The sequence below is a fragment of the Solanum verrucosum genome, unplaced genomic scaffold, assembly GCF_900185275.1.
Source record: "Solanum verrucosum unplaced genomic scaffold, falcon-dt-bn FXZP01000225.1, whole genome shotgun sequence".
Taxonomy (NCBI): Eukaryota; Viridiplantae; Streptophyta; class Magnoliopsida; order Solanales; family Solanaceae; genus Solanum; species Solanum verrucosum.
Genome location: NW_026020022.1, coordinates 74,534 through 146,622, shown reverse-complemented (window position 1 = coordinate 146,622; position 72,089 = coordinate 74,534). Strand labels below are relative to the sequence as shown.

Below are 72,089 nucleotides of genomic sequence, written 5' to 3'. Positions count from 1 at the left end.
ACACCATATATCCAAATTATTATTTCTTCAATATTCAACTTTTTATCACATATAAGGAGACTTCTTCAGTAAATATCTTCAACAAAATATACTCAACTTTTTAAGACGAAATATTAATTTACTTTCATTATATAGGGGTAACTTAATAAATTATACCTTTTATTTATTGTTTATTTAATGGGCGTGAAAAAAGTTACATCAACAGTTAAAATGGGACGGGGGAGTAAATGTAGATTTATTTTTCATCTTAAAAACTTCCTTCGGGGTGGCCCAGTGGTTTGAGCTTGGGACTTCCATGTTGGAGGTCTCAAGTTCGAAACCCCTTGCCAGCAAAAGCAAGGGGTTTGCCTTCTGGGTCGAGCTCGTCGCACCAGGCTTGCCTAGTGCAGGTTACCTCTCCTATGTGGTTTGCGAGCTATTGCATAGGAGCGGGGGTTTTACCCTGTGCGCACCCAAAGGGTAGCGGCTGCGGGTTTCCCTTGTCATCAGAAAAAAAAAAAAAAAAAATTCATCTTAAAAACTTGAGTATACTTTGTTGAAGATCTTACTAGAAGAGACTATATGAGATAAGAAGTTGAATATTACAGAAATGACCATTACATATAACATGAATGGTGTTAGCTCTCCAATGGTTGTCACCATTCAAAGCATTTTGAAAATTGAACAACATTACAAAGAACTCCTCTTTAATATTAAGGCATAATTGAAAACAACTGTCACTTTAGTCTTGAAAACCTAAAGTGACAATTATTTCGGGAGAATATTTTGAGCTAAAGTGATCGTCAATTTGGGAAGGAGGGAGTACTTCTTTAATATTAAAGATATCGTTGAGAACAATTGTCAACTTTAATCTTGAATTCCTAAAGTGATAATAATTTTGGGACAATCTTTTTGAGCTAAATCACTGTTAATTTTGGACAGAGGGAGTATAAAATAGGGGTAACTTAGCAAACTATATCTTGTATTTTTTTCCTTAATGGGCGTGAAAAGAGTTGAAGCAACAATTAAAATGGGACGGATGGAGTAATAGATGAACAGAAACGAGCATCTTCAACAAATACTTAAGCAAATATGTCCAATAATTTCTTGGTAAGAAGTAATCAACATAATAACATCCTGCAAGATACCTTGTTAGCTGGCTTGTTCCCAAGTCCAAACTTATTTGCAGGCTTCCCATCAGGAATCTTATAGTCTCTAAACCAGTTCCTGATAGCTGTCAGAGTGCCCTGAAATATTAACAGAATTAGTTTGACGAATATTGACAAATTAGGAACATTTAGTGAAGAAAAGCACCAAAGAATGTGGCTAACCATTAGGTCTTAGGTTCAAATCCCAGCGGACACAAAAACATTAGGTGATTTGTTAGTACTTATGTTGGTGGAGGTAGCAAGTACCCCGTGGAAATAATCTAGGTGTGCTATATATATACTCAGTAACAAAGTAGCTCGGTCCTATCTATCTCAGTCATGACTTGACATAACCATTTTGAAACACGGCACTTGAACACAGTATTGAACAAGTTTTACCTCTAATTACAGTCAACATTCAAGAGAATTCACTCTCTCCATTGAGAGAGTAAAACAAAAAGAATCATGGAACCTCACTCAGTAGCTAAAGTGGGATTCCTCTCAGTACTAGTGTCGTTAAGATCCATTGCAACCTTTTAGTACCTCTATTGATAAATCAGAAGTATTTCACTGTTACCAGACTAAAATGGAGTACAACAGATGTACAATACATGAGTGTAGCTCAAATACAGTTACTGTCCAATCTGCCTAACTATCTATTCAGCATCGAATGTTAGTAGAGAACCTCCAATGATTCGTACCACATTAACTGATTTGCCAGTAAGAATTTAACAGTTGCAGATACAGATGTACTAGACACCGGAAGGAATGCATTCCAGTAAAGGTCATCAAAACGGTTGTGAAACAATATCAGAGAGGTTCGGGATCTGGTACAGATATAGAACTAAGATAGATGATATATAGCTAGGCTTTCTCTACATGCAATATGAATGGACCATCAAAAGCACTGGGGAAGTGTTTCCATGCTTGCAGGTTTGCTACAGAATTGGGGAACTAACAGCAAGCCTTCAGGATCTTCTTGTGGAGTAGGTTCACAAACCAAATATCTTACCTTTTCCGTGTAGATATATGGAATGGTTACTTGGCATGCTTGTATTTTTCTCTTATTCATTGTACTAGTAATAAGGATTAAGGAGGCTATAGTCAGTGGCGGAGCCAGAAATTTCACGAAGGGTGTCCAAAAAGCTTAAACGCTGCAACAAACTAGATTTGAACTCGCAACCACCTTAAGCCTGAATTTTTAAGGCGTGCTAGAAACCACTAGGCTACAACACTTCATTGTTTGAAGGGTGTCCAAAATATGTTATTTAACCATTTAGCATATCATTCTACTTGTATATATAGTATAACTTACCGACGAAGGGTGTTTGCTTGGACACCCTGAGTATAGTGTAGCTATGCCACTGGCTATAGCGTATAACAGCCAAGAAATAATTCAGAGCAAAAGTTCTAGTCCATCTTGTTTGTACAAGTTCAAATGATGCAACTTCACATAAGGGATTGGTGATTGTAATTTAGACAAACTAATCCACCTTCCAGCAAAGATTAAGTTGAGAGCAGAAGCTGTATGGTTGAAATTTGCAACCAAGGATTAAAGATTTGCTGGGAGGATTAGTATACCAGCAGTTATAAGAGAAGTTTTGCCTAAATAACTTTGGCCATATTGTACTTGGCTAAACTCTCACTTCAATAGTGTAAGCAGCTACTTCTGAAAAATGCAACTTCACTCTTGTTATTCATAAAAGTTAAATTCTCTCTGTTATATCTATTGCTGTTCCTAGGAAATGAACACTGGGGAACATCTAAGATCGTCCAGTCAATGGAGCCTATTGAAGAACTAAATTACTGATAAATTAACCAAACCATAGAACATCCATGACACATCTTGGCATAGCCATATAAAGTCGAACATCCTTAGAGAGAAATATCTTTAACAGGGCATATATAACAACACCAAAGGGAGTGCCAAAAATTGATGATGCATAATGTTCTCAAATCATCAACATGTGAGGGTAAAGGAGAGTGAAAAACATAAGGGCCTTATTGCACTAAAACATACCGGGAAATGCTTCTCCACATCATCAATATCATTGACAAGTGAAGCTTGGGGATCATCTAGAGATATAGCAACTATTTTCCAGTCAAGTTCTCCTTCATCAATCATTGCCAAAGCAGCTAAAGTTTGACCTTCAAGACCTGGCCAATTTTAGCACGGCTTTCCCCAATCTCGACAACATCAACTACAGACAAATTAGTCATCAAGAAAGTTAACCAACCTCTAAATTCATTTTTTCCTTTTTGATGGATGATTAGAACAAAGCTCATTTAACAATTTAGGAGCACCGGAAACATACCAGGGTCATTATCTCCAAATGCCCCCTCAACTTCAGCATTTGCCAATGAAGGGTCTTCCCAGGTTTGAGGAAGCAATCCATAGTTCCAGTGAATATTATATCTGAGAACGGTACAAGACACACATCAATTCAAACAACAAATAACATGAACTTCACACAACTATCACAACAGAATATGAGCTAAAAGCTGCAACAGACTAAAACCTATTGGTCTTCAGCAGTTAACTCATGTAGGCCACAAACTTGTCATCCTTTTAACCTTCTTTTCCCACTTAAGGCAACTGGTGGGCCAAATAAATAATTCCACAGGACACAATCATACTAGAAGTATGTTGGGAAATAGTGACATAGAATAGCCTTACGGATAGTATCTAAGTTTCCCCTTCTTTGTGTCTTGTTTAATTGGTGTGTACTGCTCATCCGTAGCAACTTCCATCTTAGCACTTGATTCTTTGGGAATTTCAGCAATGAAATTGAAAACACCATCACCTAAATGAAGTGGTATATCATGCCAAGGAGATACCTGCAGATTATACCGATATGATGTGACTGTAGGAATTTATGTTTATTTTGACAAATATTAGTAATAAAAATGACTAATGTTGACAATGAAGTATGAACTAAAATGTAAAGAGATATATAGTAGCAAAAACACAGTCTTTGTTCTTGTTGTCTTCTTAATTAAATTTTATTTGTAATAATCCTCTCTAGGAATCTTCAAAAACTAGACAAGGTGCAAATGCCTCGGGCAACACTTTACATGAACAAGGAGTTCCGAACAATATGAAGCTTGACGTTGAGCATAGACTAATCTAGGAATTTACACACACTCTATGAAGATAGTGGGCCCACCAGTAACCATTGACAACCATGTAAGTCCACCCATTGCAACAAGATAGAGCATTTGGAATTTTTTTAATTTTTTTAAAATTGGAGTTAGGGGAAGGGGAAGGGGAGGAAATTACATTATGGGAATCGAACCCTCACCAACAAGGTCATGACCAATAAGGTGGGAGTACATGCAGCCAACCAACTAAGCTACAAAGATTCCGCAGAGCATTTGGATTGATCATGTAAACTAAAATGTTTATCCTGAAAAATCCCACATTGCAATAGAGTAAGAAATCAAAAATTGTAGGGCATTAACCTTTTTGCCGGAATCTTCCGCAAAAAATACACGATAATCTAAGGTTTCAGGCTGTCCGTGTTGTTTGATTTGAATCTGGGGATTGTAAATAGCACTGCAACTGAAAAGTCGCCTCCTTTGTGCAGCAGCACCTCCATTACGGAAGCAAAGGTTGAAAATGCTGGGCTTTTGGAGAGGACTTTTCGATATGAGTGAAGCTGTTATAGTGTTGTTTGCTGATACCCTCACTGTTGCAGCCGCCATTGTTGCTTTTAGTAGAGAACTCAAAAGGCAATGTCAGCAGCTGTTAGTATTATTTAACTGGAACCACACACCAATTTGGTCAGACTTTGGAATAAATTTATTACTCACTCGGTCACTCCGTCCCATTTTAGTCCTTCAACTTGGCATAATACTCCCTCCGTCCCTTTTTAGTTGTCCACTTTAGAAATGACACACAGATTAAGGCAACAATGATTAGCACAGTGAAGTTATAATTTTACCCTTATGACAACTTTTCACTTCAAAATTACAACCACTTATTTGAATTAAAGTGAAATAAATTGGAGGGAAACAACATACACTTTTACAATTTTCAAGAAGTGTAAATAAGGGTATAATAGGAAAAAATTTGTTGTCCTTTCTTGATTTGTCAATAGGGACAACTAAAAAAGAAAATATGGACAAGTAAATAGGGACGGAGGGAGTACTGTTTTTAAAAAAATTCTCTTATTATATAAGAGGGAGTTTAGGATGGGACATTGTGATGTCCAATCATAAACTCCCTATATAATATATAATATATAATATATAATATAATAAATTATTTTTTTTACTATATAATATATATTTATTTTTCTACTATAAGGGAGTTTATATAGTATATAATAATATAATATAATAAATCATTTACAAATGACTTAAAATATTTCATATTTAAAGGATATATAATAAAATAGGTTTACTCTTAAAATTCTATCCGGGTCACATATATTGGGACAGAAAAAATAACATATATCATTTTAAAATTACCAAAAAAAGTATTATAAATAATAATAATTAACAACTTAAAATATCTTAAAGACATTTTAAAAGGGTTAATTTTGTAATTGTAATTCTACTATTATATAAGAGGGAGTTTATCATGGGACATTCTATGTGTCCCATCATAAACTCCCTATATAATATATAATATAATAAATCATTTTTTCTACTATATAATATATATAATGTATATTTATTTTTCTACTATATAATAAAAGGGAGTTTATATAATATATAATATCATAATAAAACCCCTTTTATTATATAGTAGAAATAAATATAATATATATATATATAATATAATATAATAAATCATTTACAACTGACTTAAAATATTTAATATTTAAAAGATATATAATAAAATAGGTTGACTCTCAAAATTCTATTCGGGTCACATATATTGGGACAGAAAAAATAACATATATCATTTTAAAATTACCAAAAAAGTATTATAAATAATAATAATTAACAACTTAAAATATCTGAAAGACATTTTAAAAGGGTTAATTTTGTAAGTTTATCCATATCACATAAATTAGGACAAAGTGACCAGCAATGTAAGTTATTTGAAAGTTACATAAAAATATTATAAATCACAATAATTAATAACTTAGAACATTTTTAAAAAAAATGCAAATTTGGATGACTCTTCAAATTTCATTTGTGTCACATAAATTGAGACAACAAAAATAACATATATTGCGTCCATTTTAATTTATTTGTCTTAATTTTTTTTATATTTAAAAATTGCGTAAAAATACTATAAATCATGATAATTGACAACATAAAATATTTCAAAAATAAATACATATAAAAAAATTCAATTAATTCTTGAAATTAATCTATCGTTAAAAATAATGTATAAAATACAATAAATCGTGATTTTGACCACTTAAAATATTTATTAAAAAAACATAAAAAATAAATTGACTGATTATTAAAATTAATCTATCAATGTCACATAAAATGAGACAAAAGTAGTAATATGTATTGTTTAATGTGAAATTATTGAAAACTACGTAAAATGTATTATAAATGTTAACAATTAACAACATTTGATTGAATCTTGAAATTTTATCAATGCTACATATATTCAAACAAGTGGAGTAATATATATTAAGTATTTAAAAATTACGTACAACCATATTGCTTTCTGTAGGCTTCGAATTATCGTGGTAATTTTTTAGGCTGATACAAGTTTTGTACTTTTTTTTAATATTATAAATCGCAATAATTAATAATTTAAAATAATTTTAAAAATATATTAAAAATTTAGTTGGTTTCGGGAATTTTATTTATACTATATAAAATGGGACAAAGGAAGCAACATATATCATTTACAAATGACTTAAAAAGCATTAAAAATTACAATAATTACAAATTTAAAATATTTAAAAGCTATATAATAAAATAGGTTCACTCTCAGAATTCTTTCAGGCTCACATATATTAGGACAGAAAAAATTACACATATCATTTTAAAATTACCAAAAAAGTATTATAAATAATAATAATTAACAACTTAAAATATCTTAAAGACATTTTAAAAGGGTTAATTTTGTAATTTTATCCATATCACATAAATTAGGACAAAGTGACCAGTAATGTTGGTTATTTGAAAGTTACATCAAAATATTATAAATCACAATAATTAATAACTTAAAACATTTTTTTAAAAAAAATTAAAATTTGGATGACTCTCCAAATTTTATTTGTGTGACATAAATTGAGACAACAAAAATAACATATATTGGGTCCATTTTTTTTTGGGTTTTTTATATTTAAAAAATGCGTAAAAATATTATAAATCATGATAATTGACAACATAAAATATGTTTTGAAAAAAAATACAAAAATTTCCACTCATTCTTTAAGTAAATTTATCGTAAAAATACTATAAATCATGATAATTGACAACATAAAATATTTCAAAAATGTTGTATGTGGATAGTCTTATTGTGCCTTGAATAACGTCAAATAAAGTACAAGTTTGTGATAAAAAAACTTATTCCTTTATCCACGCAAACAATCGCTTCAAAATCTCTGTTATTAGCCCCAAAACATATCATTTATATTATTGGGCCCATGCCCGTGCATAGCACGGGCAACATTACCTAGTAATACTATAATTGAAACTTAGTGATCTAAAATAATGTTTAGATATTTAAATTATTTTGTTAAAAATAAAAAAGAATTAAAATTAAATTATTTTTAATTATAGTAAAACTATAAAGATAAAGGTTATCACATAAAATATGGCATTGGGAGTATATTATATTTTATACACCACTTCTCTTGGTACATTTACCTACATATTACTAAAAGTAAGAAACTCAAACCTAAATGTGGGTGATTTTTTTTTTAATGGGATGATCTTCTTAAATTTGTCTATATATTTTATTTAGATACTGAAACTTAGTTTTATTTTAATTGAACACTTCAATTTTAATAAAGTGTTACGATTAAACACTTCCAATTTAAATTTTGAAGAAGAAAAAATATACATGTTTTCGTTTGTCTATTTTGATAGTTAAGTAAACTATATAAAATATGTCATTTCTTTAATCATATGCGTTAGTGTCAACTAAAAAATGTATGAGATTTTATGGCTTACAAATGTATATAATTAAAAGAAATAACATATTTTATGTGGTTAATTTAACTACCTAATAAATGAATGAGAAAACATGCAAAAAGAAAATTAAAATTTGAAATGAATGTGTCTAATTGAAATACTTTATTAGGAGTTGAGATGTTTGATTAGAACAAAATTTAGTTCAAACGTCTAAATGAAATCAAAGTAGTTGTGTCACATGAATTCCATGTATTATATAGAAATGAGTTTAGCATCCTCGTCAAAATATGTAACCTGAGGTTATTTTAAAAATGGAAAAGGGTCAAAAATACCTCTGAACTACAGAAAAAGGTTTTAAAATACCCTTCATCCATCTTTTGGTCTAAAAATACCCTTTCATTCACTTTCTTGGCTCACTTATCTCGAACTAACAACCCTCTCTTTATTTTGTTTTTTTTGTTTTTAAATATTTATTATGTATCATTCTCTTATTGGGTGAAATAAATCCTCATCTTGACTAGATTTTTTCACATAATTTATCCAAGCCAAAAGAATATATTTCTTTAAGATCTCAATTATTTTTATTTTTAAAAAAATAAATCTAATAGTCTTTTTTATATTTGTTGTAGTTTTTTATTTTTTAGTTTCTTTTAGATCCGGCTCCTCTCCACCTTTTTTTCTCTATTTTCCCCAAGTTCTTACTTGGATTGAAGGCACATGGCATAAGGAAAAAATTAACGGCTAAAATTTAATTAATTAAATCAAAATAATAAACATGATAAATAATAAATATTGCATAAAAAAATAAATAATATCATGATCATAATAATATTATCTTATCCATAATACATTATAATTTTTTCTCTTTTTTCCTATTTTTAATTTTGCTTACGGGCTACGGCCTACGAGCATCTATATTCTTTTTCGTCTTTTCTCTTTGAAATTAACAGTTACAAAGAGTCTTAGTAAAAAAATTAAATGATCATTTTTTTTAAAAATAAAATAAAAGGAAGATAGATTTTAGGATTTATGATAGTATAATATGTCCTTATAATTGTGGCATTACTAATAATCTTTTAATTATATAAATTATCTAAAACAGTTTTTTTTTTAAAACTATACAAAATTCAAATTACTAGATTTAAAAAAATATGTTTTTGAGGTCTTGAAGAGATATATTGTTTTAATTTGGATAAATTATGGGGAAAATTAATAGAGGTGGATTTTATTTCATCCAATAAGAAAATGACACATAATAAGTATTTAAAAAAATAAAGAGAGGGTTGTAAGTTTCAAGGGTATAAGTGAACTAAAAAGGTGAATAGAAAGGATGAATAAAAGGATATTTTTGGACCAAAAGATGGATGAAGGGTATTTTTAGACCTTTTCCTATAGTTCAGGGGTATTTTTGGCCTTTTTCCGTTTTAAAAAAGAATTTAAAAAGGGAAAAAGGAAAAATATACCCCCCGAACTATCGTAAATGGTATGCAGATACCCTTCGTCATACTTTTGGGACATTGGTGCCCTTGCTGTCCAAAAACTAAAGCATATATGCCCTGCAACTAGGGAAATTAACATCCGAATTGATGTAATCCTAGTCACTAGCGAGTATGTGTAAAAATAATCAAGACCTTTCTGTCTAAAGCCTTTGACAATAAGTCTTACTTTGTATTTGTCAATAGTTCCATTATCTTTCATCTTCCTTTTGAAAATCCATTTCGAACCCAAAAGTTTGTTTCCTAGAAGAAGATCAACTAACTCCCAAGTATGATTCCTTAAGCTTGACTCAATCTCACTATTGACAACCTCCTTTCAAAAGGTTGAGTCTGTAGACAACATAATTTCCTTGAATGTTTGAGGCTCACTTTCAAGAAGAAATGTTACAAAATCAGATTCGAATGAAGTAGTTGTCCTTTGACATTTGATGCGCCTTGGACTCTCTTCATTAGGTACATTCTCTTTTGGTTCTTCTCGAGGTCGTTTAGACCCTCCACTAGATAACTCAAGTCTAGTTTTATACAAATAGATATGTTCAAAGAATTCAGCATTATCTGATTCCATTACCATATTGTCATGAGTATCCGAATGTTCAGACTTATGAACCAAAAATCGACATGCCTTACTGTTTGTGGCATATCTAATGAATACACAATCCACAATCTTATGTCTTACTTTGACCCTCTTAGGTATTGGTTTACCCGTATTTTTCAATCAACATTTGTTTCGACTTTCTCAAGATCGCAAAGGTCTTAACAAGGCTTGTAATGGGGCTGAGTTTAAAGGTATGGTCATTTAGGCTCAGTGACTTTTATCCTCAAAGTGGTGCTCTCAACACTTCCTTTCCTTTTCCTTCATCATTTTCATTAGTGCATCATATGTCATCCTATTATTCGCTTCCCTTGGATTGTTTGGGAACCCCATCTCTTTTGTACTTTATTCCACAATTTTCTTTTTCATTCTTTTTCTTTTTCTTTCTCTTTTTTTTTTTTTTTTTTTTATATGAAGGGGCTCCATTTTTCTTAAAACCATAGGTAAGAGGAGATTTTCCTTGCACTTCTTGACTTACCCTTATCTTTTCACCACACCCCCAACTTAGACTTTTTTTTTGGCTATTCAACTAACCACAATTCAAGAGGATTATAGGTAATGGATTAAGAAAGGTCTAGTTTTCATCAAGTTTCTTCCAAAGAAGGGTAAGGCTCAAAGGGTGTTCAAGAGGGAATCACACGCTCACAAGGTAGGTCACAAAAGAGGTATATGTCAAATTGGTTCACACTCTTCGAAGTTGCCTAAGATCATATCAAGAGAAAGTCTTACTTAGTTAACCGGACCAATAGGGAAAATTCTAGGTGTTGTTATGCATGGTTCCAGGTAAGCTTATCACACAAGGCATCGACACTTAAGTCAAACAAGACTCCACACTTTCGCTAGTGTGCAACGGTCATCACAAGAGAATCGATTTGATAAATGGCTAATCACAATGAGATGCAAAGAGTTCACATATTGTATATGCAACTTCATTTGGCCTCATCGTAGTCGTACATTCATGTTCGTTCGATGAAAGCACTATTCAAGTCATCAGTATTGATTGGAACCGAGACTTAAATTTTGCAATAGAACAACCACATTCAACACACAAGAGGTGGAAAAAATTTTCGGACGGGTCAAAATCATTTTGCAATTTAAAATAAAAGGAGGCCATAAGCTCAAACATCCACAAAAATGCAGTATAAACACAATTTTAAACAGAACAACCCAAAATATATCAACAAAACACGAACACGAGTGGCACACAAAGGTGGGCCTCACCCCATCACAAATAAAAGCAATTTGTCCTCAAATGCAATTGACACAATATCCAAAATGACAGTTAAAGAAAGACAGAGAGGGAAGTAAAAAAGGGATCCTGTCTAAGCAGTCGCTCCATCTATCTGGGAATCAGTGCCCGATGTAGTGCTCTGAATCTGGGCATCAATGCTTGGGGACATGCTCGAGGTTTGGGCATCAAGAACCGGGGCTATTTCTGATGCATTGACCCTGTTAGGTCCATTAGAAGTGACCTCTTGTAAATTTGCCCAATAGGCATATACAGCGGCATAGAACTCCCGGGCCTATGAAGGTACTTTATGGTTTCTTGGATTTTTTATTTTTTAAAAATAGGTATCCGACCAAAAGATGCATAGACTTCCCTGACTCCCTTGCCCTTTCCCTTATCTTTCTTCCCACCATACGTGGGCGGTGTAGCAGCCTTGCCTTTGGATATAGCGGCCTCCTCATTCATTGTCTTCCTTTCAGTTTTCTCTTGGGCTAGTACAATTCTTTCAGCATCTTTTGGTTTCGCCATATCTGCAAATCCTCAAGAAGAATCAAAGAGATTGGCTCGAAAGGTCCGGTGAATCAACCAAAAGTTGAAATGCATGCAAAATCAAAGGGGGCAAAAAAAGGGTGATCAAGAATACTTTCGGCGAGTCACCGAGTACTTTTGGCGATCTCAGGCTTCTCGTCGAAAGTTACAACATTAAACATCAAATTCCACAATAAATTAAAGTGAGATAAGAGCATTTGACGAACCATCGAGTAGTTTGGCGGGCTAGACCTAGCTCGCCAAACAGCCTAACGCGCCTATTCTTAACCCACCTTCTCAAATTCAACCCCTTTAACCCCAAAAACAAAATCAGCACATGCACTAGTGATATTTAACTCAGATCCATAACATCCAAACACAATCCCACAAAATATACTTTTGCTAAAAGCACAAACAGACGGGGTCTCAATACTTATAAATAAATTGAGCCACATTTAGAGATTAATACAGGCACACACAAGAACAAGATACATATATTGCAAATGAGTACAAATTCTATAAAATAATTTTGAGTGTCAGGCAACCAACCTTTGATGCTGATAACGGTAAGACTGAAATGCAAAGTGGCAAAGAAATCTAACTCCGAGCTCAAATTAACTAACCGAAATACTAGTAAAATGCAAAGATAAGAAAAATACTACCTTGGTGTGAGTTTGTGAAGTTTAAAAGCGAGGGAAAGTGAAGAATTTGGACTCTTAAGACATGTGGCCTTCATAAACTGTCCAGTTCGCGTCGACTCGACGATATTAATCGCACTCGCCGATACATTTGGTGACACACTGAATGGTCATTTGACTCGCCGAGTTTTACAGGACCTTTAGTCAACGAAAAGGTCCAAACGACGATCTTAATCATGGTCGCTGACCTGGTTGGTGACACACCGAACTGATTCTCAAGCTCGCCGAGTTTTATAGGCTTCGGTTTATACGTGTGTTGAGCCAAAAAACGGGTCAAGTCGGGTACGCCGACCTCTTCGGTGATCCGCCGACTGACCATTTTGATCGCCAATCTGCATTTTCCAAACACTTTCCACACTTAAACCTGCACAACAAACACACCATTATTTATAAAAGCAAAAGAAAGTAGTAAATGGATTTGGGTTGCCTCCCAAACAACGTTGTTACGATTCGATTTTGAAAACTAAGGTCTCGAAGCCAATTTCGTAACTTTGGCAATTTTGTACATGTTTTGGAAACATGAGTTATTTGGAAGTCGCCACTTAATTTTTTAGGAAAAATTAAGAAAACCATTTAAAAAGGGTAATTTTTTGAAAGAAAATACTTAAATAAATCAGAGTCGGGTAAGGATTCAAATAATTCTCTAAGGAAGGGTTTAAGCATCTTAGAGAATCCGCTAGCACGCGGTTGACCGACGGATTGAAAAGTTTGGCTAATTTTTTTAAAAAAGGGCTAAAATATCTATTTTGAAACTTCAATAAAAATCTTTTGAAACTTGTGAAATCTCAAAAATAATCCTAACTTAGATTTATCCATAGTCAAATTTTGGACTTATACAATCAATTTAAACTCACAAATATGGAATAAAGAACCTTGTTTAATGACTATGAAAGGTTATAAAGAATCCTCAAGTCATTCATGCAAAGTCCTAAGTTAAATTAAAAGACAATTAATTTATTTTAAGAAACTTAACAATTTTATCCTATTCAAAAATTTGAACTAAATAGTTAGTTTAAACTCATAAACATGGATCCAAAGCTAATTACTAACTATGAAAGAATATGATAATTCTCAAGTTAGTCTAAGAGCTTAAGTTGCCTAACTTGCAAGAGTTCTGAAAATTTAAATACTTAAGGTAAATAACTAACAAAATAGAAGAGTTATATAAAAAACTTTCAAGGATTCATCTAAGTTAGATAAAATAAATGTTAGAAGTTAAAAGTAAATATCACAAAATCACAATATAGGGAAAATAAAAGTGCGAACAAAACTTGGACAAATTTAAGTCCATTTGCTGCTTCTTAGTTGCTGCTGCTGGCGCCATTTAAATTGAACTTGTTAAAGTCCAATAATACTCAATTTTAGTCCCTTTGGGGACTGCTGCTACTGCTTCGATTAAATTGGACTCTTTTCAGTCCAAATTTGCCAATTTGCAGCTTTTGGGAGTGTTGTAACTCTGCTATTGAGCTGCTGCTAGTGGTTTGGGTTTTAACCCATTAATATTAGTTTCTCTTTCACGACTTGGATGAGGTTGACTCAAGAAGAGGAGTATGCAAGAGATGGTCCAATTGGACTCGAACAATAGAGTTCATGCGCAAAATGAGATAAAATTAATAACTTGACATGATAAGACTTCACAAAAATATTAAACAAATCATTTGGATGCAACAATGAATCCTTTCATCTTGATAATAAATCTAGACACTCAAATTATTTATAATAATAAACCGAACCTCACGGGTAAACTTCCGAATAGGTTCGAAACTTTCAAAGAAGCATGGATTAGACATTATATACTAAACTTTACATTTTGATCACAACAATTTAAATAGGTACATAATATCCAAAATCTAATCACAAAGCCTAAACCTATTCCTAAGAGAAGAGGCAAAATACTAATTATCAACTCAAATATATTCTTACACATGGCACTGTAAAGGAGCATAATAACATAGCATATAAACAAATAATGGTATACACATGTATTCTCAGTAAATAAACAACTGATAGTTCTAAAAGGAAATTTGAAGACTAACTGTTAAATCTAATTTCACTAATATGAAATAAAAAAAAATACCAGTAGCAAAGCTAATGACCATTCAGTCATACATCCTACCATACCTCTTGAAAGCGACACATGGATACTAAACAATTAAGAAGTCAAACACTTAGACAACAACAAGAATGAACATCAAAAGAGAATAGACAATTTGATTTCTAAAACTTAACCATGTAAAGGGAAAAAAAAGGGGAGCTTGACTTCAAATAAATCAACTAGTCGATATCAAATAATTTAGAACAAATAGTGAAGGCTACTTAATTTATACAATTAATTTTCCGAGTGTCACAAGTATTTTATCATGCTTAAGGATAAAGAAAATCATATCATAAGAGTATTCAATGAGAAGCAGGGCAACTTAAACTCGCACAAAATCAAATTCCCAAAATTTAGCACATCGAAAATTGGCAGAGAAAGGTCCTTGATAATGTTTCCAGAAAACGTATAGCTAATTTAGAGACTTGGACAAATGTCTTTATAGATTATACAAATTCAAATGGAAAGACAAGGGAATTTCAACGCTTCATCACTTAGATTCACAACTCCAAATTACATGAAAACGACCATGAAGAGATTACCAAGTAAACAAGTTTAGGCACTTAAAACTTACTCAAAACTGATCTACTGTAAGCTAAAGGAATAAAAGAAAACGTTAAGACATTCAAGCGAGACTTAAACTTTCAATCATAACCACAGTGAGGCAGCATACATTAATAGTGACTAAAGAAAACAACAGTAAGGCAAGAGCTGCAATTTACTAAACAAAAGAAAAAAGAAGAAGGAAACATTCACATTTAAGGTACTAAAAAGTAAATAAACTATTACAAAAATAAGCAACACACATGAATGATAAATGAAAGAAACAAAGCTAAAAATTACTCAAGAAAAGAATGAAAATTACCTGGTTCTGGGCAGCGAACCGGAACGACGAGTTTGATGGAGACGATTCCACCATCTCTTTCAGCTTGAACGACCACAAAAGCCACAAAATTTTAAACTATTGAGCCGAGAATTCCCAAACCTTTAAGGGGTATTCTCAAGTCTCAGAAATCCGTCCCCCTGAACAGTGAATGAGTAGGGTTTATATCGGAGAGATTTAGGGGGGAAATTTCTTGTTAAAAACGATGTGGGAAAAGCTGAGATTTCAATTTTTTTTCTAGTGGATAAAGTTGAGACAACTTCAAATAGTACAAATCACCAACGGAACTTAAAGGAGGACCCTTGATTTCTAAGAGGAGTACGAACGAGATGCGAGATTGCTCCATTTGGCTGATTCTAGTACATTGTTGTACGAGAGGATAATGAGAGAGGGACAGGGGCGCGACACGCGCTATTGCTGGACGCGGTTTCTCGCGATTCGGTTCCATTTTTTGGATTTGGGTCGCGATTTCGCTGGGTCACTGCTGCAGGGTCGAGTTTTCTGGGTTTCTTCGCGATGAAGAAGAAGACATGGGTGGGATTCGGGTCGGCTGGTATACGCTGTGGGTGTTGGTATTGTTGGAGTCTGGGTCTTCTTTGTTGAAGAGAAAGTGGGCCGGGTTTTCTCAATATATATATTAGAGAAATAAAACATACTCAATCAAAACACTATTTTTCGGTAAACTGATTTTCTCAAATATTCAATTAAAATGAAGAATATATAAATATATATATTATCAATATAAAAACATATAATCTATATGAAAAATTGCAAAAAGTCTTGAAAAATGATTTTGAAAGTATTTTTTTTTTTGAAAACAATTATTTCAAATGATTTGAAATTGAAGAAGCTTGAAAATTAATTCAATTGTGGAGGGTCAAAATTGGGTGTCAACAAGCGCCTTAGTTAACGTCGTGGCATGACGCGAGGCACCATTTAAGCTTCATTGTTAGGGTTAGCCATATCATCACTAGGCAACCCCCTACTTTTCTGCGAATGGAGTTGAGGCAACATATGACCCATAAGGTTCTTGAGCAGCTGGACAACTCTGGAATGAGACCAAATCATTCGCTTCATCCCTTCAATGTCTTCTTTGGATTCTTCCAACTCTCTATCTTGCTTAGTTACCTTGTGGAGAATGGTTGATAGCATTCCCTCAATGCGTTTAACTTCATTGTCCTTGGGCTTTCTTCGCTCATGAGGAGGGAAATATTTATCTTTCCTCTTGCACTGAGCCTCGATCTTCACCATCTTTTTGGCCAACTCATCCATCTGAGTCATCAGTGTGGTTATCATGAAGTCCTTTTCTACTTCTTGGTTCATTTTAGTCATGTTGTCAAGCAGTTGGACTGTCATCGCATATGACTGCTTTGCAATATCACCTGGAATAAGTTGGTCGACCACCCTCTTGTTTCTGGGGCCAAGACCTCTGTAAAAGTAGTCAAGGAGGATTATATCGGGAATGTCATGAATTAGGCATTGAGTGATCAGTTCTTTAAACCTTGCCCATGACTTATAGACCCTTTCTCCCTCCAATTTCTTGAAGGTTAGGATTCTATCCTGAATTATCATTAGCTCTAATGGAGGAAATTTCATTAGCTCGCAAGTGTTGGTTGATAATTTCACCTCCTCTACTTTTGTAGCACAAATCAGCAAAACAAAACTAAAAATAAAGTTAGTAAAACTATAACTAAGAAAAATAAGAATTCTACTAATCTAAGAATTCTCAAGTAACACCACTCCCCGATAGCGGCGCCATTTTGATATTTGCGTAATCAAGACACAACTTCCGATGCAAGTGTCTACGATCATACAATAGTTTAGTAACCCAACCAAGGATTGGGATCGTTACCAAGAGAGTGATTTTGAGAATTAATAGAAAAATAAAATTTAGTTCTAACTAGTCGTAGCTAAAGACATTAACGATTAAAAACATTGTAAATTAAAGGGGGACACAAGAGTGTTAATTAACAATGGGGGTTTTGTCACAAGTAAGTAAAAACAACAAAATAAACAAGAATTTATAAGTAATGAGAGGGGGATTCTTGGGATGTGATAGGAATACGGGATAGACTAAATCATTGGGTACATGCTTTTGATAGTAAATTCATTGAGTATTTGTGACTAGGCTAGACTTTAAAAGGGATAAGATTTCTCTCGAGCAACTTACCTCGTTTCAAGCGGGTTCCTCTCGGACACCCACTTGCCCCATAAAGAACAACCTCCGCCTTAACCCACTCACTCTCTTGAGCTGAGTGTGTGGACATGGGACTAGGGTTCACTCTCTCGAGTTGAACCTCATGTCGACCCACTCACACTGGCCATCAATTTAGTGGTCTTAGTTTTACGACCTCTCTCTCTCGAAAGCCGAAAACACATATATGAGACTATATTTGCAACTACAACCTCATTAAGTTCATCCACAACCACTAAACGAAATCACATTTAAACTACGAATAGACTATCAACAAGCAAGACCTAACAATCAATCTAACCAATATTCACAAAATCACACCCCAAGAATTGGGGTTTTTAGCCATACATCAAGAGATAGAAATTTATACCTAAATAAGCTTGCATTCAAATGGGTATGAAGATTTAAGTCTTGTTACAGGACAAGAATGAAGAATCCAAGAGACCCAAGTCCAAATCCTTGGAGATGAAACCCTCTTCTTCTTCAAGTTTCCAAAACCCTCTCAAACTTAGAGCAAAAATGTCAAAAAGTACTATTCTATATGAAAATTATAATAATTGTTCGACTCTTAAAACTACAACTCTAACTAGTATTTATAGTTTTCACTGATTTGTGCTGCAGCGGATCATTCGGCGTTGCTAGTCGAAATTGTTGATCAACTCAGCGATTCGCCTTTTGGTGTAGTTCATCGCCGTCTTGCACCATTCTTTAGCATCGTCGTGCTCTGGGTCATTGGGCGACATGGTACTGCTTTGCGGAACTTCTTGGTGATGCGCCGATTGCTCCCTTTTTCCGCTGACTTGATCCTTTCCTTAAGGGCTCATCAGCACACTGGAACAAAAGGCGAAGTAAGACCATTCAGTGACTCACCAAGTGGACTCGGTGATCCTCAGGCCTTCATATTTTCGTTCTTTTCAGCCTTTTCGTTCCTTTTTGCGACGTAGTGTCCATGCTTTCCTTCAAATTTCAAATACCTGAAACTTAAGTGTTTTCATCAGATATTGAGATAAAATAAGCATTTGAGGACACAATTTCTATTAAAATATATCCCTAAATGAGTCCAATTTGTGGACTCATCACACACACATGACATGAGGCATCATAATCTATCCACCATTCTCTTAGATTTCCAACCAAGTTACATTCTGAAAGCATTGCACAAAGATCGTCCATCTCGTCTTTGAATTCAGCCAAATTTGCTTGATCCTTCTTCTGTCCTTCTTATGACCCCGACATTTAATAGTCTTATGACCACGTTTGCCACAATTGAACAGTTTCCACTGAATTTCTTCTTAGGAGGATTGTTCTTCGATCCAAATGCTTTCTTTCTTTTCCTTGATTTTGTGGGATCTTTTTCAACAACATTTACTTCAGATATTACTGAATTACCACGTGACCTCTTTTCTGCAGCTTTGTTATCCTCTTCGATTCTCAGTCTTACCATGAGATCTTCAACAACCATCTCCTTGCATTTATGTTTCAAGTAGTTTTTTAAAGTCCTTCCACAACAGAGGTAACTTCTTAATAATGATCGCCACTTGAAAAACATCATTCACAATCAATCCTAGATTAAAGATTATGTGAGTATTAAAAACAAACTTAATATGTTCAACATAGGTAGTATGTAAAATTATACCTTCGACAAGGAGGTCATGGATTATGACCTGCAACTCTTGAACTTGGATGACAACAGACTTATTGTCTATCATCTTATAGTCCAAAAACTTTACCACAATGAACTTTTTCATTCCAACATCCTTTGTTTCATACTTCTTTTTCAAAGCATCCTAGAGTTCTTTTGAGGTCTTCACACTACTATACACATTGTACAGATCATTTTGCAGGTCACTCAGAATATAGTTTTTACACAAAAAATCTGAATGCTTCTGTTACCAAGAATCATCCTTCGTTTGAAGTTTCATCCAACTGAATAGGAACGTTCTCACTAATGAACCTCTGCAGACTCAACACAGTCAGAGAGAAGAACATCTTCTGCTGCCATCTCTTGAAGTGGACTCCAAAAAAATTTGCAGTTTTCTCAGTCGGTGCAAGGGCAGCAGTTGAAGGATTGTGTGCAACTGATGTTGTTGCAGCACTCACTGTTCCAACATTTACTTGACTTGAATTTGTCATTTTTCTATCACAAATGACAGACAATTTAGTATATGAAATACTAACAGTCAAGAATAAATCTTTATACAACATGTTTTTGATTTAATGATAAAGTTTTTATGTTCTTCTAATCGTTAATCGAATGAATTATAAAATTCAAAAAGAATAGAAAACCAGAAAGGTTTTAATCTCCAGAAACCTCAAATACATAAACAAATATTAAATTTCTTAAGCTTGTTATCTCCTATATTCAGGTTAGTAAAACAGAAACAGAAAAGATGAAATAAACAGAAAATAAATAATTTGAATCCACAGAACCCGCTGTGTATCCTTAAGAAATTTAATCCCCTCAAGTACCCGAGGTTGTAGATTAATTCCTCCCAAAATAAAATAGATTAACTATTAAAGAAGTAGTGACACCTCAAACTTCAATAATTTCAGTGAACTGAAAGAACAACAACAAGAGCATACACAAACTCAATCGATTGCCAATTTGATTTGTAAGAAAATGTATGCAGAAGAGAGAAATTTTTTAGTGTTTGAAAATGAGAGAAATCTCTCTATTTATAACCAACTACAACAAGGATCCTTGCTTCTGTTCGGACAAGAGTGTGAATGCATCTGTTTAGACATGTCTTTCCAGAACGTTTGTGTCTTTCGGGAAAAGAAGTGTTTGTTTGGAAGGAACAGGTCCCTTCTGAGCGATTTTACCGTTACGCGCGAATTTTCAAATAATTCCGTTAATTAATTAATTAGCATTCGGAATTAATTTTTAAGAAAAAGGACATTAATTAATGAGATTGATCAAATAAATTTTCCCTAAAACATTATCAATCAAATCATTTGCCAAAGCCAAAGCCGAGCGAGCGACGACGGTAGCGCGAGGGGCACCTTCTACTTAACCCTTTAAGAGCTAAAGAAAGTGTTCCTTAATATCAGCTAGCCCTTTTCCTTTTATCTACCAATATGAGAGAAATGACTTTTCATTTTCTCTCCAAATTGGTTCCCTACATTTCCCAATTTCTCATTAATTCTTATTTTCCATTCACACCTTGCTAAAAGTCAACACAAATCAAATAGTTTAACTTTATTTTCATACTCTCACCATAGCACTGGCAGAATGACACAAAAGATCTAGCTACCTCTCCCTCCTACTAAATGAACCTTAACTAAAACTATTCACAAAGTCACTAGAAAAGCAGCTCAATGCCACACCTAAGTACTACTATACTATCTAACACGAACTTTACATAACGCCTTTCTACCAATACATTGCCAAATTTAGATGTAGCGTTTTTTGAACAAAACGTGTCTCTTGGACAAATCCTTGGGCTTGCTCTTTGTCTGGACAAGTCCTCCAGCTCCAGGTTTCTTCTGCCCTCCACTGTATTCCATATAGATCATTCCTTTGGCTCCTGAATAAGTACTCATTGATCCCACTGTACGATTTTCTCTACTAGCGACTTTTCCATCGGAGTCTTCTTCTTCTTCTATTTCTTCCATACCAACTATATCATCGCCAGCACTAAGTACCTTCCCAAGAAGCTCAAGCTGTTCGTCTACGCGGTAATAACTCAACTCGGGCCCTGAGTCTGGTGGAGGCAAGTTTGTGATCACCTTAAAGCTGTAACCTTGATCAATCAGGAATTGCTGTCTCTTTGTTGAGTAGTACATTTCTTGTGTATCAGTGGATACAAGTGAGTAAAAGAAGGCATCATATTCTTCTATCCCTGATGATCCCCCTTGAGGTCGTGCCCCCTTTGCCCTGAGTATACGGCCTAGTCGTTGTGCCTTTTGGCGCCTTGAACCAGCATGGGACGAAATTTGAATGATCACATTTGCCTCAGGGATGTCTATAGAGTTATCACCCACTTTTGAAAGAAAAATGGTGTTCACTTCAGGATTAGTTCTAAATGCCTCGAGAATTTTCGTTCTCTCAGCGTGGCTGGTACAACCATAGATCATAGGCTTCCGAAGCCTCATTGCATACTCTGTCAATGCAAACAAGTTATCAGAAAACACTATGATCTTGTCATCACGCTGCTGCTCGTGGAACCTGATGAGAAACTCACAAGCCCTGAATTTATTAGGATTCATTACGTACAACGCCTTCCTCTTCCTATGATTTTCCTGTTTCAAATACTCAGCAAAAAACTCCTTAGTCATGGGACACCAGACCTCAGCACACTGCACATTTGCAATAAATCCTCCTTTGGCTAAATCAGACCAATTAGCCTCATATAACTTAGGACCGATAAGGAAATTCAAATCGGTAATCCTTTCGTCTTCCCTAACCAATGTTGCAGTAAGTCCAAGTTTGCAGTGAGATTTTGTGATGCTGATAACTTTCCTAAACATATGTGCAGGAACTACATGAACCTCATCTAAAAGAAGCAATCCCCATTCTCTGTTTCGTATTTGTTCAATAAGCTTCTCAGATTCTCGAGAACGTTTCCCTCCAAAAGCAACCATGTTATAAGTCGTCACCACAACTCCAGCATCCCCGCGAAATTGCTCCTTACTGTCAGTAGTGAAACGACATATTTGATCATCTCGAATGGTAGACCAAAGACGGAACTGGTAAGCCCACTGATCAACAGATACTGCATTTGTAGCTAAACAAAGACAGCTCTTATTAATTCTAGTAGCTGCTGAAACACCAACCAACGATTTGCCTGCACCACATGGAAGCACGATAATACCAGACCTAGCTCTCCCATTCCCAAACATCTTACTAAGACTCTTCACTTGATAAGGCCGTGGCTGAGCGTTAGTTTTCAACTCTATATCCAAATCAGGATTTACAGTATCGTTCCTGAAATCGTACTCTTCCAACATAGGATAATTTAAGGCATTCGGTAAGCAACGTTGCTTTACACTTTCTACTTGTGCAGGGTCAATTTCAAAGGAATATTCAGCCTCCTCTTCTTCAATTGTACTTGCAATTCGTGCTCGGGATATTACATCATCGTTGAGCAACGTTTTCAATACTAACGGGTACGGTGATTCGATGAAGTAACGATTTTTCTTGAGGACTAGTTTTACTTTACCATAATTAGAGGTGGAAGATTGAATAAAATCAACGACCTCTTTGAGAAGGTTAGTTTTTGATAATTTGTTGAGAACAGAGATGATAGTATGAGTTTGTAGACCTACAGAAACAGCAGCGTAAAGAGAGTGAGGGGTAAGGTTGTATTCATGAATGGAATTAGGGCGGGAAACAGGTTCAGCAATAGCTATAAGGAAATCAGAAGCTTGGTGGTAAATAGGAGAAGACGTTTCCAGGAAAACACGACCGTCACAGCACACCCATAACGGACGATTTTCGTGATCAGGTTTGAGCTCTAACTTTGTAAAATCATTCATTAATTCTCCTCCGAATTCATCGTCATCGTCATCTCCATCTTCATCTTCAACTTCAACTTCAGTAATGGTAGGTTTAATCTTTTTGCGGGGCTGACCCTTTTCTCCTACGCCCATATTTCTGTTCTGGCTTGAGTTTATCCATTTGTCATATCCTCGCTTACTTTTATATATCATGTGTTGATCAGTGCTGTTCCAGTATCAACTAGGCGGTTAGTACAAGTAGCGGGAAGAAATGATGAACCGCCTCAATACTTCTCGAATAATTTGATTTAAGTCAATACAACTAGGGGTAAATTATTGGGTTTTTCAAATATCTAATCAAATTATTATTGTTGGATTTCAGATTTATAAATCAAATCAAATTAATAAGATTCAAATTCTTCAACTTCAGATTTTTGTGTGGTTTGTCAGGTTTTTCGGATTTTTTGAGTTGTTTTCATAAAATATTGATACAAACATATAATTAACAAGCACTTTAAATATATCTTTATTCCTACCAAATACCAACTATCTAAGATGTTTTTTTTAAGAATATAATACAAAATATGAAATGAACAATGACACAAGAAATTAACATAAAATAATAATAAAATTGCATAAAACAAATGTTGCAAATTAATAAGTTATTAAAAAGTTCAGCAAAAAATAAGTTATTAAAAAATGATCATAATTTAAAAGTATTAAATTATGCAAAAAAAAAAAGTCTACTAAGTAGTAATTACGTGACTAAACATTGAAGAAAAACTAAAATTAGGTTATGTATTTTAATTATCTAAATCAATAAAAATTAAAGAACAAATATTCAATATTATTGTGTTGGGTTTGAAATTAATTAGGGCGTCATGTGAAAACTTATAATTGCAAATCATATGATTGATAAATCAAACTACAAATAAAAACATATTATTAATATGGTTTTATCAAGTGACCTACATATTATAAACGACAAAGGGTCATATATACCGCTGTACTAAAGGAAATAGTTTAAATATACCCTTCGTGATACTTTCGGTCCAAATATATATACCTTCATGTTATACTTTGGGTCCAAATATACCCTCTCATTATACTTTGGTGCAAATATACCCTTAATTTTGACGAGAAAACATGTGACAAACTCAAAATCAAATTATCTACTCTCAATTTTCTTAGAAGCTCACTTGTATAACTCATCCCAACTCATTCCCTCCGTTTTGAGCTCTTCTTTTCATTTTTTCCGTTCATCATTCTATTTTTAAAATTCTTGTACTAGAAATAATAAAATATGCATATCACGCAACATTATTGTGCTGTATTTTCCCCTCACAAATTAAAAATCTTCAAAATTATTTCTATAAAATTAATCATTGTACCCACATCTTCTTACTATTATAAAAGTACAGGAAAATTAATGAACATAGGGAGTAATCGATTTTTGGATGCTGAAAATTCTTAGAAGATATCTCAGTAGTGTATTTTCTTTCATTAATATTGACACTTTTAAAAGAGGTTAAGCATGATAAAAAAACAATATATTTTTTTTAAAAAACCTCAATTCGAAAGAAAGCAAAATCATCTCAGTTTATGCATATGTCAAATTATTAGCTTCTTTTAAGAAAAAGATGCAAAGAAAAGAATTCAAAGCGGAGAGAATGAGTTTCTAAAAGAATTAAGTATTTGAAATTTGGGGTGCGTTATTTGATTTTGCGCTTGTCACGTGTTTATTGTTAAAATTAAGGGTGAATTTGTGTGACACATAATCAAAGGGGTATATTTGGATCCAAAGTATTATGGAAGGGGTATATTTGGTCCTAAAGTATAACAAAGAGTATATTTAAACTATTTCCAATAGTGCAGAATTTGACCCTTTGTTGTATTATAAAATAAATAAAAACATTTAAATTGTAGAGAGAAAATCTCCCTATAAACAAGACTCTCTAAATGATTGCATTGTAGATGCTATTGTATTATATATGCTATGAGAATAAAGATCTTCAATTTATAGATCTCCAAACTTTTCTCCTAAGGAAAAAAATAACCAAACATGAAAGAGAATTATATTTTTCTTTCAAGAAAAAGTAAAAACATTTATGGTAATGTTTTGAGTTTCCTTCAAGGAAAAAATAGAATTCAAATATGGTAAGAAAATCAAGAAAAACCCTAACAAATCATCCTTTTTGACTGGATTTTCTTGACAAAACTTGATCCATCTTCTTCACATGCATGATAATCTTCATTCTTCACATGGTCTCCATCACTGTTGCTTGCTATAGTTAAAAATAAAGTTTAAAATATATGGATAAAAAATGATTTTAAGATTTTTCATTTTTATCTTCAAAGATACAATAACAGAAATGTTGAAAATATGGTTTAAATCTCTTCTCCACATGTAGTTGGACAAAAATCTTCTTTATCATCAAATTAGCTGAAAATTGATTTGAAACCACGTTGAACCTGTCTTCATCCTCGATGAACCTAGACCATTGGACCATTGATTCTGATACCACTTGTTGGGTTCCAAAGTAATTAAAGCGTCATGCAGAAACTTATAATTGCAAATCATATGATTGATAAATCAGACGACAAATAAAAACATACTAAAAAACATATTATTAATATGGTTTTGTCAAGTGACCTACATATTATAAAATAAATAAAAATATTAAAATTGTAGATAGAAATCTCCCCATAAACAAGACTCTCTAAACGACTACATTGTGGATGTTATTGTGTTATGCTATGAGAATAATGATCTTCGATTTATAGATCTCCAAACTTTTCTCCTAAGAAAAAAATAACCAAATATAGAAGAAAACTATATTTTTCTTTCAGGAAATTTATAGTAATGTTTTGACATTCCTTCAAAGAAAAAAGTAGAATTCAAATATAGTAAGAAAATCAGAGCAAAACCCTAACATATTGTCATTATAAGTATTGAATTGATTTTTTTTGTTAGTATTAGTATTAATTTGATTTTGACTTGAGCTTTAATTAGTGTTACTAATATCATAGATTATAATCTTTTTATTTGACCATTCAAAATTCTAAGTCTTAAACATGAAATAGTATGTTAAGAGATAAAACCTACGAGAAATATAAAAAATATTTATAAATTATATCAAAGTAAATATATTTATATAAAGTAAATTTTAAAAATTATATATATATAATGCCATATTGACTTTTTAAGTTGAAAACAAACTAACTTAATTTAATCGGATTTTTTCATTACCAAATCAAGTCAAATCATTAGTCGGATATTTTTGTCGGTTTAAATCAATTTACGAATTGATTTAATTTTTTATTCGGTTTTATTCACTCTTAAATACAAGCATTTCATTCAATTTTCGCAAAATTGAGAACCTATTATGGAAAAAGTTCACCCCAATTCTACCCGATCATCACAATTTTTGGAAAAACTACATAAATGAGCCATACAATTCAAAATAATAACACGTTCATACCCAAATCCAAAGTAATTCAAGAAATACACATTATCTCATAAATAAATACAACCCATTGTCATGACCCCGAGCCTACATCCTGGACGTGGCCGGCACTCGTGAACCATTGTTGATTCCCAAGCGAACCCTCATCTTGGCTTACTACAAGCGGAAGACTAACTCAAACATACATAAACATGATTTTTAAAGAAACGTTTAAAAACAGTTTACTGAATCTCAAAACTTTGCTGAATATACTGAGTATGAAACATAAGTTTAAGTAAAATATTTGAAACTGAAACTCTCCAAAACTGTCTATCTATGAAGCCTCTCCTATACAGAGATGAGTGTCAGGAAAAGACCCACTACTCCTCAAAAGAACTACTACTAACAACTCATAAAACTGGAGTACTCCGAAAGCAAGAAGGTCTCACTCATAAGTAGACGAAATGATCTCAACGGACTCTTGCTGAGGATCCTAAGAACCCGTATCTGCATCATTAAAAGATGCATGTCGAATGACATCAGTACTTTGAATGTACGAGTATGTAATATAGCTGAATAACAAATAACTGAAAGAAAGGACTGAAATAGATAACAATGTACTCAAGCTGAATGTAAAGAAATAAATGAGTTAAATCATTTAAAACTTTACAAAATACTTTCTCATCTCTGAACTTAACATAACAAGTGATATATGAAAATACTCTTTAACTCTATTGGGAGATTCTCTAACCGATAACCATCACTATGAGCTACATGATGATATAGTGTCTCGCCCACGCTGCCAGAGCTATCCTATACCTTGCCGGGGTATAGAACACCTCAACTAAGTGGATCCACTAAGCTATGTTTAAAAAGCAATAATGAATTATCCAAAAAGTATGACCCTTTACCCATGTTGACTTTGAGTTGTCTAAAATCGTCCCCATATCGATGCTCAATACTAATCCTAATAATATATACACCTGCTCATTATATTTAAAAACATAACTATTCCTATGGTTTGAGATAATTGCTCAAACTACCCTCTTAAAAGAGGTAACTGCTCTTAAAATATCTTTTGAACTCATAACTCATTTAGAAATCTCAGTTTCTCTTTTATCAATGTAAAAATTGATACCTCTGGAAATACATAGTCCCCTTATACTCTTACTCAATTCATACTTGAAAACTCTTTCTCAAAAACATATCAAAATCATATTTTAATATGATCATTGATGACTCAGGAAGTCACACTGTATAAACATTGATGGTTTATCTAGATACCATACTGCTTAAACATTGATGACATACTAGATACCATATTGCTTAAACATTGATGACATAACTAGATACCATACTGCTTAAACATTGATGTCATACTAATCATGTTTTAGAAACTCTCTCAAAACTCATCTTAACTTTCTCAAAAACTCAGTTTAAAACTCAAGTGTTGACTTTAAAAAGCTTCTCAAGATTTATAACTCAAGATATGGTTCATGCTGAAATATAGACATGAACAAATCAACCCAAGGATCTTAATAACAATATAGAAACTCAATAATTAGGAATAAATTTTTTAAAATAAACATGAACTCAAGAACTCAAAATAAACTTATCTCAAGAATACTCAAATCTAGGGAAAAAAAATCCTCGATTACTCTTTTACTGATCTGAAAGTAGATGTAGGGTGTGAGGGAGAACTTGTCCAACACTATGATAGCCTTACATACTTGGAAGAACAAGGTTCTTGAAGAATCTTGAAGAAGAACTTGATTAGAAGCCTTGAAAACCTAGCTTGAAGGTAAACAATCAAGAAAACCTTTCTTGAGATTCTTGAATTAGTTTCTTGAAACTCTTTGGCCAAGAATTATGATTTTCATTAGTGATTCATAATTGTGTGGACAAATTTGAGTTGGAAAGAACACAATTCTTGGAGAAGGACTTACCATGAAGAAGAATCTTGAAAAAGGTTGAAAGAATCTTGTCTACTTTGATTTTTTCTTAGGGTTTTGCCTTAGGGTTTGAGAGAGAAGAGAATGATGGATTAAAAGATGGAAATAGGATTGTTTAGGGCTTTATAGGAGTTAAGAAATCCGTTTTTTAAGGTTTTTCTAGTGGTATAAGGAGAAGAAAATCTCCTTATTTAGAATTTTCCCGCAGCTAAAACGGAACTGCACTACACTAGTTACTAAAATGGTCATAACTTTTTACTCAAAAATTGGATTGACGCGAAATCTATGGCATTGGAAAGAGGATTCAAATACCTTTAATTTGATAGTTTATGGGCCACAAAAGTATTTATATTCTAAGAGATATGGTTGGTTGAAGTTGAGTCAAGTAGAATCTTACATCAAAACTTAATCGATCAAGAAACTTTCAACTCTACTTTGTGATAGGAGTTTCTAGTGACCTTAATTGATATCCCAAATCATTCCCATACTAAAGAATTTACCTTTACAAATATGAGCAATTATAGAGTAACCTAATAAGACCTTATGTGCAAATAAAGAATAGTTCGGGCCTTAGCTTAAAATTTTTAGGGTGTTACAATATCTCCCCATTGGGATCATTCGTCCTCGAATGACGGTTAAACTGAGCATGGAAGGGAAAGGAGTTACTCTTACTATATTCCAGCTTAACTCAAAATCACAAATTACTTAACATAGGGTGATTATTCTGATCTAAATCAGAAGATTCAGGTTCTATACCTCTATAGGAAATCTCATCCCAAGAACACTACTCCTTACCACTACATTCAGCTAACCTTGAGCATATCACAAAACACCTAATGTATCAAACATTGTCCACATGTTTACAATACCACATTCAAGCTTAGAACCTTTACTACTCCATAGACTCTTACTAACCCACTTTTTAAGAACTTCTCATCCTCTCATCATCTCAACCAAAACTAAAAAGGATTACTGAAAGGACTTTAGGGCGAAAGATCATAAGCACGATTCATTCGAGAATTCTAATATAAATTATGCATGACATAACATTATGTTGCTAGCCATTGAGAGTTAATCATGAACTTGTGAGACTGAACATACTATGAGACATGAATAGGTTCATATCATGAGGCTGATATCAACAACTTTATGGATTAAGCTCGAGGTTAATGGGCTAAAGTATTTACCCCTCATTCTGGAAACTAAGCATAGATGTGAATCTCTTTGAAGTGTATGAGCATAGGTCATAGACACAATTCTGATAGTAGGAATATCCACAAGATGTTGTAATAACTTTGCTTGAGGAATATGTAAGAGTATGACCGAATTAATATATCTCTAAAACTCTTTCCGAAGACATCACTGTCTCATCCTCAACACTTGACTTGATTTCTCATCTTATCATCTCCCCCCTTAGGTCTAAAACTGACACTTCAAAACAATGGACCTATTCCCTCATCTCTAAACTAGTCTACGCACATTCCTTTTAATACTCGAAAAGGTTTATCTCATGGATACATAGCTCTTCATAAGCAGGTACTAAGACTCCTTCTAGGACCTCTTTCTAAGATGCTTCTATTAACCTCTTCTCATTGGCTTACAAGGTCGCTTCATCTAACTTTTTAAGGGAAAATAATGCTTACATCAACCTATTCAACATTGACAGCTCAAATATACTATCTAGGCACACATGGAAAATCATTAACTTGATTGGAACCTTGTCTGATTACATACACTCTCGGTACATCTCTTATTGCTTCTTGTTACTCTCACAACTTAGCCACACCTCACTGCCCTTATCTAAAATTTAGGATTTCATACTTGTACCACTCACACTTGTAAAAGGTAACACCATAATTTCTTACCTACTCTATGTCAAGTTTACCAGATCAGATCTCAAAACTAACATCATCACCCTCATGTTGCCATTCTTTTTTACCACGATTCTCATCTCAAATTCAAGCTTAATGTTTATTACTAAACCCGGTTATCAATAGGATTGCTCGCTTACCATACCAACTTACAACTACTAGATAAAATTTTAGAAACACTCTCCCACTAAAACCTCATGAAAAGTAGTCAATTTTTATCTCTTAATCTACTTCCTTACATATTACTGCCACATTCCACTTCACAACTTAAGTACTATTTACTCATTCACTATACATCACTAAATAATAAGTTCTATAACACTTTGAATATTATGGACTCTTCCTCAAAAATCATAAGCCTAGATTAGATCTAGCACCTCATGAATACTCCTGCTTTTCTATCTAGCACCTACACTTGGTCGTTACCAACACAGTGACACATCATCATAAACTCTTTTTTAGTTAAAGTATATTCTAACCCATCCATACTAGTAACTCTTACTCTACCTTCTATCATGAAATCTACATAAAATCATCACTTTTTATTCTACCCATAAGGGAAAACTCCTCATTAATAACTTACTGGGTGCATGACTACAACAACATAATTTGCTTGATCACTATCTCTCTTTCTTAGATTATTGAACCTCTGCATGCATTCTTCTATCTTTGGGAACTTTTTCTAATACTGCTTATAATCACATACTCATACTCTCTTTTCAGATGGAAATACTACACAAGCTCTAAAACATACTTCCTGATAAGGGTCTCAATTGGAACAAGGTTTAGAGAAGAGAGTACATCTCGCTTTTAGCTTGAATGCATGATTCATATGAATATGAGTGCATTCTTGTGAATCTTAATACATAAGCTCTCATGGGCCTCTCTTAAGCCCCTCTACAGTCTCATGCCTTTCTCAAGACTTTTTCTGAGATTAACTCATTGATAAGGATCTAGGTTAGCTTTCCAACTCCCTTGAGTATGAGGGGTAGTCGAATGGATATAAGAAATGCACGAGTGTGAATAAGCTCATTATGACATATTTTTATTGCACGATTTAGAGTATGAAAGAAGGAAAACTTTTCTTAAATGTCTATAGTCCCTCATTTATAGAAGTGGGCCCCTCACAACCATAAACTAGATCCTACAGACATAGCTTCATAGACACCCTAGGACACTTGAACGCTATGCTCTGATATCAAGTTTGTCACGACCCGAGCCTACACCCTGGACGTGGCCGGCACTTGAGAACCGTTGTTGGTCCCCAATCAAACCCTCATCCTGGCAGACTACAAGCGGAAGACTAAATCAAGCATACAAGCATCAATTTTGAAAGAAAAATAGTTTACTGAATCTCAAAACTTTGTTGAATATACTGAGTATGAAACATAAGTTTAAGTAAAACATCTGAAACTAGAACTCTCCAAAATTGTCTATCTATGAAGCCTTTATTATAAAAAGATGAGTGTCGGGACAAGACCCACGAATCCTCCAAAGAACTACTACTAACAACTCATAAAACTGGAGTACTCTGAAAGCAAGGAGGTCTCACTCTTAAGTAGACAAAATGATCTCAACGGACTCTTGCTGAGGATCCTAAGAACCTGTATCTGCATGATTAAAAGATGCAGGTCGAATGACATTAGTACATTGAATGTACGAGTATGTAATATAACTGAATAACAAATAACTGAAAGAAAGGACTGAAATAGATAACAATGTACTCAAGCTGAATATAAAGAAATAAAAGAGTTAAATCATTTAAACCATTACAAAATACTTTCTCATCACTGAACTTAACATAATAAGTGATATATAAAAATACTCTTTAACTCTATTCGGAGATTCTCTAACCGACAACCATCACTATGAGTTACATGATGATACAACATCTCACCCACATTGTCAGAACTGTCTTGTACCTTGCCAAGGTATATAACACCTCAACTAAGTGGATCCACTAAGCTATGCTTTAAAAGCAATAAGGAATCATCTAAAAACATTGATTTCATACTCTATTGTCATACTAATCATGTTTTTGAAACTCTTTTCAAAACTCATCTTAACTTTCTCAAAAACGCAAGTGTTGGCTTTAAAAAGCTTCTCGAGATTTACTCAAAATAGGGTTCATGCTGAAATATAAACATGAACAAATCAACTCAAGGATCTCAATAACAATATAGAAACTTAATAATTAGGAATAGAATTTTCAAAAGAAATATGAACTCAAGAACTCAAAATCAACTTATCTCAAGAATATTCAAATCTAGGGAAAATCCTAGATTACTCTTTTACTGATCTGAAAGTAGATGTAGGGCGTGAGGACAAACTAGTCCTACACTATGATAGCCTTACATACATGGAAGAACAGGGTTCTTGAAGATTCTTGAAGAAGAGCTTGATTAGAAGCCTTGAAACCCTAACTTGAAGGTAAACAATTTAGAAAATCTTTCTTGAGATCCTTGAATTAGTTTCTTGAAACTCTATGACTAAGAATTATAATTTTCATTAGTGATTCATAATTGTATGGACGAATGAGTTGGAAAGAATGAAATTCTTGGAAAAGGACTTACCTTGAAGAAAAATCTTAAAAAAGGTTGAAAGAATCTTGAAAAAGATTGAAAGAATCTTGAATGTAGTCTTCTACTTTAATTTTTTCTTAGGGTTTTGCCTTAGTGTTTGAGAGAGAAGAGAATGATGGATTAAAAGATGGAAATAGGATTGTTTAAGGCATTATAAGTGTTAAGAAATCCGTTTTTAAGGTTTTCCTAGTGGTATAAGTAAAAGAAAATTACCTTATTTAGAATTTTTCCGCAGCTAAAACGGAATTGCACTACACCAGTTACTAAATGGTCATAACTTTTTACTCAAAAAATGGATTGACGAGAAATTTATGGCGTTGGAAAGAGGATTCAAATAGCTTTAATTTGATAGGTTATGAGCCACGTAACTCTTTATATTCTAAGAGATATGGTTGTTTGAAGTTGACCTAAGTAAAATCTTACATCAAAACTTAATTGATAAGAAAACTTTCAACTCTACTTTGTGCTAGGAGTTTCTTGTGACCTTAATTGATATCCAAAATCATTTTCATACTAAAGAATTTACCTTTACAAATATGGGCAATTTAAGAGTATCCCGATAAGACCTTATGTGCAAATAAAGAATAGTTCGGGCTTTAGCCTAAACTTTTCAGGCTGTTATACCCATACCTCCTTTATTAAGATTGATAATTTTTGCTTAACTGATACTAAATTAGTATAATATACTGTATTGGTATCATTAAGACTGATAATTATGCTTAATTGATACTAAATTAGTATATATATATAATGTATTGGTATCGTTAAGATTTCTTGTTCAGAAATTACTCATTAATCAATGATACTATAAGCGTATATGTATATTGCATTGTGGCAGTATCATTAAGGTTTCTTGTTTAAAAATTACTCATTAATCAATGATACTATAAGAGTATATATATTATTTGTGGTATCGTTAATGTTTCTTGTTCAGAAATTAGTCATTAGTCAATGATAATCTAAGAGTATAGTATCATTGACTATTGAGTAATTTCTGAACAAGATACCTTTATGATACCAAATATATATATATAAAGAGAAATTATCGGTATTAATGATACAAATACAGTATATGATACTTATTTAGTATCAGTTAAGCAAAATTAGTTGGGAGTATATAGTGTAATGGAGTATGAATGTAAAAGGGTATATATGTGTAATTATTTTGTTTTTCTGGGATATTTGCTTAGTTTCCCCAAATTTTTAGGGGTATCAAATGGGCTCAAAAGTTACCTTGATCGAATTAAATTGAATTAAAATATATTTAAAATGAGTTAAATCAGGATTCATTTTATTTGACCCGATTATTTTTTATTTTTTCTTTAAAAATTAAATAAAAATGCACTAATTAAAATAATATCTTTCTTACAGTAGTATGAATTTTAATGTAAGTAATTATTTTACTCAATTTTATATGATATTGTTTTAATTAAAGTAATATGAAAAATATGGACATTTTTATACATAAAAGGATGGTTGAATTTATCTTGTCCTAATGAAAATGATTTAAAATTACACTCCCACTATGTTAGAAATATTGAGCAAAATCGACGAGTTGTGTACCTTATACTTGCAACGGATATCCTTGATTTTGCTACCAAAACGAATTGCTCCACAATTACTCTTCGAATCACTAGGAATCAAATGTTACGTTTCATAAATTAAATGTCAATTTTGTTTGTTGATTTTCTTCTGATGAAAGAAAGTTTTTCTTGTTTTTCAGTCTTATTTTCTTTGTTCACTTTTTCTTCTTGCTTTCTTACTCCGAGAGAAGCGTTAGATAATACCATCTAAAAAGGGAGTTTCTTTACGTTGGAGCATTTACTTTGTTATTGTTCCCTTTTTTAAAAAAAATTGTAGTTTATCTTTTCTTTCAGAAAACAATATTGGGTTGAGTCGGGTCCAATTGAACCGGGTCGGTCCACATGGGTGAACCACGACCCAAAAAACTTACATCTCCCACTTCACACATGGTGGACAAGACCCAAGCCAACACAACTTCAACTAAACACACAATTCATACGACAAATAGTTGTGCGACTTGTGAACATTAAGAGCTTACCTTTAAGATTTTACAAGCCTCACATAGGAATCCAATCACATGTGAAAGGAATTCACTACTTATATAAGAGTACTATTACTCACAATACCCCAAACTTCTTTCACTACTTCATTAGTTACTTATATGATCCCTCATCTTCTTAAAGAGGTTAACTCAAGTTCATGTTTAATTTTATACACACAATTACACTCAATACCAATATAGTCAGTGTAATATCCAGCTTGTGTATATAATTTTATTATTCAATTATTGTCTTTTCTTTCTACTCGAATTTATCTGTTCCTATTCAACTGCTTTCCTAGTCATGCACTGCCTTGCCGAATCATTCTTGGCTATTAGTAACATGCTAAAGTTGAAAGGTTTTCTCACCTAAGATAAATCAAGATTTAAAGAGCTATTCTAAATGACTTTAGCTTGGATTGATAACTTATTTGTGTCTTTCATAGATGATGAAATGAATAGGACTAATCACTATTCTGTGGGATTTTACTTAGCCCCCTGAGGATATTGAGATGGAGGCTTTCCCGTTATTAGAGGTCGGATCTCTATTAGAAATCTCCTTGTCCTTAACTATGTGCCCCCGTAGGATGTCTAAGGTAGTGAATCAACGTAAGTTAGAAGTTTATGGTACTTACATTGGTAAGTAGGATATCTCTTTTAGGTGTGAGATAGACACCGAATTGCATGTGTACCTCACATAGTCCATGTCGGTTAATGGCAAACATCCCAAAATAATGAACTAGTTTACTTTTTAAGTATCACACAAAGAGTTTAAAATATGTTGAGCTTTCATTGACCATGAGTATGACTTGTGTTTTATAACCTTTTATCTTATGCTCTAGCTTAGTCATTAAATGTCACGACCGAGCCTACACCCTGGACGTGGTCGACACTCGAGAACCATTGCTAGTCCCCAAGCGAACCCTCATCCTGCCTGACTACAAGTGGAAGACTAACTCAAGCATGCGAAGCTTAAAAACTGAATAAAAATTCATAAAACTCAATTACAAAGCTTTAACTCAATGATTTACTATGAATATAAATAGAATAATCAACTAGCCAACAACAGGCAACTCAAGTCTTTTAAAAAATTTAATAAGATAAATGAAACATATTTTTCAAACTCTACTGTCTGTCTATGAAGCCTCTAAATGACCAAGATGGAAGTCGGGACAAGACCCACGACATCCTGACAAAACTGAAAAGTAAATGAAATCCTCCGGAAGCAAGGAGGCTCACCATAGCTAACTTGAACTCCATGTGGTATCAACGAAACTCTTGTTGATGACCCTGAATACCTGTATCTGTATCATGAAACGATGCAGGACAAATGGCTCATGGAATGTACGAGTATGTAAGGGGAATTCTAAAGCATAAACATTAGCTTGACATGGTGGAAAAGAAACATACTTACCTCTTCTCAACTCACTCAACTCAACTCAACCCAACTCAAAGAAACATAGTTCAACTCAACTCAGAGAAAATAAGGCTCAACTCAGTGAAATAAGGCTCAACTCAATTATAAGATATTCAACTCAGTGAAATAAGGCTCAACTCAATTATACGATATTCAACTCAGTGAAATAAGTCTCAACTCAATAATAGGATATTCAACCCAGTGAAATAAGATTCAACTCAGTGAAAAAAGACTCAACTCAATAATAGAATATTCAACTCAGTGAAATAAGATTCAACTCAATAATGAGACACTCGACTCTGGGTACTCAAACTCTGGATTCTTAACTCTGGATACTCAACTCAATATAAAGAAACAATAAGAGATGCAATATATGGAAAACTTTTAAACAGTAGAAAGCAACTCAATGTATTTTAGAATAAAATATACTCAGTTTGTATGCAAGGATACAAAATAAACTCTGTGTATATAAGAATACAAAATATCTCCGTGGGAGTTTTTCTAACCGACAACCATCACTTATGAGCTATGTGATGATACAACTTTTGCCTCACGTTGCCAGGGTCGTCCCATACCTTATCGGGGGTATAGAACCTAACTACTAAGTGGATCCACTAGTCTATGCTAAAAAACACTAAGGAATTATCTAAAAAGTATGACCCTTTCTACCTACGTTGGCTACATGGTTTATGGGGGTTGTGAGTTGTCTGAACTCTCCTCCATATCGGTGCTCAATACTACTCCCAAAATATAACTAGCCCATATGTTTAAAAACATAACTCTTTATGTGGTTTGAGATAATTACTCAAAACTAGCACAAAGGCTCTCTTACAAATCAGTGTTTCCTCTCTTGCTTAAATGTGAAAACATTTACTCTTTACTGTAAAACTAGCTCAAAGGCTCTTTTGAAAATCAGAGTTTCCTCTCTTGCTTAAATATGAAAACATTTACTCTTTGGGAATACATAGTTCCCATATACTCTTTTGAAGAAAATAAACTTCATTCGTTACTCTTTACTCAACTCAAAACTCAAGTCTTAAAACAAGTTTAAAGTATCCGTAAAAGACTTCTAAAATAGGGTTCATGCCGAATTATGGACGTGAACGACTCAACTCAAGGTTTTCATTAACCATAGATAAAATTGAATACTTGGAAATCAAGAACTTCAATTATACTAATCGTTTCAAGAATGCTCAACTCAGAGGGTTCATGCAGAATTATGAGCATGAACTACTCAACTCAAGGACTCAAACATACTTCTCATCTCAAGACTACTCGACTTATAGGGTTCATGTAGAGTTATGGGCATGAACTACTTAACTCAAGGACTTCATGGGTAACATGAATTAGTCCCATAATTACGAATATAATCTCAAATAGGTTAGGAACTCAAGACCTAGAACTTGAAGGTACTACTGATCTCAAAGATACTCAACTTATGGAGTTCATGCGAAATTTATGGGCATGAACGAATCGACTTAAGGGTCTACATAATGACATGGAACTTGTATAAACAACTCTTCTCATTCTCATACTTACCTCCTCAAAACTTAGTTCAAATCGATAGTTGATCTCAAATGATTCACAATTGAACTCAGGGACTTTCTTGAACTCTACTTTTAACTCTCTCTTGAATGTGAATTATGAATTCAAGAGTTATAGTTCATAATATGAAGGATATCTTGATGATAATGTAAACTCATGAATACATTATCTTCACTCTTATACTCACTTTCTCGAGTCTTGAAACAAATTATTAGAAATTGTAGAAGACTCCTCAAAAAGACTTAAATGGACTTTCTCGAAATGTTCGAATAAACTCTCAAGACTTAACTCTTACTCTACCTTGAATTTGAATTATGAATTATGAATTCAAGGTTATGAATGATTTCTAGGTGTTTAGAAATAGCTTAGATTGTTTAGAATCGAAGGGGAATAAAGGTACCCTTCGAAAGAACTCAGACGGACGAAAATGACGGAGAACGGGTGGGGCAGGCGACTCTGGCGCACTGAGTGGCGTGGGGCGCCAGCCCTCTACCTACAGAGGTGTGGTTGGGGCGCACTAGCTGGCGTGCGGAGCTAGGCCCCAACCCAAAAAATGCCGACGACTTTCTTTGTTCGTTTTCTCACCCTATTTCGCCTAGATTCGAACGGTTTCTTCCCCAATCACTTGGATTCGATTACTTAACATAATTACACTCTAATATACTCAAAACAACACTCAAATCACTAAATTTCATCTCAAGAAATCATCAAAACCCCAACAAAACAAGATTTAGAATGAACTTCAAAAACACTTAACAAGAACTTAAATCTTTCAATCTTTATGGACGAATTCGAATATGAAAATCATGTTTAGCGTGTGGGTGAACGAACCCAAAACTATGGAAACTTACATACCTCTTAGGTGTAACATCTCGCAATTTGAAATAACTAGGAAGAAGCTTATAATTGGAAATAGTCATTTTTGGAAAGAATGAAAAATCTGGAAATTTTGTTAAGTTAGGAAAAGTGAGTTTTGGCCAACTTCAAACGGCCATAACTTCTTTCTCGGGATGAGTTAGAGGTACTTACAGATATGGTAGGAAATCTATTGGAATGATATTTCCAACGCTGCTGAGTTTGCGCGATTCCGAGTTCATATGAGTGAGGTATGCTCTTTGGAAGTTGGGCTGTTGGAATAAGGAAAGTCCAATCCGGATTTTGGAAGGGTAATTTAGTCTTTTCCTTACCTAATTATTCTAATTCATTTTTAGGAGTTTAATTGGGGTAAAGTCAGATTTTAGTCAGTTTAGAAAAGTGAATTTTACGCTAGGGCTTGGAGAAGAGGAGAAAAAAGGAGAAAGGAGAAGAACGTTCAAGATTCGTCGATCTCGTCGAGGTTAGCTTGTGGATTTCATCGGGGGTGATCCCTACAAGTTATGTGAGATCACATAGCATTGGGTTAGTTCACCCACGCACCAACCATGATTCAATTTAGCGAATTAAAGTCTTTGAAAGTTTAGAAATTGAGTTCTTTATGAACATTGTTGAGGTTTCGTTTGAATTTCTTATGAGTTGTGTTATTGATGGTTCTTGCGATTTGATTCGTGTTTTCGGGTGTAATTTCTGTTTGAATCTATCATATATTGAGGGTATAGATGATTCTAAGTGTTTGGGGAAAGAACCATTGAAGTTTAGAGGGTTTAGAGGTGAAAAACGAGCAAGAAAAGTCGTCAAACACCTGGGGAAGGGGGTGGGGGTGTCGCACCAGCCAGCGCGCCCCAAAAGGGTCTCTGAAGTTTACCCATTGGGGAGACGTGCCAGCGCACCCCAACATGTTCTCTGAAGTTTGAGGGCTGGTGCCCCGCGCTTCTCAGAGCGCCAGGGACGCCAATTCTCCCCAATCATTCCCCACCTTTTAGTACTTGTTCCTTAGCAATGTACCTATGTTTTCTAGTTGATTCCAACACTCTAAGGTACATCTAAACATCATGAAATCATCCATAAACATGAGATCATAAACCTTGAATCCATAATCCAATTCAAGGAAAGTTAAGATCAAAGTCAAGAGAAGTTCTTAGAGATTTCCAAAAGTCTTTTCCAAATGTTTGAACTTTGTTTTAAGAATTAAAGTTCAAGTTGAGTAAAGATTAAAGAGTAAAGTTTGAAGTTCATTTCTTCAAAAGTATACGGGGACTATGTATTCCCAAAGGGTTTAAAATGTTTTTACATTTAAACAAGTAAGGAAACCTTGATTTCCAAAGAGCCTTCGGGATAGTTTTCAGAAAAGAGTAATCGCTTTCTAAATTAAGCAAGAGAGGAAAATTTGATTTCCAAGATAGCCTTTGAGCTAAGTTTTTTGGGAGTAGTATTGAGCACCAATATGGGGGAGAGTTCAGACAACTCACAACCCCCATAAACCATGTAGCCACCATGGGTAGAAAAGGGTCATACTTTTTAGATGATTAATTTCTTTAGTGATTTTTAGCATAGACTGGTGGATCCACTTAGTAGTTCATGTTCTATACCCCCGGCAAGGTATAGGACGGCCCTGGCAACGTGAGGCAAAATGTTGTATCATCACAATAGCTCTTACGTGATGGTTTTCGGTTAGAGAAACTCCCACATAAGTAATTGGATTCTTATATACACAGTTTATTGTATTTTTACATACATTTCAGAGTTTTAGTGTATATTTGCGTACACACAGAGTTGACATCATGCTTTAAACAACTTTTCTTTATATTGCACTTGTTTTAAACTACTTTATATTGAAATGAGTTCAGTTATACTGAGTTGAGTTGAGCCAGGTAAGTTCTTCAGATTCCTTTCAAGCCTATGTGGAGTTTAGCATTCCAACTCGCATACTTGTACATTCAATGTACTGATGCCAGTTGGCCTGCATCTTATTATGATGCAGACACAGGTAACTAGGATCGACATCCAGCGCATCATTGATCTAGTGAGCACTCCAGAGTTAGTTGGTGAGCCTCCTTGCATTCCGGAGGACTTCTTTTATTGCTTTCAGTTACTTTATTAGTTCATTAGGATGTCGTGGGGTTTGTCCCAACATCCATCTCAGTTGTTTTAGAGGCTTCATAGACAGTCAAATGCTAGTTCTTTAGTCTTTTCATTGTCATTATCTTATGTTGAGACTTAAGTTTACCTTAATGGCCAGTTGAATGTTTCCTTTATAACATTCCAGTTTATTTCATAGATGTATCTGTGTTAAGTTAAGTCTTCCGCTGAGTAAGTAAGCCAGACCAAGGGTTCACTTGGGGCCAACAATGGTTCTCAAGTGTCAGCCACGTCCAGGGTGTAGGCTCGGGGCGTGACATTAGGGATCAAACCGATGATAAAAATCTGCAACAAAACTCAAGAACCTCGATGAATGCCTTGATCCTTTCCTCTTTCCTCTTCTTTAACTCTCAAATAAAACCCTAGGTGTATATTAGGATTATAAAATTGAACCTAATAGGATTAGACCCTTCAAAACCTTGCTAAAAATGAATTAAATCTGATTGGATAAGAAAAAGACCAAAATACCTCTCACTATTTTTGGGCAACTTTCCTTAAATGGACAGTTGACTTCAAAAGGGCATATCTCACTCATTCGATCTCAAAATTTAGCAAACTTGATAGCGTTGGAAAGATAATTTAAATACCTTTGATTTTCCATCTATAGAACACCTAAATCATCATGTACTGAGAATTATGGTCATTTGAAGTTGACTCAAATCTTAGAAGAACAAATTCCCTTTAATTCTTTTTGGAAGTCAAGGTGCTATATCTAGTGACCTTAACACTTAAGAAAATTTAAATTCCTCGGTAATATCCTACTCACAATGAAGGATGGTTCCAGTCTTAGCTCAAAACTTTTTTGGGGTGTTACGTTAAATGTCATGTAAAGTCCTTTTAGCATGATTTTATATCATTTATGCATTGCTATCATACTTAGTACATTCCATGTACTAATTCATACTTGTGTCTACATTGTTTTACTAATGTAGGGTCTGGCGCTCCTACCTCGCATACTTGTCGCTAGTTGATCTCTCTCTTAGCATTTGAAGATTGGTGAGTCCTCATGTTTCGTGGACTGAGACACTTCTATAGTTTTATTTATTTCAATTTAGACATTGTTTGTGGTGTATGGGTTACGTCACAACCACTTCTTTTGATGTATAAGATGAATTGTTGAGACTTTGTTAACTTACTTTGTCAAACTCTTTTATGATATAAAAATACTCTTTTGAACTCTCTTTATTTCTATTAACTTGTATGATACATGCTAAGTGGCATGTGTAGGCCCTTTCGGGGTTCTACACATCATGTTATTCCTAAGGTATACTTTGAGTCGTGAAAATGCAGAAATATAATTATTTATACAAGGCCTAAGCGGGCAAACAACCACCACCCTATATCAAAAGCTAAAAGGGAGGAGAAATAGGGGACAAGGAGGGGAGGGAGAGATACTAGCTACCACCTAACCTGTTGGAATCTCATTTATTTCTCTGCTCAAGAATGAGAAATCCTGAACATCTCTCATAGTCTCCTTTGGAGATCTCAAACACAACGACCAAGGTTCTCCGAAAGGATTTCATCCCGATTAGTATTCTTACTAGCAATTTTCACAGAAACGCCTTTTTTTTGTTCTCAACATCCAAACTAGCTAAGAGCTTTATGTAGGCCAATGCAAGGGACTCAAAGGCTCCCTAAAGGCTATGTACGAGCAACAACACTGTAAGTGGGAAGCTATCTTGGAGGCACGGGAAAGTCCCTCAGGAGTGCTCCCATCGAGGTCATGTCAACCTGAATCCTCTCAAATAGGCCCACAAGCCATGGATATTGCAAGTTTTTTTACTTTCAAGAAAATAAAGAATTTGGGCGTAAATTATTAAAGTAATAGTATTAGATACAAATCCCAAAAGGATGCACCTGTTAGGGGTCGAAATGTAAATAACTCTATATATTGAGTAGTGTAACTTAGAAATTCAAATATCTAAGATTGTCTTATTATCTTATTTATATAACTTCATAACATCTAAGTTTGCAAATAAATTAAAAGGATTTTCTAAATATACTATAAAATCACAATCAATTGTCGATGAAAAACTTTACCATTATTATCTAATATCTTAGAAGTAAATTTGTTTCAAAGATGAAAGTATTTACTTGGTTGTAACAAGTTTACGATGAGGATCATAACTTCAAATTAAACGTTCATCAATTTTATTATTCGATAGCAAATTAAATAATCTGATACCAATATGTATATTGGTGAAAAGGGATTTGACCACGATTTATTTTTCATTTTGAGATGGATTACAACGACAACAAATTTATAACTTAACCAAAAAGTCAATTGTTCTTTTTTGAAATATTAGTAAATCTTATAATTGAAGTCAAATGTAACCTAGAGTGATATAGTATGATCTCAAATAGTCTAATTTTTTAGCAAGTAAATTGATACGTATAATTTTAAAATTCAAAATATTCAAGGTTATGTTAGTATCTAGTTAGCATGACTCCAGTTATCTCAAGTTTGGAAATTTATGTAAAATAAATAAATATCTTTTAGATATGAAAAAAATAATCAATCATAGTATAGGTGGTGATTTTTGACTAATATTTTTGGTCAAATTAATATGGTTTTAAGATGAAAAACTTACTTATTTGTAATGAACTTAGTTCCCTAATTTACATTCAATTTGGGGAATTGTTTGATGAATGAAATTGGGGCATAAAAAAAGTTGGGCTCATTCATGAACTTCAATATGTGCACACATGTCACTAATTTTCAGCCCATTCAAAATTAAACCTTTTGTGCACAACTGTCACTAAGTTGCATTGGAATAAATATTTAATGCATACTAAGTTGCATTAAATAAGATATACATCAATAAGTTTTTTTTCCTCAATTCATTTAATTGCCTCACCTCTTTGTTTCTCAAAGTTAAGTGTGTGTTATAGGGAGGGAAAGAGAAGAAAGTAGAGGAAAAGGTAGCGAGAAATGAATTAAAATAATTTTTTTTTCTAGATCTAACCCATCGATTTAACTTTTTTTTTTTGTTGATAGATCTTCTTGGACTTTTGATTTTTATTTTTCTAGAGAGCCTCAAAAGGTAAGCTCTTTTATAGAATGAAAATTGTCTTCTCCTTTTTTTTCTTCAATTTTCAGTTTTTATAGTAAAAATTGATTGTTTTTGTTCTATTTTTGAAGCATGAAGCGATTGAGATCCGATGTAATTGATACACCACCATTTAAGCGGCCAATTTGTTCTTCTCATGGAGAATCGTAAGTTCATGTCTTCAATTAATTTTATTCTGTCTGTGGTAATTTTTATATACATGACTATCCCCAATTTGTTTTTGCCAAAATTAAGCGTTGGATTAAAGTTGAGAATGTAACTTATCTACTACTTGTGTTTAAGACATTACAAGTTGACCTAATACATTAATAGCCCCCTTAAATAAAATTTTATTTAGATACTCGAATTATAATGTGTTCAAATTATATTGAACACATGATAAAATGTTTTTTATTAGACACGTTGAGTTTGAATTTTAGAAACATTTTGCGTTGTTTACAAGTATCAATAACATAGATTCGTTAAACTCTTAAAATATGTCACCTCCATTAATTATACATATTGACCTTAGTAAGACTTAAAACCTCAAGCATGTTCCAATAGGTATCGATGTGTATAATTAAATGAGATAATTTTTTTTAACGTAGTTAACTTATGTAGCTAGCAATGTTTGAGAATGCACCAATTTTTTTAAAAATCAGAACATATGAGCAAGTGTTTCAATGATCAGTTGGACAGATGGTATATCGAGTGTCTACATAAAATCTAATGACAAAATTAATGTTAAGCCTTCCATGTTTGTGTGTATCTAAAATATTTCATTTTCTATGTCCAAACACTACATATGTAGTTACTTTATCTTTCAAGATTTAGTTAGGTGTGAAGATATATTACTAGTCTTACTAGAATTTGAGCTATAATCTTTTACATTTTCACTCACTTTACCTAATGTTAGACCACATCATTGATTTTGCCGCAATATATTTCACTGGCTACTTATGGCTATGGTTCTGATGCATTTATTTTTTCTATCCCATGGATGAATTAGGTATGACAGCAGCATAGATCCAGGTGCAGCGTTGTCTTATGTGAGGGAGATTAAGGGCACATTTGTAGACCAAGTAGAAAAGTATGACATGTTCCTTGATGTTATGAAGGACTTAAAGGCTCGAAGGTTTTCAACAAAATTTTACCTATTGTCATGATCTTTATTAAAATATATTCTAATTTGGTGATTTATAATGGGATTATTTCTTTAAATATTCCTCACAGAATTGATCCTGTTGGTGTCATAGAAAGAGTGAGAGAATTGTTTAAAGGGCATCCTAGTTTGCTCCTTGGATTTAATGCTTTCATGCCCAATGACTATAAAATAATTCTCAATGATGAAGACAAGGCTTCTTCGAAGAAAACAACTAACTATGAAGAAGAACGCAATTTAGTGGAAAATATAAAGGTTACATTTTTGTTATCTTATGATTTTACTCATAAAAGTAGGACTTGTTCTTGTTTAAAAACTTTAGTCCTAATTTACTGACTTGTAATTTCTTGCAGAAATATTTCGGAAATGACCACGAGTACAAATTATTCGTAGATATTATGATGATGTATAAGAAAGAGAGCAAGGACATCAACGAAGTGTATCATGAGGTGACAATTTTTAAAAAAATTGGATACATAGATATCATAGACAATCTTTATGTTCTTGTTTCTTACTATTTTACTATATGTGTAGGTTGCGGTACTTTTCAATGATCATCCTGATTTGCTAGATGAGTTCACTGAATTCTTGAAAGATTCAGTTACTCCTAATCCATTAGCTAGTTTACTCCTTGTATTAAATCCATTCTTGCCTTGTGGCTATGATATAATCCTTAACGATGAAGTCAAGCCTCCTTTGAAGAAATCAATTCACTTTGAACAAATATTCAACTTTGTGAACAAAATAAAGGTTACATTTCTATTACATCATGATTTTACTAATTAAAGTCTTCCTCTTTCTTCTTCAAAACACTTTAGTAATACCTTATTGACTTATACCTTATTGCAGAAACATTTAGTAAATAACCATGAGTACAAATCCTTCCTAGATATTATGAACAAGTGTAGGAAGGAGCGCAATGATGTCAAAGAGTTGTACCATGAGGTGACCATTTTTTTTTATAATTTGAGTACATAGATATTATAGACGATCTTTATGTTCTTGTTCCTTACTACTATTTTCTTATATTTGTAGGTTGCTGTACTTCTCAATGACCGTCTAGATTTGCTAGATGAGTTCTCTGGATTCTTGCCAGATTCAGTTACTACTAATTTGTTGTCTAATTTGGACGGCGATAAAAAATCGATGAAGTAACATATAGCGCTTTTGTCGTGCTATTCGGGTCAAATTTACAGTTAATATGTGGATTTAATAGAATTACATAATTTTAAATTGTTTAATTTAAAACTTAGACCGTTGTACTTGATTATTCATCAATTGTTTTCATCTAATCCTGCATCGTTTAATTGATATTAGCCTTTTACTATATGTGATGTGTATTATTTTTTTTCATTTTTATCATTTTTGTAAATAATTTATTAGAAATAAAGAATATTTATATTACTTTTGTATAAGGGTTATAACATTATCAAATATCTACAACCTAATGATCTTGAGAAGCGTGTTACTTTAGATGAATAAAAATTGTTAACTTACCATTTAACCAGAAAATACATATAAAAATTAGTTTTGTTTGGTGAAAATCATTGAAATGAACTTCCTAATTTGCCATCGAATTCCATTCTCTATAATAATAAATGTATATAATCTAATTCGTCACAATAATTCAAGAACGATTTCAAAATTTAAATATCCAACACAATTTTATAGTTTTGTTGCATACTACATAAACTATTTATGTACGTGATGTTGTTGAGAAAAATATGATCACATAATTAATTTTTTTCCTTCAAAGGTAAATTGCACTTATTACAAATTTATTAATTTACTCAAAATACTACAAAAATAACTAACTTCACTTCCCCGTCGAGGACGTGCCCCTTTTACCCTTAGTATACGGCCTAGTCATTGTGCTTCTTGGCGCCTTGAACCAGCATGGGATGAAATTTGAATGATCATATTTGCCTCAGGGATGTCTATGGAGTTATCACCCACTTTTGAAAGAAAAATGGTGTTCACTTTAGGACTAGTTCTAAATGCCTTGAGAATTTTCATCCTCTCGACGTGGCTGGTACAACCATAGATCATTGGCTTCCGAATCTTCATTGCATACTCTATCAATGCAAACAAGTTATCAGAAAATACGATTATCTTGTCATCACGCTGCTGCTTGTGGAACCTGATGAGAAACTCATAAGCCCTGAATTTATTAGTATTCATTGCGTACAATGCCTGTCTCTTCCTTTGATTTTCTTGTTTCAAGTACTCTGCAAAAAACTCCTTAGTCATGGGACACCAGACCTCAGCACACTGCACATTAACAATAAATCCTCCTTTGGCTAAATCATACCAATTAGCCTCGTACAACTTAGGACCGATAAGGAAATTCAAATCAGTAATCCTTTTGTCTTCCCTAACCAATGTTGCAGTAAGTCCAAGTTTACAGTGAGATTTTGTGATGTTGATAACTTTCCTAAACATATGTGTAGGAACTACATGAACCTCATCTAAAAGAAGCAATCTGTTATATTCTAGGTGTTTTGATGATCCTCACAAATACAGGGACCCGGTCCTTGGCAAAGTACTTCTGTCTAGATTAAAAATGGTGTACAACTGTAAAGCTATCTTGTCAGGTTGGTTGGTGAAAAGTGAGTGTACTTCACCAATAGGAAGGATGGATGAGGTTGTTTGTTTCAGTGGTCAGAACTCTTCTTGGTGATTGATTTATACAACAATAAACAAACAACATTATTCATTCAAAAAGAGAGAGAGCTAGCTAGTCTTTTCATGAATTCACAAAGAACGCACTGCAAGTGACCTGGTCCCAGAAACACTTCATGCATGGAAAAGTCAAGAGACATATGTCTAAAAGTTATCACATCTGACATGGTTGGTGCACAACTTTTTAGAATAGCAGGCTCTCAACCAATGATGTAGTCCCAAAAGGCTTGTTTTCATTTGGTATAGTCTCTTCTCACAAAACGCAAACAAAGATTTGGCAAACAAAGATTTGAATTTATGAAAATTCACAATCTTACAAAGAAAAAGCCATCTTCAAGAAAGAACACTGCTCATACTCAACAAAGGACCTGATGGAGTGCTAAAGAGTATTTGTTGGATATTGAGCTTTGTGTCTTATGTGCTTACATTGTAAATCTACTCATAAAATTTGGTATGCATATGATAGATTTTGACAGTTCACTGGGATAGGTACATGATGTGGATGACAGGGGGAAGAAGTAGGAAAGAGAAGAGAAGTTTGTCACCATCAAAAAGAGATTAAAAATGTCAACATATAGTTTTGATGATTTGACAAGCCATGGGATGTGATACGGGACCTGATCCTATATGAGGATGGTGTTCCTATGTGAGAAAGGTACAACTGGAAAAAGTACACTGCAATCTCTGTCACCTGTAGGTCTGCAGGAGAAGGTGCACGTCTTTCGTACAGCGTGGCAGGGTCGTTGGCCAATAGCATGGCTTCTAAGGTTGTGTCTATCATATATAAGGTTCTTATCAATAGACACAACCTCAATTTTTGCATTCCTGAAAAGTTCAAGAACACAGCAAAAACATCCTTTCCAGAAGTATTTTCCTCAAGAACAACATGGACCTGATAGAGCTGTTAGTGTCTTTAGTTGTCTTAGGGTTTATATTTCAATGCTTATAATTGTAGATTTATTCCTGAGTTATAAGGGAATTTGATCAGTGTCTTCTTTCAGAATCAATCTTGAGTCATTGCTAAAGTTAGCTATGGCTAGTGGATTAAGTCTAAGTCAACTAGAGTTAGTTGGTTTAGTGGACAACAAAGTTGTTGCTTAGTTTGAAAAGAAGTCTGAGTCAATTAGAGTCAGTTGATTCAGTGGGCAGCAGAGTTGTTGCTTAGTTTGAAAAGAATTCTAAGTCAATTAGAGTTAGTTGATTCAGTGGGCAACAGAGTTGTTGCTTAGTTTGCAAAGAAGTTTGAGTCAATTATAGTTAGTTGATTCAGTGGGTAACAGAGTTGTTGCTTAGTTTGAAAAGAAGTCTGAGTCAATTAGAGTTAGTTGATTCAGTGGACAACAGATTTGTTGCTTAGAAGGGGAAGGGATTTAGAGTTAAATTCCTAGGTTACAAGTGTTGTAATCTGAATCGTTGCTCCTTTTTTAGTGAAATGGAGTTTGGATTGAAATCATGTGAGTATAGGTTGTGGTTTTCACCGCCCTTGAGCAAGGGGATTTCCACGTAAAATCCTTGTGCGTGATTTTCTTGATCTATTTATTTTCCACATTTATTTCAGTTACTATTCTTGCTGAGTCAAGAGACCTAGTCGTTGACGTATAGTGGACGCATTGTCACGACCCGAGCCTACACCCTGGACATGGCTGGCACTCGAAAACCATTATTGATCCCCAAGCGAACCCTCATCCTGGCTGACTACAAATGGAAGACTAACTCAAGCATACAAAAGCTTAAAACTGGATAAAAATTCATAGAATTTAGATACAAAGCTTTAACTCAAATGTAGAATATTCAACTAGCCCAAATAGGCAACTCAAGTCTTAAAAAAATTTAACAAAATAAACGAACATAATTCTTAAACTCTATTGTCTATCTATGAAGCTTCTACTACTACAGAAGTATATCAGGACAAGACCCACGACATCTCAAAACTACTAACTATAAGATAAAGGTGAAGTCCTCCAGAATATAAAAAGGCTCACCAAAGTTGACTGGAATATCACATGACCTCAACGAAACGCCTGTTGATGATCCTGAATACCTATATCTGCATCATGAAACGATGCAGGACAAATGGCTCAGTACGTAGAATGTACGAGCATGTAAGGGGTATTCTAAAGCATAAACATAGGCTTGAACTTTCTAAAAAGGAAACATACTTACCTCTTCTCAACTCACTCAATTCAAATCAACTCACGAATAAGATACTCAACTCATGATGCTCAAGGATAAATCAACAGTAAAAGATGCAATATATATGGAAAGCTTTTAAAACAGTAGATATCAACTCAATGTATTGAAGAATACAATAATAACTTAGTTTGTATATATAAAAATACAATATAACTCTGTGGAAGTTTTTCTAACCGATAACCATCACTATAAGCTATGTGATGATACAATGTCTTGCCAACGTTGCCAGAACTGTCCTATACTTTGCTGGGGTATAGAACCTCTCAACTAAGTGGATACTAGTCTATGCTAAAAAGCATTAAGGAATCATCTAAAAAGTATGACCCTTTCTACCCATGTTGGCTCATGGTTTATGGAGACTTGAGTTTTCTGAACTCGTCTCCAGATCCGTGCTCAATACTACTCCCAAAAATATACTCAGTTCATATGTTTAAAAACATAACTCTTTTTGTGGTTTGAGATTATTACTCAAAATATTTCTTTTAAAAGAGATGGTACTCAAAACTGCTCAAAACTCTTTTGGAAATCTCAGTTTCCTCTCATCTTAAATGTAAAATCATTTACTCTTGGAAATACTTAGTTCCCATATATCATTTTAAAGAAAATGAACTCAGCTCTACTCTTCCTCAACTCAGTGCTCAAGTCTTTAAAACAAGTTTTAAAACAATTTGTAAAAAAGGACTTCTTAAAATAGGGTTCATGCCGAATTATGGACGTGAACGACTCAATTCAAGGTTTTTAATAACCATGCATAGAACTCAATACTTGGAACTCAACAACTCCAGAACTCAAGGAGTCAATGATACTACTCATCTCAAGAATGCTCGACTCAGAGAGTTCATGCGGAATTATGGGCATGAACTACTCAACTCAAGGACCTTTATGGGTAACATGTAGTAGCCCCATGATTAGGAACATAATCCCAAAATGATTAGGAACTCAATACTCAAGACTTAGAACTTGAAGATACTACTCCTCTCAAAGATACTCAACTGATGGAGTTCATGTAGAATTTATGGGCATGAACGACTCGACTCAAGAGTCTAAATAAGAATATGGAACTCATGTATACAACTCTTCTCATTCTCATGCTTACTTCCTCAAAGCTCAGTTTAAAACTCAAGTGTTGGCTTTGAAAACTTCCCAAGATTTATAACTCAAAATAGGTTTCATGCTGAATTATAGACATGAACAAATCAACTCAAGGATCTCAATAAAAATATAGAAACTCGATAATTAGGAATAGAATTTTTAAAAGAACCATGAACTCAAGAACTCAAATGAACTTATCTCAAGAATACTCAAATCTAGGGAGAGAATCCTAGATTTCTCTTTTACTGATTTGAAAGAAGATGTAGTGCGTGAGGACGAACTAGTCTAACACTATAATAGACTTACATACCCGAAGAACAAGGTTCTTGAGGAATCTTGAATAATCTTGAAGAAGAACTTGATTAGAAGCCTTGAAATCCTAGTTTGAAGGAGAACAATTAAGAAAACCTTCCTTGAGATTCTTGAATTACTATCTTGAAATCTCTATGGCCAAGAATTATGATTTTCATTAGTAACTCATAATTGTATGGAGGAATTTGAGTTGAAAGAATTGAATTCTTGGAGAAAAACTTACCTTGAAGAAGAATCTTGAAAAAAGATTGAAAGAATCTTGAATGGATCGAGTCATCTACTTTGATTTTTTCTTAGGGTTTTGCCCTAGGATTTGAGAGAGAAGAGAATAATGGATTAAAATATAAAAATCTGATTGTTTTGAGAATTTTATTAGTCAAGAAATTCGTTTAGGGTTTTGTTGGAGGTAAAAAAATGACCCTTTTTAATGTTTTCCTGTCGGCTAATTCGTAACATCACTGTATCAGGTTACTAAAATAGTCATAACTTTTTACTCAAAAATTGGATTTACGCGAAATTTATGGCGTTGTAAAGTAATTCAAATACATTTAATTTGATAGGTTATGACCCACATAACTCTTTATATTCTAAGATATATGGTCGTTTGAAGTTGACCCAAGTAGAATCTTACCTCAAAACTTAATCGATAAGGAAACTTCAAGAACACTTATCAAGAAATTAAATTGCTCAATATTTATGGATAAGTTCGCAAAAGAAACTCATGATTGGCGTGTGAGTGAACGAACCCAACACTATGGAAGCTTACATACCTCAAAGAACTAGGTTCTTGGCGAAATCTTGAATTTCTTGAACGAACACTTGAAACTTTAAACTTTTTCTCCTCTTGAATCTTCTCTCTAAAACCCTAAACGCTTTTGGGGATGAATGAAACTGATTCTAATAAGTTTTGACCCTTAATTGGGTGAAATTTTCGTTTAGAATAAGTGGGGGTAAGGAAAAGACTAAAATACCCCTCCTATATTCGGGTAACTTTTCTTAAATGGACATCCTGACTTCAAAAAGGCATATCTCCCTCATACGAGCTTGAAAATTAGCAAACTCGGTGGCTTTGAAAATAGGACTCAAAGATGTTTCATTTTATATCTTATGGGTCTCCTAACTCATCCTGTACTGAAAGTTATGGTCATTTGAAGTTGACCCAAAACTTAAAAGAACTTAGGAATGACTTGAATGAATTCTCTTTAGTTCTCTTTTTTGGAACTCAAGGTGCTACATCTAGTGACCTTAACACTTAAGAAAAAATTAAATTCATTGGTAAAAACTTACTCACTACAAAGGATGGTTCAAGTTTTAGCTCAAAAAATTTTCGGGGTGTTACACGCATACATTCCAATAATTGGTATCAGAGCTTGGGCTCTCTATCTGGTTTACACCAAGAGAGAGATTCCTGCAAAGAATGACGGCTTCACTAAACTTGAAAGAAGGCCGGTCTCCAACGAAGCCACCTCTGCTTGATGGTCAGTACTATAGGTGGTGGAAAACGTGTATTTTTGACTATATAATATTTGAGGATTGTGAGTTGTGGGACGCTATTTGTAAGGGTCCCTATGTGCCAACTATAAAAGTAAGAGATGGGGATGTCACAAAGGTTGTTCTCAAAATCCGACAACAATATAATGACTTTGACAATAAAAAGTTGAGAAAAATCACAAAGCTAAGAAGTTGTTAATGTGTGGAATCAGAGCGTATGAATATGATCTGATTTCATATTGTGAATCAACTAAGGAAATCTAGAATCGTTTGAGAATAGTGTACGAAGGTACTGAACAAATTAAGAAATCTAAGTTAGATCTCTTCACTACTCAGTTTGACAACTTCACCATGAAAGAAGGTGAATCTATTCATGAAATGCGTACTCCATCATTGCAAATGAGCTCATGTTCCTAGAAGAACTTGTCACTGCGTGGAAGCAGGTCACTAAAATATTGGAGATTCTTCTCATATCTTGGACTGATGAAGTTGATATTGTCTATGAGGCAGGGGATCCTAAAGTACTGTTGTTGATCATCTTCAAGTTCATGAGATGCATAGAAGAAAGGACAGTCTCACTCTCAAAGGCAAAAACAAAAGAAGGGACCAGGTCGATGACAAGTCATGCAGAACAAAAACTGTTGATTGTGTGATGAAGAAAACTCTGGCTGTCTAGAAAATACCTCAAGTGGCTCAGATGATTCTGAACACGCTGATGGTGCTTCCATGCTTGGAGTAAAAGATGACGAAGAAATGCTTGACTCTATGTTTGCTTTCATGACAAAGTCAGATGATGAAGATGATAATGAAGAGGTAACCCTATTTAATTTTAAGCAAAATATGAATAGCTTTTCCATTAGAAAATTGAAGAAGCTAGTTGTTGTGTTAATTGATTTGATCAGTGAGCTAATCATTAAGAAATATCTCTTGAACAATAGCCTTGAGATATTTCAAGATGAAAAAATTGCTCTAGTTGCCCAAATATATGATATTGAAAAACAATTGGTTGTTCTAGAAGCTGAAAATCTAGAACTGAAGGAAAAGATAAAAATGGTGACTACTATAGTTTCTAAAGGAAAAAACGAGGAAAACAGCTTGCAACTGGAGCTTGAAAATAAGTTGCACATTGCTGAAATGAAGATGGAATTAGGGCTAGAAAAAAAATCTTGTGTTGGAGAGGGACCTCGTCCGTGTGAAAGAGGAAGTGAACAAATCCCTCAAATGGGACACTTCCTCTAAAATGCTCACAAATGTAATCAGTCAGGGTAACAACAGTAGAAGAGGGTTGGGTTGTGAGAAGATCGATTCCCCATACAATCCTTTGTGCAAAAATGTTTTTGTTGTTGATAATTTGTTATGTGTGCATTGTGGTCGAAATGAACATCTTAAGAAAGATTGTCCTGTTTGGAAAAAATATGAAGGAAGTTCTTCAAACTATTCCAAACAGAGGAACAAACAGAAGAATGGACATGGTCTTGCTTATTGTCCTAAGTTGAAGAAAACCAGTCTGCCTCACTAGACAAAATATTTTCTTATCACTCCGTTATTTACTTATTGGGAACCCAAGACTAACAAGTGATTTGCTATGCAAGTGAGAGGAGGTAGCATCAGTCAGTGTTGGTTTATGAATAGTAGATGCTCAAAGCACATGACTGAGAAAACTAAAAACTTCCTCTGTCTCAAGGCACTTCAAGGTAGAGGTGTCTCTTTTGGCAATGACAAGAAATAGTACATTTTTTGGTGTAGGCAGGACTTGAAAGTCCATGGAACACTCTTTTGAAGTTGTGTACTATGTCAATATGTTGAAGTACAATCTAATTAAGTGTTTCACGGATTTATGATAAAGGAAATTGAGTTTAGTTCTTATCAGATAAATGGGTGGTCACAACTTAATTTCTCGGATGATGATGTTGACAGAAAGGAGATGCAAGAATATGTACTGCTGATCTAAACACTACTCGTTGTAACATTCTCACTTCCCTTAATACTCAAGGTAAGAATACTGATCTATGATACATGAAAGTTGAGCTCTTCTCTCTGAACAAACTTGTGTCAAGGGACCTGGTCCACGGTCGGCCCAAAATAAAATTTATGACAAAGTTTGTGATGCTTGTGTTAAAGAGAAGTAGATCAGACCATCCATCAAGCGGAATAAGCAGGATTTTAATCTTCCAAAGAACTTTCGGGCTGAAGTGGTGAATACTACATGTTCTGTGACCAAAAGGATGATATTGGGAAGTTTGATCCCAATAATGATGAAAGATTACTTGTGGGATATTCTTCCTCCAACGAGGCTTATCTGGTGTATGAAAATGTGTGCATTGAAGATGTTATGTGATTTTTGATGAGTCTGTAAGAATTGAGAAGTAAGTTGCAAAACAAAGAAGATTCTGAGATGGAAGAGCTGCTTCAAATTCAGAGAGATGGTCTAAATAGTGAGCCTGCTAAAGAATATCCACTTCACGAATTCAGCAATCTCAAAGAAGTTGATGCAGATTATGAACCTGATGAGGGACCTGTTCCAGTAGATAATGCTGAACAAAGATAATGCAATTCAAACTTAAATTCAACTTAAAGTAAATTTTACAAATGACTTAGTGTGGGCTAAAATGGAAATCAATTTTAAAATGGGGTTCATTTTGTTCTATTTCCAGTTTCTTGGCCTGTTTGCCAAGACCTGCTGCTTTTTGCTTTCTATTTCCTTTTCATGGTTTCTCTTGTAAGACATTTCCTTTATTTCTGCTATTTGACCAACCACCCTGATGGTTGTTATTTTCTAAGTTTCTATGGTCTTCTCCAACTTTAGACGATTTTTGGAAGGTCACTTGCTTAACCTAACTATTTCACATCTGCTTTCAAGGATGTATTTGACAAAGTTTGGATAAACAAAGATCCACTTATGTGGGAAAAAAATAAAGGGAAAAAGGACAAATATACCCTCGAACTATAAAAAATGGTATACAAATACTCTTCGTGAACATTTATGCCCTTCACTCTAACGGAAGGACACGTGTCGTCATCCTATGCATCTACCCTTATTATTCACTAAATTCTAAACCCATGACCCGAATTAAAAAGATCCACCCAAATAATCCCTAACCCACCCATTACTAACACCTAATAATATACCCAAACCAACCAAAATACACGCCTTGATCCTCTGTTTTATTCTTCAAAAATCTCACGCAATTTTGCCGACTACTCATTTTATTTCCTCAAAAAAAACCTAAAAACACAATCAACCCAAAATTGGTTTTGAAAGGAAGGGTAAGCATTTGATTTTGAATTCAAGTTCAAACATGAAGATGGGTGAAGGAGAAGAAGATATACAGGGGCGAATCTCGTGATGGAGTGGGATAGAACCTCGGATTTGAGTGGAGAAGAAGAAGATGACGTGATTGAGCAAGAAGTTGAGGACGAATTAGAGGATGGGGAGAAGCTAAGGTTTAAGAGAGCTAAACAATTTTAGCAACCATGGCTGTTCTATCTAGGCTTCAAAGCTTAATCAATAAAACTTCACTCAAAAATCTCATTCACCGCCATCTCCTCCGCCCCGCCGCTGCCGATGAAGATGATTTTATCGAAATATGTCCGAAAAAAATCTCACTCGCCCAATGAGTGTAACAAACGTACCGCCAACACATAACGACTATTCTTATGGAATAGTTTTCTGGTGCACCAGCCCAACAATACTCATCTTTCCAGAAAACTTCACACAACTTTCTCACCTCATACGCTCATCACTTTCAGCTCCGATGGACCACTCATCCCATACTTGCATAGTTGTTATCGGAAATCGAAGAACTTTGATGATGTGTATGGAAGCTGCGATGATTCTAATGAGGATGACGATGACTATGGCCGTCGTGGTGGCGGTCGCAGTGGTGGCTCAATGGCTGTGCTTTTACAGTGTGAAATTTGGACCCAAATATCACTTTAATTTTGCTCTACTATTTGGGTGGTTTTTTTTTTTTAATTCGGGTGGATTATTTTTGTGGGTTTAAAATATGGTGAATAATAAGGGTAGATGCATAGGATGACGACACGTGTCCTTCTGTTAGAGTGAAGGGTATAAATGTTCCACTTTTTGGACGGCAGGGGTTCTAGTGTCTCAATAGTATAACGAAGGGTATTTGTATACCATTTTTGATAACTCGGGGGTATATTTGTCCTTTTTCCCAAAAATAAATAAATGAATAATAAATTATTGTGTTTCGTGTTTACACAATACTCAACCATCAATTGTAAGACAAAAAAAAGTTGTGTGCTGCAACCACAAGCAATACTAATTGATTGAAAGCTCCTATTGTGGGATGCATATATATTCTGGAGACCATCTTACAGAACCAAATTCCTCCAACAAAATTGTTAATTCAACCATCCAGGTTGACATTACACAATTCTTTTTTGATTCAGGTTGATACTTCACAATTGGTACGCCGGATTGTCGTGGCAATTGGCAAATGATAATTTAACACAGCTGCAGATGCTTTTATATCTGTTTGGAACAAGCTAAGGATTTCTCAATGGAGTGGTTTGAGGTGGAAAATTTGGCAAGCTGGCTGATAAAACCTCTTGCTTGCCACTTGCTCAAACTTCTTGATTGCAACTTCATTCTCTTCTAAGCTGGATTGAGCAAAAAATCCAATCCACCAGGACGAACTTCGCAATTTGGCATAAACAGAGAAGATAAGCAAGTTTCAATCTTCCAAAACAGAGAACACCTTTAAACAGATGGCCCAAATTATGCAATAAGTGACTAGGAAGAATCAAATAGCAAACAAGCAAGGGGAGCACCTTATTCTCTGTGCTGCTTCTTTTTCCTAATAGATCAGAAGTATAGGTGATCAAAAGCCAAAGCTTACGTATAATGGAATTATGTGCATCAATCTTTATTTTACTGAATCCACAAACAATGGGTTTTCACCAGCATTGCCAAAAGAAATTGGCACAAATTACTAGACCTGTTAGTACTGGCAAAATGGATAAAAAAAAGATAAAAAGTATCGATCAAACCCTTCTCTCACCCCCACCCCGCTCCACCAAATTAAAATGGGTTGAATGCTTTGATTTTTTTAACAGTAAGTTACACATTTGGCTGGTCAGCTAAAAATAATTACATTCAATAGCCAAATATACAAAAGATATACACTATTTGCAAACTCAACATAAAAATCTATAGCACAAAAACAATTGTAGGAATTTGGTTTACACGGCGCATATGCAATAAGACGGACAGCTCTATCTTAATAAAGATGATCTATGTTTTCCAATTTTAAACAAATAAATAAACATACCATCTTTAGAAATTTAGCTACAAAGCAAAGATCAGTGACTTACTGGGCGGCCAAATTTCGAAAGTTCTGCCACTTTAGCCCTTTGCTGACCTGGATAACCTAAAAATGCAACCAATATTTTAGCAAAATGTAAAATAGCTATCTTACGCTTAAATATCACTCGAAAAGAAATGTCCTCTAACAACAAAAAAACATGAAGCTTACCCTACCTCACATTTAAATGACCCACTCAGAGTTTATATGTGAATTTTATATTAGCTGAACTATTTAAGGGGGGGGAGGGGGTGGAAGAAGCCAAGACTGTTCTTGAATTTACCAGATAAAACAATCAAACCATCAGCTGCCACCCTCGCCAATTCTGGAAGTCTTGTTGAGATATTTTGGAGACAAGTAATCCACTGCATCCGACACTATGACAAGAGAGAATGAGTTTGAACGATAGGGAAGAGGAAACTTGATATCAGCTACTCGCACTATTCCCTTGTAAACAAGACTCTTGCAAGTTTCATCAGTTTCATCTAACTCGTAGGGTTCAACACCCCATGCTTCAGTACCCTCCTCTTTTAACAGTGTAGACACCACTGAACAAGCGTCAGGCCCTACATGCAATACTTTTCGCATGCTGTCACCATAGACTTTCTGTAATATAGGTAATGCTCTTTGAAGTTCTGATGTGCATGAAAAACCACCTAAAAAGTTTTATTTATAAAGATAAAGAAAGTGAGAAAGTCAAATTCTAAATAAGATTACTGGTGAATAACCAAGAGCAGAGATTATTCCTTTGCAAGTATGCAAAGACAGTTCATAGGAAAAATGAGGAACAGAAAAGCTAACAATAATATTACTCCGAGGATTCTTCCAGGGTGAACAAGATTGACATTTGACAGATCTTTAGTCTTTCCAGTAAGTACAATGTATATAAATGAGTAATCTAGTGTTTTCATGGGCACCACACCCCGAATTTCTTTTGCAGAAAAAGATTTTAAAAATTTAAGAGAAAAATATGTGAGATACTATTTATCTCACTGGAAAGGTACGTCTAACGGACTTAAGTAGCAAAATCTTGATAATATTCTAATTATAGCCTTTGACTTCACCTCCCTTGGAAGATTAAAAAATGTTCAAGTAAATAGGTAATACATCTTCATGTTGAGTAGCAATGCAAGATTGATTCAGTTGTAGCTGGTTACCTTCAAGTCTACTGAAAGCATCAACAGCTCCACCTATACAAAGAGAAAGTACATCAGAAGGCACAGAAAAAAGATACCAAGCCTGCAATCAATCTATGAAAATGATGATAGTAGGAAATCTTCTTTGTACAGATTATGTTATAGAAGATAAAATAAAAGAAGAAACAATTGCTACACATGATCCCATAGGGAGAAATACCCAAACTATAAGACAAAATTCACCTGAACCGTGATACAAATAACCAATAATCAACAATGCTCCCTGAAATGTCATGATAAAAGATCAGATCAACAGGTACTATTGCATTGGGATCATTTAAGATTCAGTAATAAGATCATGAACAGATAATTTGATTTGGCAACACTTTCTCAAACTTCCAGAAAGAGTAGTCCCTTAAAAGCAGAGGCGGTTATGCAAAACGTGCCCACCAATGGAATGGTAGATATATCAGTAAGTGTGGAAGAGAAGACATTTATATGCAGAATAAGATATGTATTAATTCAAATACATCACACCCTACCATAAAGGCATAAACTGATGAGCAATGTGATACAGGAAGGGGAAATGACAAATTTTGATATTTGAATTATCAAAATAACGTTGAAATGATGTTTGTGTTTCTTCATGATCTTGCATTATGTAAAAACAGGCAAGTCAAGCCCTCATTTTTGGTAGCTTCTCTCACCCTATCAGCTGAAGCTTCTGTTATTGTGGGATGAATTGATCAGATACCAAAAGTGAATAGCTTCTAAGCTCCGCACAGATTATGTAACAACAATAAGCCCCTTTTTGTTATTATCACCAAAATAAAGCCCTCTTGTGTATCAAACATAAGCCTGATAGCTCTACATGATTTTGTTTTATGGTTAAAATGGCATCTTAATCCCACAATTCCACAGTCATCATTGGGTTGATGGTACAACAAAGGATAGTACAAGGAGCTCAACCCTCCATTACTGTGAGCATGATTTAGTAGCAAGAAAATTATGGCCTTTTGACACTTGAAAAGATCCCTTCATTAACATACAATCTTGTATCCACAATGCACGCTTAAACTTAAACATTGCGGCCTATGAATAAAAGCTTCCCATGAATAAATCGTATCTTAGAATTATCTTTTCAATTCAAGCAGTTCTATATTCATATCTATGCAAATGTTTTTCTTTGTTTTGACTTTTTTTCCAGAAATATATCTCTTTACAATGTCTTCATGTACAAGCACTTCTCATGAAAAGTGTCAAAACATTGTTAATAATAATTGGGGCACGTCAACAGATGGCAGGTAATAAGAAAAAGAAATTGTCCTTTACCACAACCACAAGTCCTATAGACAATAAAGGAGATGGACGTGATTTCGGGTGAAAGGCGCCGATAAACGGAATGCTCCCAGCATCTGCAAGACGGCGAGAGGTATTTGGCCTTCTTGACATTTTTTTCACAAAGTTGCAATGACTGAAACATGTTCCACATTAATTGCAAGTTAATAAGAATATAATCGCAAAAGTTTTAAACATTACAGATTGATATTAAAAGTACGCCAACCAAGTATTAACAAGACTAAGAAATGTTAGGAGCGAAATGAGGCAAAGAAGAAACTCTGATGTAAGATGTCCTCTGAAAGAATTAAATAGAATATGCATTATACAACACAAATAAGTTGTATTTTTAGTAAACGCTGTACTTCAAGAGTTAGAGGGTGGACATGCAGCTGTCTTGCCTCTATGCTAAGCTTCAGTGACGACTTGGAGGTAGAAAGCATAAAGTGCTCGATCCTTTTATTTAAAAATAAAATAAATAAGCAAATGAATACAAACTATAGCTAGATATCTTCTTCTCATGTTTACCCTTCTTAGTTTCAAAAGATTCAAGGCCACTTGAATTATATGTATGAGGAAATAACAATGTAATCAATAAATATCTATTTGATTCTAAGAAGGAAAGACATCCACCAAAAGAGGAGAAACATCCTCCAACTACAGAACAACTGATTACCACTTAACTAAGCATTTACTAGTGTCATATTTGATAAACCAAAGACTAACACATTCCTCCATTAACATGGGTGAGGATCTTTTACTGAATTTAAGATTTTTGGCATATCCTCCTATGTTGCAAATGGAAACTTACTTAAGTGCATTCCAAACATAGTGTACCCTCGACGACTATAGTCTAGTGGGAAGGGGGCAGCAGATGATGTGTGGATTAGGCGCAAGTCATGAGTTCAAACCCCTGCCACAGAAAAAAAGAACTCATATTTAATAGGAGAAGGGTAGAAGGGTGACACCATTATCTACCGAGTTTTGAACCGTTCACCACTAGCTCTCCAGATATGTATAAAGAGAACACATTTCATTTTGATTTAGCTCTTTCAAGCTTACTATAACAAGTTAATTTGGTTTTCTATTAGCTATTTCAACTATAATCTCAGTTCTATTTATTGATTTAACCAAGATCTGAAACTGAATATTTAAAATGAAACCAACAGCCACTGGCTGGAACTATATAACTTTTTTACAGCTGAAAGAGGACAATGCTTAAAATACTCATAACTAAACACGAAGTTCGCACTCACTGCCACAACAGTAGCAGTGGGTGCAGTGACCTCTCCTTCAACTGACTTAAAATTTTGGATCTGTCAAATTCAACAGCTGTTCTAACTGTGGCAATTAGTTATTTGAGTACATTCTCCATATTTTTTAAATTTAACAAAAAATTTACATACCCAAAACGGAAAAAAGGTATAAATGCAACTGAAGAGTCTCATACTACATTTACTAAGCTAGAATATATGGAAAAAAAATCTTCAACTGCTACCTGAGATGAAAACTCAAGAGGAGGTTCTCGCTACTCTATGAGCTGTGTTTTCTTTGGAGAGGAAAATTAGTGGGGGAAAAGTATGGCTGGCAACGGAACCGGAACTAGAACCAGGACTACCGGACCGGGACGGACAGGAACCGATAATTCCGGAAAAAAATCAGTGTACCCGTCCCGGACCGGTACCGGACCGGACCGGAAACCGGAAACCGGGGTCCCAACTGTTATAAATTATAATTTTTTTATTAAAATTAAAAAATTAGGAACATTACACTTAAAAATTTATACTTTTAAAGTTTTAAATACAAACTTTCAAACTTTTAAAAGTATAAAAGTTTAAATTTCACAATTTAAAACTTTGAAAATTTAAATTCAAACTTTAAAACTATAAAACTATAAAAGTTTGAAAATTTAAATTCAAACTTTAAAACTATTAAAAGTTTAAATTTCACCCTTTAAAAGTTTTAAAATTTAAATTCAAAGTTCAAACTTTAAAACTATAAAAAGTTTAAATTTCACACTTTAAAAGTTTGAAAATTTAAATTTAAATTTCAAACTTTAAAACTATAAAACTATAAAAGTTTAAATTTCACACTTTAAATTTTAAAAGTTTAAAAATTTAAATTCAAACTTTAAAACTATAAAACTAGTTTAAATTTCACACTTTAAAACTATAAAACTATAAAAGTTTAAATTTCACACTTTAAATTTTAAAAGTTTGAAAATTTAAATTAAAACTTTAAAACTATAAAAGTTTAAATTTCACACTTTTAAAAGTTTGAAAATTTAAAACTTTAAAACTATAAAAGTTTAAATTTCACACTTTAAAAGTTAAATTTGAACTTTTGAAGACAATAATAAAAAAAAAAATTAAGGCGAATAGCCTATACTTTTAGTAATATTAATTAAATAGTACAAGTTGAGTTACAAAATATTAGTAGAGTATTAAAAAATCTAATCTATGCAGCCACCTTCTAGGAAGGGTTCTGTTTGAATTAGACCTCGAATTATTATACTCATACTAATAGACATTTAAATTTAATAGTTCATGCTACCAAGGAAATCTTTTTTTAAATTATTTAACATTTCTCTAGTAACATGCTCTGGAATTGGTTGATTAGCTAGTTCTTCCATTGCATCAATGCCGTCATCACTAAAATCTTGCATTATTTCATCAACGTCATTTTCAAATTTGGTCGGTAAAGGTGGACGACCATAACTCCTTCTCTCGCCATTAATCCATTCTCTAAATAGTACGGATATCTCCAAGCTATATGCTGCTAATGAATATCTATGCTCTCCAATTTGAAATCTTGCTGCACTAAAAGCGCCTTCCGAAGCTACTGAAGATGCTTGAATAGCTAACACATCTCGAGCAACCGGTTGAAGTTTTGGAAATCCTTGGCCGCAATTGCTCCACCATTCTAGAAGATCAATAGTAGTAGGTTCTGTATTTTGATTAATATATGTATCAAAATCATTTCTATCATTATGAGAAAGTTCAATAATACAATCTATCATATCATCAATATCATCTTCATTATTATATCTACTCCTAGAACTTTGAGGCTCTTCGTTATGTACTACATTCCTTATATTAGAATTATACAAGTCGTACAATTTTCTAGCTTCAATTTTTATATTATCTTTAACATCTTGACAACTAGGTGTTTCATCATCTTCACTATCAATACCCAAATTAAAATATATTTTATCAGCCAATCGTGATGCACCTTCATCTTTGTAATGTGGGTTTAACAAACAAACAGTTAAATAAATTTGAGGAATAGGAATAAAATATTTTTAAAATTTTTCAATCATTTTCTTAACAGATTCTTCAAGTCTTGGTTTATTTTTGAATTTATAAAATTTACTAGAAATAACACAAATATTAGGTAAAACAGAGCAAATAGTTGGATAATAAAGTGCAGATATTTTTTTTGTAGTTAGATAAAAAACTTTTAAGAATTCTATAAGTTCTTTTATGTCATTCCAATCATTATCATCAAGTCTATATGTCATATTTGAATTATGAGCATTCCAAACCATTTGTAAAGGTTTTCTATATTCATATGCAACTTCAAGCATTTCAAATAAAGAATTCCATCTAGTACACACTGATTTTGGAATTTTTCTAGGTGGAAGATTAAATTCACGACAACGATTTTCAAAATCTCTACGTCTAGACTTAACTTGACATTTAAAAATAAAATGACATGCAGTTTCAACTTTTGTGCAACCATCATCATACATTGCTATACCATCTCTAACAATCAAATTATATATGTGTGCAGCACATCTAATATGAAAACCATCAATATAAATAGGGCAAAGAGACGGTTTTAGTATTTCAACAGCAGTTCTATTATTAGAAGCATTATCTAATGTGACACTACTTATTTTATCACAAATTCCATAGTTTTGCAAAACATCTATAATTGTTTGAGCTATATAACTACCGGTTTTATGCATTTCACAACATTTATAACCTAAAATTCTTTTTTGCAAAGTCCAATTTTCATCAATCCAATGCGCAGTAATAGTGAAATAATCATTACCATTTACACTACGACCCATATCAGAAGTAATAGCTATTTTACAATTGTTATAATAAAATAAACAACGAAGATATTGAAAATGTTGAGCTTGATAATCAAAGATAACCTTTTTAATTGTATTTCTAGTAAAACCTTTAAAATGTGGATTATACACAATTTGAATATAATGAATAAAACCGGGATTTTCAGCAAAACTAAATGGCAAACCCATAACAACAATCATTTTAGCTAATTCTTCAAGATCTTTTTCTCTACTATATGACCGTTGTATACTAGAACCAGAAACATTAGAAGGATTTAATTGTGTTTGGACCATATTAGAGCCCTCTACTCCTACATTTTCAGGAAGGGTGGTACCATTTTTTTTAGCTTCGGCTACAACTTTAGCATGCAAAAATTCATTTTTACAACATGACATTAAATGATTACTCAAATGTCCCGTCCCACCCTGTTTTCCTACAGTTTTATGATTCATTCTATTTTTACATTTATTACAAATAGCTTGTGTTTTATCTTCATTCTGAGTCATAAATTGCCACACAACTGATTTTTTAGCGCGTTCTACCTTAGTCCTAGGATGCACGGGGGTAACAGGAGCAGGACAACGAAAGGGAGCGGGAGCTGGGGAAAAGGGATTGGGAGTGGGACTAGTAGCCGATGGTGGCTCAGTTTCATCATCATCATATTCATCAACATTATTATCAAAACTATCAACATAAGCATTAACATCATCATGTTCATCATCTTCATGTAATTCCTCTTCAAAATTACCAAATTTTTTTTGTAAATGTTCATGATAAGGATCTAATCCACTATTACTATCAATATTAAAAACAGTTTCATCAATATGCATATAATCATCCGTATTTATTCTTAATTGAGAAGTTTTTTTAGTTTTAGATTGAGAAGTACTACTGGTTTTTTTATTTTTCTTGGATTTTGAGCTAGATATTAGTGAACGAATTAACTATGGTTGTTTTACCCTTTTCAATAATGTTTTTTCCAAAATCCATATTCAAATATAAAAAGTGAGCAAATTATATATAATACGAAAATGATTAGCAAAGTTTTAAACAAACAAATAACTAAATAAGTAGAGACTAGAGATTAATTACTCACAAAATAAATAATTAAATGCAAACAAATAAATAACTAAATGAAAAGTGAGTTGGAACGAATGTACCAAACGTCTACTTAAAAAATTAGACGTGTATGACCGGAAGCCGAAAATTGAAAGTTGAATTTTGAAGCTCCAATTTCCAAAGATCAAATTCGTAATTTTAACGAGAATAAGAGAATTTAGAGAGTAGAGAGTAGAGAGATTAGAAGATATTTTTGTGAGTGAAAAGAATGAAAGATTAGGGGTATTTATAGTTAAAAAAAAAGGATGAAAATGTAGTTTTAAGAAGGTTGGGGTATTCAAAAAAGTTTGGGGGGTAGGGAGGTGTAAAATGGGGTTATGGGGGTGAAAGAGCCGTTGGTGGGGCCCAAAACCCGTTGCCCAACGGCTCTCAACGGCTATAAATTTTGAAATTTCAGATTAAAAAAAAATAAAAAATTGTTCCGAACCGGACCGGAACCGGGACTAACCGGACGGGGACGAACCGGTAAATCCCGGTTTCCGTCCCGTTACCCCTCCCGGACCGGCACAATACTTGATCGAACCGGTACTATCCGGAATCGAGACGGAACCGGTAACGGATCGGAACCGGTACCGGGACCTCCCGGTTCCGTTGCCACCCTTAGGGAAAAGGGCAAAACAAAGGCATTAGATATAGCTTTTTAAACCTATTTATTTGTTGGGGATGAAAAAAGAGTTTCGCTTCTCACATAATTATTTATTTATCTTCTTCCAGTTTTATCTAAAATTATAAACTCCCATCCACAGTTCATAAAAGAGAAATTAGCTTTGATTGGGGAAAATATTTATGTTTTGTTGAGTTTGAATTTTTCTTAAGAAAACAAAATAGGTTTATCGATTTTTGAAGCTTTAAGGTGAATCTAGATGTTTGAAATTATCAAATTGGTAATAGAAGATTGTATATCGAAATTGGAGTCATTTGGAGTTGATTTGGACCAATTCTGAATAAGAGTATATTGGTAAAAAATTTTACACAAGTTGTGGTGACCAGTCAAAGTTTTGTGATTAATTCTGGCAATTTGTCAGAGTTGTGATTATAATTTTGATAATCCGTCATAAATTGAGAACAATTTTTTGTGATTCATCAGGAGTAGTGACAAGGCAAAAGTTTGCATTAGTTTAAAGTTTGTCCGGATTTATGGCCAAATTCTGACGATCCATCGGGATTTGGAAAGAAATAATGGATATTATTGCGATAAGAGAAGATTTTTCCGTCAATTTAAAATCTTGGTATTTCGTCATATATGTGAAGATTTATATTCGTGAAATGGTAAGGTTGTATGGAGTGTCATTGTCCATTATTTTCAATCGTGGTATTTAGTTTACATCTCAGTTTGGAAGTCGTTTCAGAAAGATCCTGGTACTCACGTGAAACTTAGGGCCCGTTTGGCCATGCGATATGGTATCATGATATGGAATCATGATATGGTATCGTGATATGGAATCATGAGATGAAATTGAAGGTTTGTTTGGACATGCGATATGGAATTTTTGTGTTGTATATTTTCTCATAAACATAAAAATCCCATAAGTTGTAAAAATATTAAAATAGCCCCAATTGTTTATTCAATCTTATCAAATACACAAAAAATTATAAAATCGCATAATAAATTATTACAAAGTTATTTGTTCTCCACTTAAGTAATTGTTTCATCTAACTTTAATTTAATAAAAAAAATTGAACATAAATTGTAGTGTTGCACCGCTTTAGGAACCTCCTTTGCGATTACGATATGCTTGTTGCATCGCTTTAGGAACCTCCCCTTCTATATATGTTCCATCAATCGCACCAACACAATCCTACTGAATAAAAAAATACATCAATATTAGTTTAGTGAACATAAAATAAATTGGAAGCATTATAGAATGCACTTCATAAAAATAATGTTTGTAAGAGTAATAAAAATAATGCTTCCAAGACAATGCAAAGTCATAAAATAAATATTATCTCTTTAAACAAAGTTGATAGGAAATATGTAACTAAATACTAATAACTTGAACATAAAATATAAATGTGCACTTATTGAGGCCATAAAATAAATTTATTAATGTGATTGAAATTTTACCTTAAATCAAGGCCAAAATCGAGTATTATGTCGAATTTTGGAATGTACACCAGTCATATTTTTTGGTTGTATAAATGTTGGTGTCATCTTGCTAATTGCCTCGGCAACTATTTTAACATGCCGGTTAATTGTTTCAAATGAATGTTGAAAAGTTTCACAATCGTGAGGTGTGAGTTAAAATGACTATATGTTGGTGAGAATAATAAACTTTATGTCGGTGAGAATAATAAATTTTAAAAAGTAATGATGTGATTATAAATTTTATTTACATATGAAACAAATGGTTAGTAGATATAAATGTAGGGTTGTTTTAACAAAATATAAACTCATGGATCAATTATTGTATTAAAAGATCCCAAATCATGATATGAAATCACCATATAATTCCATATCATGGTTTTTGGAGAATATGATATCACCTCTCATGATATGGAATCAACGTAAAATTGCATGTCCAAATGCTGATTCCATCTCACGATACCATATCGTGATATGGTATTGCATGGCCAAACGCCTACTTAGCACGACTTTCCATCCTCATACTGATGGACAAGATGAACGTACCATTCAAACTTAAGAAGATATGTTAAGAGCTTGTGTGATAGACTTCAAGGGTAATTGGGATGATCACTTGCCTTTGATTGAGTTTGGTTGTAATAATAGCTATCATTCTAGCATTGGGATGGCACCGTTTGAGGATGTTTATGGTAGAAGGTGTAGGTCTCCTATAAGTTGGTTTGAGTTGGTGAGGTTGCATTGATAGGGCTCGAGTTGATACAAGAGACTATGGAAAAGGTTCGACTTAGTCGCGTGTAACATTCCAGAAATTTTTAGGCTAAACTAGAACTAAAACGAAAGGGTAAGAATCAAGGAGGTGGGTAAGGGCGAAAGAGAGAGGACCAAAACAGTCCACTCTCCCCTAGACACTGCCCTAGTGACCATGACTCGTGGTGGGGACCACGGATCGTGGTGTGGTTCGTGGTAGCCTAGGCAATGAGCCCAAGAAACTGCCCAAAATAGGCTCTCATTCACGAGCCACTTCACGGGGGGTGCGGAATTGGTAGTTGAGGAAGTCATATCTTTGGTAGTGTGGTAGGTGGTAGTGTGGTAAGTGAGGAATTTATCTTAAAGATTTTATCATAATATTCCTTTTTTAAGGGTCTTAATCTTGATATCTCTTTAATATTATTTATGATATATTCTAGATATAACATATCTTGGGTTCTTAGGTACATATATAGATTTTCTTCCATTAATTGTTCTAATAGTTTTATATCTTCCATACATTCTGTCCAATATTGTAAATATTCGTAGTTCATTTTAGTCTGAATTTATTTCTAAATCATACCATTCTATTCTTTCGAGGTCTAAATCATGTAGGTCTATTTCATACCATTGTTGGTTTAATATATCTTCTGATCCGTTATCATTAAATATTTTTTTCCATATTATTCTTGTTAATTCAATTATTTCTATATCTTTAAGTATATATAAGATTAAAGTTTCATAGTTTTTTATTATTTCATCATGCATGTATGTAGTCATGTCCGTTGTTATGCAGTTTTTTATTTTCAATTATTCCTTCCTATCATATTCATAATTGATTAAATTCATATTAGATCATTATGAACTAGATTATTTGTTTATCATGTTCTCATGTCACTACTAGCATCGTACTTTAGCGGATACTTCCTTCTTATCAGCGCCTCAACTTTGTTTACTCCCCTAAACGGCTTTCCTTGCCTATCGATTTCAACATTAGGATGGCATAGTATAGAAGTTTTCTCTCTGTTTCCAGTGTGCTAATAAACTAGAAATCATGATTCAAATAATTCTAATACATAATAGCTAACATAAATTTATTCAATCATATATATGATATTCAGGAATATATGAAATTAGTTCTGCATATTTATTGAACAATATACCTTTGCCTCTTACTTATCCATGATATCTGAAGTTTGTTCCATTATCTATTAAATATGAATAGCTTAAGTATTAAATATTGAGAGAGTGTTTATGAAAGTGCTTCGTTTATTTCAATCTGCCTTTTATGTTATATGTACATTCCTTTATATAGAAAGGAAATCCTATCTACTGCACTTTCAAATTTTATCTCTACAGTAATGCATAATAATGCATTACTTTACAATAATGCACAATAATGTGCTACTTACACCGACCATACCTACTACTTACACGTGCCCATACTCTCTTAATTTGTCCATACTATATGACTTTTTAACACTACCATAATTTACACTACACAATAATGCACACTCCACTTTACACTTGTCTTCTTACAATAAGACACAATAAGACTAATAATATTTACATGGTACTTTTTATATTATTTTGCTTTTGGCCATATCTATTCTTTGCCTTATCTCTTTTTCTACGGCTTTCTTTGCACATGTGTATTTTTATTTTTGTCTTCTTCTTCTTATCTTCTTTCGTCTCTATCTCATTTGATCATTCCAGCTGGACATCGGGAATCACATTATTTTCTCCATTACATTTTGAACATATATGGTCAGGATATTTATGTCCAATTAGTTTACAGTATCTAGTTAATAGTTCTGATGAAATAAATCCTGCCTTTAATGCTCTTGTTGTAGGTCTTTCTTCTGGCTTTAATAATGATAAAATCCATTTCTAGACTCCATCCATATCTGACTTCCTTAGCTTCCCTGAATTAGCATAAATCATTAATTGATCTCTGGAATAGTAACTCCATATAGCATTTCCATTCAAATAATTATTGGCTAGTTCTTGTATTATAGTTGATATACCAATTATTCTTTTATGACATAGAAATTGGGTATCTCAATTTTTGGTATTTCTGGTTGTTCTCCAATATCTTCCGGTATTATCATCTCTTTGGTCAGGCCTATCTTTACAACCTAAATAGAAGGTTTCATCTCCTCATGTAATATCTTGTTGTTGCCGTATAAAATTTTACATAAAATAAATTTCATTTGGTCACTCTTTTGTATATAATAAATGCTTTGTATAATTCTGGTATGCCACTCAGTTCTTCTCCGTCATAAGTATATGCAGCACTTATTAATCCATAATTATAAGATGTGTTAACTAAGTTAGCATTGATTTTTGGCTGTGCAATTATTTTATTGTATCCTTGTAATTTCTGGGTTATATAGTCTTGGTTTGGATCTTTTGTAGTGGTAGATCTGGGATTGAGGTTTAGGTAACTCTGTATTTTGTATATATTTTCGAGGTATGTCCTTGTGATGTGGTTATACACCTTTTTCTCATGTTGTAGGCTATCTGCATACGTTGAAGTTTGTGGTTCTATGGTTAATGAGTTTTTTGTTTTTTGTGTAAATGGCTTTTCAAATAACTGATTTAGATTTGTATTACGTTGTTTTTCAATAACTGGTCTTCTTGTACCTGCAACTATATTTAGACAATCATTATGGGTTTTAAGGTGTTTCCCAACGTCACCTCTTAGCTCTGGATTTTTAAAGTCTTCCGATCGACTTAGCTCCTCATTTTTATAGTCATGCTGCTGACTTGTACTAGCTTTAGACTTCAGATTATCTTCATTAGTCTTTAGCTTTTGTATCTCATTGTCCATACTGTCCTCTTTGATACAAAGTGTAGTAATGGCTTTGAGTATGTATTTTCTTTCTCAGTTTGAATAGCTTTGTCTTGATAAGTAATCTGCAATAACATTCTTGTCAGTTTTTATTACTTTAATAGTAAATGTAAAATTTAATACATTTAATACCAATCTTCTTATTTCTTTTGTAGTTACCGAATCTTGTATTTTTCTTGTTAGCCACCATTT

General features: G+C 33.6%; 1 protein-coding gene and 2 pseudogenes across 3 annotated transcripts in view; all 3 read right to left on the bottom strand.

Annotated features, from left to right (window-relative positions):
* The window catches only part of LOC125821086 (soluble inorganic pyrophosphatase 6, chloroplastic-like), a 6,961-nt pseudogene extending 2,071 nt beyond the window's left edge, over window positions 1-4,890 (bottom strand). Inside the window, exons 1-5 of the transcript XR_007442555.1 lie at window positions 4,590-4,890; window positions 3,805-3,965; window positions 3,443-3,543; window positions 3,148-3,328; window positions 1,128-1,226 (exon numbers count right to left, since the gene is read on the bottom strand). The product of XR_007442555.1 is annotated as a soluble inorganic pyrophosphatase 6, chloroplastic-like (transcript). The remainder of the gene's footprint in view (window positions 1-1,127; window positions 1,227-3,147; window positions 3,329-3,442; window positions 3,544-3,804; window positions 3,966-4,589) is intronic.
* Window positions 4,891-21,293: 16,403 nt separating this feature from the next.
* LOC125821079 (general transcription and DNA repair factor IIH helicase subunit XPB1-like) lies at window positions 21,294-23,492 on the bottom strand. Its single transcript, XM_049500496.1, has one exon. It carries the CDS (start codon window positions 23,490-23,492, stop codon window positions 21,294-21,296), a length of 2,199 nt encoding a protein of 732 aa, XP_049356453.1.
* Window positions 23,493-57,694: 34,202 nt separating this feature from the next.
* On the bottom strand, window positions 57,695-62,531 carry LOC125821092 (probable pectin methylesterase CGR3; annotated as a pseudogene). Its single transcript, XR_007442556.1, has 7 exons — window positions 62,514-62,531; window positions 61,010-61,151; window positions 59,921-59,960; window positions 59,699-59,731; window positions 58,825-59,197; window positions 58,553-58,607; window positions 57,695-57,888 (listed from the first exon to the last, which is right to left on the bottom strand). The product of XR_007442556.1 is annotated as a probable pectin methylesterase CGR3 (transcript).
* Window positions 62,532-72,089: the final 9,558 nt, after the last annotated feature.

Coding starts and splice junctions, on each gene's coding strand:
- LOC125821079 (XM_049500496.1), bottom strand. CDS start 23,492: ATGGGCGTAGGAGAAAAGGGTCAGCCCCGCAAAAAGATTAAACCTACC.